The 71,818-nt window shown below is 33.2% G+C and overlaps 6 protein-coding genes and 2 long non-coding RNA genes across 23 annotated transcripts in view; 5 read left to right on the top strand and 3 right to left on the bottom strand.

The window, feature by feature from the left end:
* Positions 1–17,766: 17,766 nt before the first annotated feature.
* Positions 17,767–18,284, bottom strand: LOC149986343 (uncharacterized). The gene is made up of 2 exons (XR_016500471.1): positions 18,170–18,284; positions 17,767–17,963 (listed from the first exon to the last, which is right to left on the bottom strand). It is a non-coding gene; the product is annotated as an uncharacterized LOC149986343 (long non-coding RNA).
* Positions 18,285–18,320: 36 nt separating this feature from the next.
* On the bottom strand, positions 18,321–21,247 carry LOC112276940 (uncharacterized). 3 transcript variants are annotated; one of them, XM_024508765.3, is made up of 5 exons: positions 20,803–21,247; positions 20,541–20,614; positions 19,994–20,141; positions 19,063–19,578; positions 18,321–18,746 (listed from the first exon to the last, which is right to left on the bottom strand). In XM_024508765.3, exons 1-4 carry the CDS (start codon positions 20,960–20,962, stop codon positions 19,475–19,477), a joined length of 486 nt encoding a protein of 161 aa, XP_024364533.1. In that variant the 5' UTR covers positions 20,963–21,247; the 3' UTR covers positions 18,321–18,746; positions 19,063–19,474. The 3 variants fall into 3 exon arrangements, with proteins under 3 accessions (XP_024364533.1, XP_024364535.1, XP_090103014.1); XM_024508767.3 differs by having other exon boundaries at positions 19,063–19,572; XM_090246888.1 differs by having other exon boundaries at positions 18,321–18,741; positions 19,063–19,572.
* A 3,400-nt stretch (positions 21,248–24,647) lies between these two features.
* LOC112276438 (uncharacterized) lies at positions 24,648–25,988 on the top strand. 2 transcript variants are annotated; one of them, XM_024507757.3, is made up of 4 exons: positions 24,648–24,718; positions 24,966–25,112; positions 25,295–25,359; positions 25,581–25,988. In XM_024507757.3, the coding sequence occupies exons 2-4, from the start codon at positions 24,968–24,970 to the stop codon at positions 25,641–25,643; spliced, it is 273 nt and encodes a 90-aa protein (XP_024363525.1). In that variant the 5' UTR covers positions 24,648–24,718; positions 24,966–24,967; the 3' UTR covers positions 25,644–25,988. The 2 variants fall into 2 exon arrangements, with proteins under 2 accessions (XP_024363525.1, XP_024363524.1); XM_024507756.3 differs by having other exon boundaries at positions 24,960–25,112.
* A 1,241-nt stretch (positions 25,989–27,229) lies between these two features.
* LOC112276975 (uncharacterized) lies at positions 27,230–27,607 on the top strand. Its single transcript, XM_024508839.1, has one exon. The coding sequence runs from the start codon at positions 27,230–27,232 to the stop codon at positions 27,605–27,607; it is 378 nt and encodes a 125-aa protein (XP_024364607.1).
* Positions 27,608–47,496: 19,889 nt separating this feature from the next.
* Positions 47,497–48,804, top strand: LOC112276327 (uncharacterized). Its single transcript, XR_002967974.3, has 2 exons — positions 47,497–47,982; positions 48,094–48,804. It is a non-coding gene; the product is annotated as an uncharacterized LOC112276327 (long non-coding RNA).
* A 2,518-nt stretch (positions 48,805–51,322) lies between these two features.
* LOC112276891 (putative pre-mRNA-splicing factor ATP-dependent RNA helicase DEAH9) lies at positions 51,323–55,217 on the bottom strand. 4 transcript variants are annotated; one of them, XR_012216623.2, is made up of 2 exons: positions 52,214–55,135; positions 51,323–51,549 (listed from the first exon to the last, which is right to left on the bottom strand). XR_012216623.2 is itself a non-coding variant. In XM_024508689.3 (2 exons), the coding sequence occupies exon 2, from the start codon at positions 54,362–54,364 to the stop codon at positions 52,310–52,312; it is 2,055 nt and encodes a 684-aa protein (XP_024364457.1). In that variant the 5' UTR covers positions 54,365–54,444; positions 54,638–55,217; the 3' UTR covers positions 52,035–52,309. The 4 variants fall into 4 exon arrangements, 3 of the variants coding, with proteins under 3 accessions (XP_024364457.1, XP_024364459.1, XP_024364458.1); XM_024508689.3 differs by lacking the exon at positions 51,323–51,549 and having other exon boundaries at positions 52,035–54,444; positions 54,638–55,217; XM_024508691.3 differs by lacking the exon at positions 51,323–51,549 and having other exon boundaries at positions 52,035–54,403; positions 54,638–55,195.
* A 526-nt stretch (positions 55,218–55,743) lies between these two features.
* On the top strand, positions 55,744–60,781 carry LOC112276953 (protein GID8 homolog). 8 transcript variants are annotated; one of them, XM_090247079.1, is made up of 7 exons: positions 55,744–56,665; positions 57,683–57,842; positions 58,176–58,282; positions 58,637–58,768; positions 59,182–59,347; positions 59,878–60,018; positions 60,492–60,781. In XM_090247079.1, the coding sequence occupies exons 1-6, from the start codon at positions 56,651–56,653 to the stop codon at positions 59,997–59,999; spliced, it is 702 nt and encodes a 233-aa protein (XP_090103205.1). In that variant the 5' UTR covers positions 55,744–56,650; the 3' UTR covers positions 60,000–60,018; positions 60,492–60,781. The 8 variants fall into 8 exon arrangements, with proteins under 8 accessions (XP_090103205.1, XP_024364571.1, XP_024364568.1 ...); XM_024508800.3 differs by lacking the exon at positions 60,492–60,781 and having other exon boundaries at positions 55,767–56,172; positions 56,568–56,665; positions 59,878–60,353; XM_024508801.3 differs by lacking the exon at positions 60,492–60,781 and having other exon boundaries at positions 55,777–56,172; positions 56,518–56,665; positions 59,878–60,353.
* A 6,927-nt stretch (positions 60,782–67,708) lies between these two features.
* Positions 67,709–71,818, top strand: part of LOC112276792 (sodium/potassium exporting P-type ATPase 1) — a 4,201-nt gene continuing 91 nt past the window's right edge. Inside the window, exons 1-3 of one of the 3 annotated variants that reach the window (XM_024508492.3) lie at positions 67,709–70,713; positions 71,137–71,269; positions 71,538–71,818. The exon at positions 71,538–71,818 is cut by the window's right edge and continues 91 nt beyond it. In XM_024508492.3, the coding sequence (XP_024364260.1) occupies positions 67,799–70,713; positions 71,137–71,269; positions 71,538–71,606 (3,117 nt within the window). In that variant the 5' untranslated portion in view covers positions 67,709–67,798 and the 3' untranslated portion in view covers positions 71,607–71,818. Of the gene's footprint in view, positions 70,978–71,136; positions 71,270–71,481 lie in introns of all 3 variants that reach the window. The other 2 variants (XM_024508491.3, XR_016500790.1) reach the window with 2 other exon arrangements.

Below are 71,818 nucleotides of genomic sequence, written 5' to 3'. Positions count from 1 at the left end.
CAGCAGCTGAAGGATTTGTGAAGCAACTATCGGAGCTTCAAGCGACGTTGAAGCTTCAATTGCAATCTGCCCAAGAGAGTTACAAGGCATCTGCAGATAAATATCGAAATGAGGCGCCTACTTTTAAAGTTCGAAGTAAAGTATGGCTTCTTCGATGGAATATCAAGACCAAGCGGCCATGTGAAAAATTGGACTATCGGAGATTAGAGCCATTTGTTATCGAGAAGCAGATCAATCCGGTGGCATATCGTCTGGAGTTACCAGCTACTATGAAGGTACATCCAGTCTTTCACGTGTCTTTGTTGGAACCTTATCGAGAGTCAGCTTTTCTCCAAAGAGTACAAAGTCCGCCACCAAGTATCGAAATTGAAAACCATGAGGAATACGAGGTGGAAAAGGTACTAGATTCACGGCGTAATAGAAGAAAATTGGAGTATTTAGTGCATTGGAGTGGATACGACATCAATGAACGAACGTGGGAGCGTGCCGAAAATCTTGCCAATGCGCCAAAAAAGGTACAAGAATTTCATCAACGATATCCTCATAAACCTAAGCCGATTCAACGATAGCTTCTTGCTGAAGCTTGCTCATCAAGTAGCATAAAAAGGGAGGAAGGCACCTCCAAAACCCATAGTTCGATAGTGTAGAACTTTGTTAGCAACTATAGTTTGCTCTCATCATTTTAGCCTTTAGACATGGATAGTCAAGATACTACACTTGTTATGTCATCTCAAGCGACTAGCTCACGAAGACGACCGCAAGATGAAGAACCGCCTGCACCACAACGACGTCGGAGGATACCGAGCAACAGATCGCTAGTAATTGTATTTGAGGTCGAGCCTGCCTACGATGGTCAGCCAGAAGGTGTGTTTGGAGGACAGTTTCACAATGAAGACACAGAAGTCCACGCTTGGTCAGAGGTTGAAGGTGTTGGTCACTACCGTTGGCTCCAAGGGCCGATGAATCATTTGCCTCGCGAACAACAATTGGAATTCATAGCGGATGTGATGCGACAGATTTTCATTTTCTTGCGTTGGTATTGACAGATAACAACATTGCTTCTCGGAGACCTCGAAGCTAGAAGAGGAGGTGATGTCATGGACATACATTGGAAGATTCTTCGAATATTCTTTTAGAATATTCTCTAAAGATTCTCTAAAGATTCCTTTAGAATGTTCTAGAAGATTCTTAGAATATTCCCTGAAGATTCTCTTAGAAGGTTCTAGAATATTCTGATAGATTCTAGGAAGTTGCTCGAGAAGTTTCCTAATTAGTAGAAGTTGTTGGAGAAGCATCCTAGTTAGCGGAAGTAGCTCGAGAAGCTTCCTATTCAGTAGTATATATAGGAGTCGAGGCTGAAGGGTTCTTCAGTCTCGACAACACATCTCTTGGAGTTCTAGCTCACCTTTCTGGTGTTGTTCTTGTACTCATCTGTTTAATCTAGTTCTGCCACTTCTTCTTGAACTTTTTGTTAGATTTCAAGTCTGTATTTTGTGTCCATGACACATAATCCTTCTTGACGATGACGAGTCTTTTCTTGCTTAGTAAGAGATTTGAAACGTACTACATCAATTTGCATATTCTCTACTTCTGAATGTATGTGTTGAAGAGGTGTTGATATTGCCATTGAATTATAGTAATGTTGAGGTCCACTTGTACAGTTCTCAGATCGGAATTCAAAAAGGTGATTGTCGCACTTCTTAGCAAAGTCAATTGCTTGACTCAATGTTTGAGGATCAGATAAGTTGAGTATTAATTTTTTTACCTCATATTATAATCCGTAGAGAAATTGACTTATAAGTGCAGCATCATTCCACTTGATATCAGTTGCAAGTTGTCAAAATTGTGAAGCGTATAACGTTACTAATCGATTGCCTTGTCGTAAAATACAGATCTTATTGGTTGCAATACAAATTGCATCATATTCTCCATACATAGATCAAAACTCCACCAAAAAAGCCTCTAGATTATCCAATATTGGATCTCGTCATTCAAGAAAAGATAAAAACCACGATAGTGCTGAACCTGAAAGAAGCGTACTAATGAATCTAACTTGCGATCCTGGAGTTGGATAGCTTTGGGGTTGAGTTCAATCACAAGTTGCACTTGATTGATAAATCCTCGAAACTTGGATTTAGTGCCATCAAACTTCTCGGGTAGGGCAATTCTTGGTTCTCTAAGATTTAAAGGGCGTTCCACCATAGGAAAAAGGACATGGTTTGGTGCAAATGTTGAAGCAGCTCTAACCATACCTATATCTTCACTTCCTGCCAATCTTGTTGCTCTTTTTGGTGGTAAATTGAGTTGATGCATCGCAAGTATTAATTCCCTCAATTGCTCTTGCATTTGTGCCATTGCACTCTTCATTTCAATAAGTTGTGCCATGATAATACTTAGAAGAGAGAAGATGTCTAATATCACTCAAGATAAATAGAAGAGAGGACTTTAGAACAAAGAAAATACTAAGGATAATATCAGTTTAGAAGAGGGTAATCCGCAACTTCTAATATGCTTGTATCTTATCAAAAAAAAAGGGGTAATCCACTCTTAATCAAGATTAGACAATGCTTTGATATTGTAGGTGTACTCTTGTCAATCTGTCAAGGACAAGAATTCGATGAAAAAACAATTCAGACAAGTGAGCCTTCACTCAAAGGAAGGTAACAAAATATAAATAAATAAGTATGTATATTGAAAGAAAAACTGGAATGGCTATTGTCAAAAGACAAAGAAACTAGAGATCCTTGAAACTAGACTGGAAGCAAGAAAGGAGTTGACAAGAGTGAAGAAGCCTTCACTCTTGTCTCTATATATACTAGGGGCTACACGGCGATGTTCTATAGGACCTCCAATATGTGTTGACTTTGTAGAACACATGCCTTGACTTACAAGGCAAGTTTTTCTATATGTGGGCGACATAGTTAGCTTGATCTTCAAGCTAACAACATGTGTGGCACATGGCCAACTTGTTGACTACGTTTCTAATCCAAAAAATCAATTAAAGACACCTATGAAGTCAAAGTAGCATCTATATAGCTTCTAGGAAGCTTCCATATTAAATACTATAGAATTAACTTACTTTTACCTATTTTTACTTACTTCTACCTATTTGTATATGTAATTACTAGCTTACATGATTATGTCCATGATAGTTTATCTTAGAGTTAAGCTCTACTATGATAAGTTAAGTATCTACTTTTATCAAAGATAGTATATAGACCAAATATTAAAAAAATTCAACCTTATGCATTGCAAACCTTCAAAAGTTCTCATGAATTTGAATACAAATCTTCAAAAAGAAAAATGAACAATTCTAGTAGATTCCATACCATACCAAAGCTTTATTAGAGGCCTTTCATATACAACCATTAGTTAATAGAATAAACAATATGCAATCATGTATATCTCAAGATTCATGCATAATCTACAATTGACATATATGATAGTAACAAAAAAAAAGATTTTTAATATTTAAAAAAAATAAAGAATTTGAAATATTTTATCCTGCCAAGGATATAGGATGACTAATTAACTTCACAAACATTTATTAGACAAGACATGTTGATTTCTAAAAATCTACATTTGGAATATTTTATAAGCTTGACTCCTTTACTACAGTATAGTTGAATAAGTTATAATCAATAATTGCTCTTTCAACTACAAAATCTGATTAGCATATACTTTGAGAGGTGGTCCAAAACATCACATATCATTGGATGCTATTGAAGGAATTATAAGTAAAATAAGACAAAACCATTATATTATTATGTAATAATATAAGTAGCATTAAATTTATAAGGAATACAATTATGTATCATTATATTAAGTACATTGAGTTAGACCATCACTGCACACAAGAAAAACATCAAAACAAAAGCATTGAAGTTTAATACATTCCATCTCAAGCATAATAAGTTGATATTTTCACAAAATCTTTAGAAGAATCAGCCTTTATTCAAAACAAGGAAGTAATTGGACTCAAGAAAATTTCACCTAAAATATAAGATTTTAAAAGGTTAAACTTCTTTAATTTATAAATATAATAGTAACCACGAGAATATTAAAGTATTGTCAAAACTACAAACTTATGAAATTCTTCACATTTATCTTAGAACCAAATTTCATTTAAGATACTTTTTAAAATTTCTTTACTTGAGCTTGATACTTAGGCCAAGAAAGATAAACATCCACTTGATATTTTCTTTATATTGCATAAAAACATTAAGACATTTGATAGGCAATTTTGTGGAAGAGATCAAATCCTAATGAGCTCTCATATAAAACCACAATCTTTTATATTTCCAACCATTTTATAAGACATGCATTAAGCTCTCTTAAAATTCTAGTACAAAAAAATGCTAATAGCACCCACAATAATAAGATTTGATACAATTCATTGCACAACTTACAACAAAAAATTGACAATGCCTACATTCCTAGGAAAAAAATGTAAAACTATACATTGAATAGAAGAGATTGTAGTCAATACTTTAGCTTCTATAATTATATACAAATTAGCCTAAAATTAATATTTACTAGTATCATATCTTCTATTGTTGATTCAAGAAACTTGATTACCTCTATGAACACCATATTAAAACAAGACATGTTGCACAATCTAAGCACTTGTTAAAGAGAGGATATTAGTATTATCAACCTATGTTGAGCAAAATTGCTCCCATAAGATGCAGTTATTATTTGCTGGTATTAATAATTTTTTCATTCAACAATCATTAGTTTTAAATGATTATATTTAAATAAATATCATATCTTCACTGATTCATTCTACTCGTAGATTAAATTTGTCATTTTATATATTTGGACTTTTTATATTAACAAACTTTTTTTAATTTGGATTAATTATATTTAAATTTAGTAATACATGGAATTTATACTGGCATAAAAATTGCCAATGAAGATATCAAGCTCTACAAATAAAATACAACTTTATTGCCTTTATAACATATAAGCTTTTGACATTGTTTTATTAAGTCATCAATCATTTCTTGATAAATTGACTTTGTATTTCATAAAAAAAAATTAAATAATTATTTAATGAAGATATGAATGAAATAAATTATTTATTTTTAAAATATTAGCAAAAATTTGTACATTGCATTATTAATACAACATAATAATAAGCTATATACAAATATACATGGAATTATGAAAGATTTTTAAGATCTAACCACTAGATTATTGAAGAGTAAATGGAACATAAATATAGAGTTGGATAATATATTTAGTATAATTTTTTTATTGTTTCATTTTTTTGCATGGAATTAATTAAGATGGATTATCTTATGCAATTTCTTCTAAGAAGTTATGTTCATTGTCTCTTGTCAAAGTATCACAAGCATAGTATATTATCTAAGTTTTTTAGACTTAAATTTACCATATCATAAGGTATGTTAAGAGAAAAAAATCATTGCACAAAGGATTTTGTTGATATCTATTTTAAATGGATATTATTGATAAACAAACAAGTTGTTGATAAATGGTAGTAAGTTGTATTCTTATGAATAGAAAAGCTTTTGAGAAACTTGTCAAATGACATCTTTGATCTTTGTTTTAATTATACCAAAGATTATTTGAAAAACAATTGAATATTAAAAAAAAAAAACCTTTGTCATAATTCCATTAAGATCAAAAAATAATATCTTAAAGAGTGATCAAATGTAATTAGTCACAGGCTTTGTAAGTTAAATTATGGATTATAAAGGAATTTAGGCATCTAATAATTATGAATACATATGGTATTCTTTGTATTGCAAAAAGATAGCTCGTCCATTCTTGACCAACTCTCATTTCCAACCTATAATGTGGAATATTTTTACAAGTCTAATATCTTATATATGACCAGTTCTAATATTCTATTATTAAAAATGAATTAGAAACTAGTTAAAATAATACTAAGATCTAAGTAATATATAAAATTCATTGTACTTAGAATGGATATGCATGTACTTAGCTATGTGCAATAAGGGCCTAGATTTGATGCTTATAACTTTGAAAATAAAAGTTTTTGAAATAACTAGGATTCAATGCACTATGTTTAAAAATGAGACTCTTAATAATAGATAAATAAGGTGGTTTAAAAAGTGTTACTTGGAATTCATGATGAAGGTGGCATAATCCCTTGTATCTTCTAAAACAAAGGCACTATACAAAAAAAATGTATAAAACTTCTATGATAATTTATGTGAATTATATTAATTACATGAATATTCTCCAAATAAGCTGTGAAATTATAATGAGTCTAATATCTAAGAAGAAAGAAATAGTGATGCACTTATCATAGCTCAAAGACGTGTTTGTTACATATATCTAATTATTCTATATTAAAGAGAATGGCTATCAATATTGATATGTGTCAATGCAATGAAATTAAACATAATCTCTTTTTATATTTTTAGAAGATAATATTATCATACTGTAATTGCTTATAATATGTAAAAATTAGTTAGAAGATATAATATGTTCATAAGTCTTGGTCTATGTTAGAATGGTTAATACATTAATTTAAAGAGAGTGAATATAAGAAACTTTATTTTGAGTTTTATCTATTTTGATTATAGCATTTAAAAAAATATATAGAACCTACATATTTAATATGAAGCCTTGAGAAGAGATTAGAGTCTAAACATAAAAATCTTGACTAATAAGAGGCTTATTGGAAGGGATGAAATCAAGACATCGTCGGATGAAGGCAAGGAATGGAGATCTTTATTCCTATTGGTTAAAGGCCATATCCAATGGACTTCAAGGAGGCTACTTGGGGCCTTATTAGAGATTAGGGTTTTTTTTCGAGGTTATTTGAATTTTGGAGACTAGCACCAACAAGTTTAGATTTTTGGATACAAATTGGATGAAAAATTTGTGTGGTTTGGAGATTTTATGAAGGAGTTATTGGCACTCAAAGTTAAGGTGTCAATTTTGTACCGACTGTCACTCTTTAGGGCATAACATACGTTTAAAAAGAGAAACAAAAGATTGGTGATTGGGATTGGAGAGAGCACTTTCTTGACTACACTTTTCATGTACTATTTGATGAATTTGGAATTTGGATGAAGAAATTATAGAGAGTTGAAGTCAGTGCATTCAAATCAAAAGTAGTAAGTAAGTGATTTTATTCATAGTAATGATTGGAGCCATATTTTAAGTATTTGGACGAATTTTTGGCTCAAACCTTTTAGAAAAGGTAGACTATTGTGTTGAAGAGCTATATATACAAATTTTGTGGTATTTGAGTGCTTAGTTTGTGAGATATAAAGAAAATTGCATGTAGGTGTATTAAAATTAGGATTTGAAGCTACTTTTAGGTTTTTGGTGATATCTTAAGATCTGCAACAAATTTATAGTTGAAATTTGTTGTGATAGTTTTTAGAAGTACATCAGTACTTCATGTAAAATTTGAGTATGTTTGAATAGTTCGATTAAAAGATATGAGTTGTTGAAATTTGGAAATAATATCTGATAAGGATATATAAGAATTTAGAGGTTTTTATTATATTTTGGATGTTTTTGGGAACTTAAAGACCTATATATTTGGTGTAATTGCTCCTAAAAGATTTATGTACATATGTATATACAAACTTGGTCTTTTTTATCTCAAGTCTTGATTGAGCAATTAATAGCAGCTAAGAGCCCAGTGCTTTCTTGAGGCAAATTCTTTCTATCATGACAACGTTCTTAACAAAACTACATAGAATAATATAAAGCAGGAGCAACAATGGCAATGCAACCTAAGGCTTGGATGATAAGTTATTTATTTTTTGCATGAATTTCTTAGTTTATTAAGAGCATAGAATGACTTCGTGGTATTTTTTCTCCTAAAGACTTCTACTAATTATTGATAGATATGCAAGCCATGTTACTATTGAAGTCGCAAAATTTACACAAGACATAAGATTAGACATTCTAACCTTATTATCTCACATATTGTACTCCATGTAATCTCTAGATACATGTATGTTCAGACCATACAAGACCTATATTAAGGAGTATTAAGAATATTGAGTATCTAAACACCTAAATCAGCTTATATAGAAACAAAATCTCATATATTGGATGTCCATGTGCTTGAAATGTGCTTTGTTAATGTATATATTTTCTAAAGGATTTAGCTTTACTAGAATATTTTTGCTTAAGTAAATAATAATACACAATCATATAAGTCCAATTAAATCATACATACAATATACATAATAAATTAAACAAGGTGAAAACAACATAGTTGGAAATTCCATTGAAAATAAAAGTTGGAGTATGGAATCAGTCAATAAAGACATACTTGCTTTACTACTTTATGATATTGTAGTAAACTTAAAGCTAGCTCCAATTCTATCATTGAATATTTTTTTGTTAATATAGATAGATCAAGTTTGAAATTAGCAAAAGAAATTTGTAAATTAAATCATGCATGCCTTAATTTGGAATCCATAATTCACTTCCTAACCTTGCCTACCATCATAAAAAAGTCCAATTTAAGAAGACGCAATATAGATTTTGTAGTAGGTTTTTTTAAATCATTAATATTAACTTTGAAAGCATATATGAACATTATGTAGTAAATCCAAGAACAACATATTGAATAAAAAAGAAAGAAAGTAAGAACGTATATTTAACAAGAATAGTTAGAATACAAAAGATTAGTAGATATGAAAAAAAAAATGATTTTAGGAAAAACTTACTAAGTTTTAGTAGCAAAAAAATCGACCTCTAAGGCTATTAAGCAGGAGGTTGTGGTAGAAGAACACATCTACAAAGATGTGGAATAAGATGCTATAATAAAAGAATTTACTAATAAGGTGCTAGAATAAAAAGTGGCATACAAAAGCAAAGGTGAAGACACAACACTAAGTCCTACATACACAATAAGAATCCTTATAGATACAACAACAAGGCTTATAAGTAAAGGCATGTGTATTGTAGAATATCAAGGAGTTGCAAAGATTGTAGGAATAATTTGGCACCAATATTCTAATATAAAAAGAAGGAATATTATCTAGTCCTATCAGTATTGCAAGGAATCATCAGACAAATTTGGCGCCAATACTCTAGTATGAAGTATAAAGGAGAAAAAGAGATGGAGAGAAGAAAAAAAAAAAAAAAAAAAAAAAAAATGTGTTGTTGTGGAAACAAGTTAGGATTGTTGATGCAAAGAATCCAATATGGAGTATAAAGGGACAACAAAATTTGAGGCCTTTTGTTCAATATACATGGTTGCCAAATTTGGATCCAAAATTGAATAGAAATAAATCATATATTAATTTACAATATATGCCCTTGCCTTGTCCTATACTAATTCAACAAACATCTTATAACTGGATACTTCATCAAAGCATGTAAAATACATAACAAAGCCAATTTGTATTTTATCACATCCTCTAATATATAGCTTGCAACTCGTCAAAAATCCTCATATTTTTTTTAAGAAGCATGTTTTAGAATTTATTATCCCTATACAATCTATATTGCAATTGTAATAATTGTACATCCATCAAAACCTTATAAATTTGTAATACATTCAAATATCTTATTTGTGGCCTATGCAACTTCATGGTAGAAAGAGATTTTAAGAAAGCCATTGGAGTAAGGCCTAAAGATGGAAGATGTGTAAAATAGGATTTGAAGATGAGCTAAAACAAGGAAGAATAGTAACAAAAATCCAACTCAAAAATAGTGGATTAGTTACAACTTGATGTATAAAATTTAATTGCTTCATCTACATATTAAAATTCTTAGATAGCACAAAATTAGGTAAATTTTGATTGTTATATGCCCAAGGTAATCACACTCACTTGCAATGGTATTATTTGTTTATGGAGCCTATACCTGCCTATAGATGACACTCATCAAAATACCTCAATGGCATAATGTTAGAATAGCAATAAACAAGGAAATAATGTACTATTATAAGGCCACCAAAATTAACTAAGATATAGTAAGGTAAAAGAATATTTAAGTATAAAGAAAGCACAATAAAAAAGTCAAGAATTAACACAGTACTCAGTGGATCTTAAGTAGTAGCATCACAAGTTAGATAGTATTGGACCAAAAGTTGTACAATTTTGACTAAATAATAAATTGAGCCTTATTTCTTTTTTTATCAGCATATATGACATATCTAATCTTGCAAGATCTTTTCATATACTTGCTAATAATTTTGAAAGGCCAAGTAACATTTGAAAACCATACTATTGAGTATTACATATTTCATATCTCTTCATACTCTAATTCCTTTGCTTTTTTTAACCAATGTGAGTTTGACAAGTAAAAATTAGAGTATGAAGAGATATGAGATCTCTTCTTAAATAATGTAATTCTGACAAGCAAAACTAAAGAGAAGCCACCATTGTCTCTAAAGAGGCCAAAAACTTACATAATTGGTTACAAAAATATATTATAATGATGGAAGATCATATGTAAACAATTTTACAAGAAATGTCACAATGTTACAAAGAACTTATACAAGTAGCCATGATTTCATGAACTTGGGTCCTACACACCTCAAATGCAATAACCAAATAAAGAGATGGAAGGGGGCCATGGCCAAATTCTTTGAAAAAATCCATCCACAACCTCCATTTCAATCATAGTGATGGTGGTCAACTTGAGACAATTTATCCTTAAATATCCCAATTATAATTACATAGGTGATTCCAATAAATATATTAAAGCATACTTAATTATAGCAAATATTAATGAAGTCCTATTGTTAAAAAAATAGAAACAAATATTTAAAATAATATTACAAGAAGTAGATATTACAAGGTTTTTATCTTTTATTTGTAAGCATCTCAAGACTATTTGAGAAGAATTTGAACTAAGTTTCATAAAAAGATTTAGGCACATAAAAAATAATGACAATATTTTATTAGATTTATTTAAAAATTAAGCAAGCTAGTCACAACATAATAGAAGATTATCTAAACTAGTTTGTAAATCTTGTGAAAAAATATGATGCTATTTCTATTGACTCCATCCAAACCTTGTGATTCAAATAAGGCTTATAGCTTGATATTAGGCAATACATGATATACATGTGATCCAAAAGTAAGGAAGAAAATAATTAAAGCCACTCTTAAGATTGAATACACATTATCATTTGCATGAGAATTCAAACAAAGAAATTCAAGTAGAATGCCAATAAAATATAAATATTATAAAAAGATGTATTTTAAAGAATATTAATAGAATCTTTAAAATTCAAATAATTTTTTGAATAATATTCAAGAAAAAACCAACTATTATGATTATATAATTAGAAAAAGAAATTGAGTGCATCACATTTTATCTTCAACATAACAAAAGATCAAACAATTGATTAATATAGATAGACATATATTCTGCATGTTGAAGAAATCATTGAATCAACAATTCTACTTATACAAGATAATGATGGATAAAATATCAAAATCAACAAAATTTGTGTCAGAGAAGAGTAACCATTACAAACACTGAAGTCTGTATTTATTGACAATATCAATAATAGAAGCCAAATATGCCATGATAAATACTCAAGATAATCAATGCCAATCTGAAATACCTACAAAAACAAAATGAGATTTTTGTCTCCCATATACTACAAAACATTGAAAGTTACTTGAAAAGATTTGCAAACAAATATAATAATAACTACACATGGACAAGGCTATAAAATTAATTGACTCTAATGTTGAAAAAATTGCAATTAGTGACATACTCAAGAATATTATATTTATGATTTTGATCACTCAGTTATTCAAATTAAATTCCAAAATATTGACGTATCTAAAATATGAGGCATGTCTCAAACCATCACTACAAGTAGTTGCAGACTTAAATGATGCAACTATAGATCTCAATGCTACAATTATCAAATTTTGTATTGAAAAGCATCAGTTAATTAATGTACTTGTAGATGGAAGATCCAGCATTAATATCATGGCAAATTATATCAGCAAGTTACTTAGTCTCCTTCAATTTAAAGTAACTTCATTTATACTTTATATAATAACAATGCTTGAATTAAGCTTCTTGAGATATTATGAAACATAATCATTATGATCCAAGAGATTTAAGCACCAACTATCTTTTCAATGATCCAGATGCCTGGAAAGAGTCTCTTCTATGTCATCTTAAATAGACCATGGTTATAAGAAATAAACGCATCTCATAATTGATTCAGCAATAAAATCACTATTTACCACCAATATCAATAAGCACATATTTATGTCAATAGATGTATTACTTAAGAAAAAACCTCAAAAACTTAATAAATTACATGCAATGATTAGACCTCTAGATTATACTAAGATCAGGAAGTGCTAGTATTTGCACTAGAGCCCCACTTGACTCTTATTACAGAAATGAATATCTATGAAATTCATTATTAAGCTTCAAGACTATCTTATCATTAATGAACAATTGACATATACTAAATTTGAAGAAAAAATGATCATAAGATGGTTGTATAATTTTAATATATATATATATATATATATATATATATTAACATTCTAACATCCTTGGAATCTAATTACATTAAAATAAATGTTGATACATCTAATGACATAAAAACCATTTTGATTGTATTGTTTCATGAATATCAAGACATATTTTTTTGGTCACACAAGGATTTGAGAAAAATACCTATAGAGATAGCATAGCATCAAATCAATTTTATCCTTAATGTTATACCAATTTAATAGAAGTAATATCAAATGAATCCTAACTAGGCACAAATTATAAAGTAAGATCTACATAAACTCCTACAAGCCAAATTTATTTTACTTGTGGATTCTCACCTTTGGTTGTCACCTATGGTAATCATCTTCAAAAAATCAAGAATTCAAAAAAAAATTATAGATTTTTAGAAGCTAAATGCCATTATAAAAAATGATCATTATTGTTTCACATTTATAGAATTAGTATTGGCAAGATAGCATGTCATAATATGTATAGCTTTATTGATTCCTTCTCAAGATACAACCAAGTAGCCATGGTATTAAAGGAAATATATATATATATATATATATATATATATCTTTTTCCATAGAATGGAGATCATTCTAGTTTAAATAAATATTATTTAGTTCAAAAAATGTACCAATGATGTTCCAGTGAATGATGGTGTTTGCTTTTAAGCCATATCTTAAGATATTCTTTAAAATACACCTTAATAATAGGATCATCTATGGACTTGAAAAACAACATATTCAAAAATTATAGCAAATCTTTGAAGCCTATAAAAATTATAGTATCAACCTCAATGTGGATAAATGCATGTTTTTGTTTTTCTTCACACTTATATTTGGATATATTATTTGTTCTTTGAGCAAGTTACCAAACCTAGTGAAAATCAAATAAATCCAAAACATATCCAAGTCTCGCAATGAAAAAGGAGTACAAAGTGAACTCAAGATTGCTGAGTTCAACATGAATTTTATAAATAAAAAAAAAAAAAAAAAAAAAAAAAATGGCTTATCTAATCTCTTCCATATCAGAATTCAATAAAATCAAGTATAAGTATGAGCTTCATCAGAATTCAATAGTTGGTGATGCTTTCAAAGAAGTCAAATGCATATATATAAATCATCTAATATTATTGGCACCTAATTGTCATATATTTCAATGTATCTAATGTCATTGTCAAAGTGATGGTCGTACAAAACCACATGGAAAAAACAAATCAACTAGTATCATATGCAAGCTAAAAATTAAACACATCAAAAAAAAAATATTTGACCACAAAAAGTAAAGCCTTATCAATGGTCTATGCAATGAAGAAATACAAGCACTATTTTTTTAGAAATAGATTTTAGTTTGTTTTTGACCATCACTTGCTACTTCGTTTAATAAATCAACTTATGATTATTAGCTAATAAAAAGAATAATATTGCTTATAGAATATGACTTTGAAGTTGTTTATATGTCCAAAAAACATAATGTAATTGCAAATTATTTCTCAAGAATATATCTTGATTGAAATAATCTTTAATCAAAGCACACATTTTATAAATAAGGTCATAGAATAACACATAGACATATTCATAATCAAGCATTGTGCATCCATGACATATTATTCTCAAAAAAATGGACTTGTTGAATCTACTTATAAAACCATTATTAATATGTTATATTATTTTATTTATAAGAATAAAGCAAACTAGGATGAGTATTTACTTATTATCTTTTAGGCCCATTATATTGCATATATAATGACTCAAAAAATTATTTCAATATTGACATATTTTGAAAAGAATGGGATATCACGGATGAATTGTAGTCAATAATGACACGTGATTTGTATAGCAAATAAAGCACTCCTTTATAACTACCAAATGAGTCCACATTGAAAAGAATCCATCAAATATTTTTCGAGCTATGACCAATCTAATTTGGAGTAGTATTAAAATAATTTTTTGAGTGTGATGTCTAATTTTTGGATTTTATCAATTATTCAATATTACAACATTCTATCATCATTAGATTTACTTTGATAATATTATTACTAATCTAATGACATCATTAATACTTACCAACACTTATAAAAGCACACATTCCAAATTCTTGATATGGACATATTTCAAATTACTACATTCCAAATTACCATATTCTGAATTCTTGGCATGGATATATTCCAAATTACCACATTCTAGGACATTCTAGAATCTTTTGTAAATTTTTAGAACCTTCTAGATACTTGTAGAATCTTCCACAATCTTTTAGAAAGTTTTATGGACTTCTAGAAGCATCTTTAGACTTTTCAAAGCTTCTTTAGACTTCTAAAAACTTCCATAGAAACTACCATAGACTTTTGTAACTTTCATTATAGTATAAATAAGAGTCTTTGGAACTGCTTTTACTATCAATATCATTCTTTGTCTTTAATCTTGACATATTTCTTTATCAGATTCTTATGTCCTTAAAAATTCCTTGAATAACCATCAGATCCATTTTTTGCTCTCTCCAAGACAACATCACCTTTGCTCTTCTTCATTTTCAAAAATCTTATAGCCAAATTGCTTTGGAACTTAACTGTACTAAAGCTACTATCTCTAGGCTAGTAAAAAATATCACTTTTAATAGGAAGAATCTTAAATTAGGCAGACCAAAGAAGCTCACTATAGTAGATGAAAGAGCAACCATTTGCCAAATCAACATTGAGAAGGCTAAAAATGTTGTTGAAATTACTAAAAACCTTAACAATATTATGAGTAATCCTATGTCAACTCAAACTATTTGAAATATTTTCAAGAAATGGAATATGAAAGCCGTGGTGAAGAAAAAAAAAAAAAAAAAAAAAAAAAAAAAACTCCACTATTATCTACCCGCTATCGGAAATAATACTTGAACTTTACTTTGAAGTATAAAGAATGGACTGTAGAGGCTTGAAAGAAGGTTATTTAGTCAAATAAGACAAAAATCAATAGATTTAGGTGAGATGGTAGGAAGTGGGTGTAAAAACAAAAAGGTTGGTCCTTGCTTGACAAGAAGATTCAAAAAACAAATAAACATAGAAGTAGAAATATAATCGTATGGGGTTGTATGGGATAAAATGGAATTAAGAGGATGGCAGAGGTTGAAAGGAGGATGGATGCTAAGCAATTTGTAGAAATTCTTGAAAAAAACCTACTCCCTAGAATTGAAGAATCTAACATTTTTTAGGATGAGGTGATTTTTTAACAAGATACTGACTCCAAGCATAATTCAAAACTAGCATAGAAGTAGTTTGATCATCATATAATTAAAGTAATGAATTGGCCTACTTAGTCTTTTGATCTTAATTCCATTGAACATCTTTGGCAGCACCTTAAATACCAGCTCAACACCTAGAAAATAAAACCAAAGAGAATTTGAGAATTATAGAAAAGAATAGCTGAGGAATGGAATAATATTGAAGCAGTTTTATGCCAAAAGTTAATAGAAAATATGCCTAGGAGGTTGGAAGCAATTATTAAGGCCAAAGGAGGTCCTACAAAGTACTGATATGTAATTGGATACCACATTCAAAAAAAATATTTCAATATTGTTCCAAATTTGATTGATCATAGCTTTACAATTACTCGATCGGTTTCTTTTCAATTTAGATTCATTTGATAGTTGTAAAAGAGTACTTTATTTGTTATATTAACCAAGTGTCATTATTCACTACAATTCATCTACAATACACTATTCTTTCCAAAATATGTCAATATTGAATAATTTTTGAATCACTACAAAACTGTAATGAAACACTCATCAAAAAAAGACCAAAGAGGATGCCAAGAGTAAACAATAGTATGAGAAGTATAAGAAGTAATCCAAGTAAAAGAAATCTTGTACCAACATTGATGTCTATACCATCTCAGTTGACTTATGGCACCACAGTCTTCAAGAAATGACTTGAGAAGTGACAATCTATGAAATCCAATTGCAATACAAAATCCTATACCAAAGAATACACGTATTAATAATATTAGCCAGCAAATAAAGCAAGAAGTCACAATATTATAAAGACTACGCCGAGAATACAATCTGAGAATATTACAAAATCAACAAAATATTACAATTACAAATCAACCAATTGAACTAAGAAGTAATCCACATGCATAACACTCCTTAGATATCTACAAACATCTTAGATATAGACAATGCACAACACAAGGTAGAAAGCTTGTGGTTCCAATTCAAGGAAAAAAACCATGCTATTCTCTAACAACATGACAAACTTATAGTACTCAAGTATGATCAAACTACTATGGATGGCAAGTTACAAGAGCTATAAGACAAACTTCAAGTAGCACGACATAAACAAGGAATCCTTAAAGCCTTGAAAAATACCTCCTAAATTTGGATTAAAATTTCTAAGTCTTCAAAACCATGTTAAGCAAGGCTCAAGCGATATTTAAATCCACAATCAATGAACCATGTACATAGCTCAAAGATACAACATGAGGAATGAGTATCAGAAGTAGAGAAAATCCACCCACATTGATAAAGCAAGCTTGAAACAAATTCAATCTTGACTACAACCAACCTGAAGATGACAAAAGAATGTTTAATACTTGACACACAGTCAACCACTCAGACAATCCCACATTCGAAGCAACCTTACAAAGATATAAATTTATCTCATGTATTTCCTGAACACATGGTCAATCATAAAGACCAATTGTACATCTTAAATAGTATGTTTGACCATAATTTTGACTTACTTAACGTGAGTAGCTACCAATTAGGTAACCACACTTGCCTATAATGGTATTATTGACTTGAAGAGCTTATACATGCCCACAGATATTACCCACCAAAGTACCCTAATGGCACTACATCAAAGTAGTAAGCAAGGAGATAAGATGCTATTACAAGGACGTTGTAGTAGAAGGATGTTTAAGTGTTAGGAAAAGGACAATGAGGTAATTGAGAATTAGTACAATATTTAGTGGGTCTTGTGCAAAGGCACCACAAGTTAGATAGTGTTAGGCTGGAAATTATGTAATTTTGACTAAATGATAAGTTGGGTCTTATTTCTTTTCCAATCATCATGTATGACATATTTGGTCTTACAAGGTCGTGTCCCATGCTTGCCTATAACCCTAAAAGCACAAATAACATAGATAGCAAAATTAAGTGCCACACTTCTTGATTTTGTAAAAAGAGGATTCTTGATTGTATAATCCACCACTAATCGGAATTAGGTTAGCCTAAATGTCAAATTTGGGTCAAAGAAACTCTTCAGCTAAAACATTTGTATGAATTCACTTTTTGAGTTAAATTGTGTAAAAACACCTAAAATCCTCTTGATATCTATTTCATTGCATGGGAATATTTTATTTTTATTCTTACTACATCAGGGGTCACGTAAGATCTCTGAAGCAGGCAAAGAACAGCAGGGCTGCTGAGTACTCCGGCATCCCTTGCTGACTCCACATGCATGAGCGATTCGGGCTTCATTAATCTGTTGACGGTTGAAGCGGAATTTTCTTGTGTATTAACTGCATTTTCAACACCAAAAAACTTTCTTCGCATCGGATAAAATTGAGATGAATTCCCCGGAATTGTTTTATCAAACCTTTAGATTTTGTTTAAATTTGAAACTTTTGAGATCCTCAACAGTTGCAGATCTGCCAACATGGCTCATCAGCATAGATGTAATCACAACTCCTAAATCCTATTGATAAATTTTGCTTAATGCACTTACCAAATAAAATCCAATAAAAAGCCTGAATGGTGACCATTGCAAATGACAATCCTTACAGAATGGAGCTCTTAAAACTTTGGGCAAGTCTAAGATACCACCAGCATAAACCTAACCTCCATTCGGCCGAAGAAATATGCACATTAGGTCAAAGTAGAATTAAAATCCATTTTGCGGTAGAACCTTCAATTCTTTATGGAAATTAATTTGTAGAGCCTGTCGCATCAACAACGCTCAACGTCTGAAACTAAAAATAGTATTAACACGACCACGAAACTGACTTAATACCTGAAGCGCATGGCTGACAAAATTGAACACTCACACAGCTCGTCATCTTACACTGGTAAAGATCCCTTTCTACAATTTTCTGCGGACTCGATGTCAAAGCGAAATCTCACTCAACACCGCAGTCTCACGAGCTGAAATTCATGGGGAACAAGACAATTTCATGTACAATGCCCAGTAACTACAGTAGAAGACGCTCTGCAAACTATAATCTCAGTAGCATTACTAAGCTCAAAGCCATCCATTGAAACTTCCACCCCATGCATGCTCTGCGCTCAGCACCATCTGCACTGCACTGCACACAACAACCAAACCTTATTAAGCACTCCGCAAACCACAAACATTATAAACGGAATGTTCCTGGAATCACCACCAGTCATCCTTGCACCAACTAATCTACTGGGCAAGATAAACGGCTCAACCACTCCAACACCAAACCTGTTAACCACATGGAATGCTCTTACATCGACGTCGCCGCACACGAAGTCAAAACCAAACAAGCAGACTGATTTAGCTCATGCACAAACTTACAATGCAGCAGATTTCTGCAATGACACGACCAAATGTTAATCATGACACATGATGAAGTAATTCGACACAGGCTTGCGCACCTAGGCTGGTCCAAGACTGATAAGTTCTCCTGCTCATTCAGAGGTCGTGGGAGACTCTTTTTCAAGAGTAATCAAGGAAACTGGGGATGAGGCGAACGACGTGCAGGGAGCCCACCAGCATACCCGGTGCATTCTCCGAAGCCCCGACCATTCACAACCTAAATTAAACCCCCTTCCGCTACCTTTCTTCTCCTGCTATTCTAATATTCCCCAACAATCACTATGTGGTCCCAAGTTGCCAATATTAAACCCAGACTGACAGGGCGCTCCACATTCTTCATATTTGCCAGGTACAAAACCCTTCATAATCCCGTCTTGTTGCAGGATCTCCGCTCACACTAAGTCTAAACTAAACTGCCAAACCATACGGTAGATGAAGGACAAGCGCTCCCAATCAGGAACATTCGTGTCGTCACTGAGCAAATCGCCGTGTCCATTCGGATGCCGTTTTGTCGTGGGCAGGTCTGTCGCTTAGGTACTGCTGGGCAATGCTCCCCACAAGCGGATCATCTGAAACTCCGTCCCCCGAACCGTTTTAGAATTTCTCCAACACCCTACCAAGACACTTCAATCACCCACAACCCTAAAGTATAACACCCTACTTCGATAGAAATGCTAGACCTAGAGTGGCAAAAACATTTTGCAGGGATGAGTCAGCCATTTTACAACCTATGGGCATAGCATTCCAGTCACGAACTGTCCAACGGATACAATACGAATGATGTAAGGTGGTCTCATGAGAAAAAACTGACACAAAGTACATCCGCCTAATCACATCACGTGTCAAAAATGTTCAGCATGACGCCAACAAAATTCCCATGCGCAGCACAACGACGCATCAGATGCGCGTTTCACACAAATTATGGGTACTCAGGACACCATGAACCACCCTGACCCACACCACTATATCGGTCATTTCTACACATCTTACGTGGATTGGCATCTGTCAGCAAAGAGCAGATAGACAGCAGCACGTTGGAAACGGTCAGAGCCGGGCTCCAATTCTCTTTAAGGATGTCCAAACAGATTTGCCCGTTGTTGTTGATGTTGCAGTGATAAATGCGCGTTCTGAACAGCACCTGCCAAACACAAGGCTTTCGTTCAGCACTTATCGTACCATACCAGACTACAGTATGCACAGTCTCGAGCACATCGCAGCCGTTGTATTTACTGCATCCTCAAATTGAAGCACACCGAGATCTCGCTCACAATCTCCAATTTGGGGCTAACAAGGGCTCGTACGCAGAGAAAGAACTCAACCCTAACAACTCCGCCTAATTCTCCAACGCTACTGTACGTTCTTACCTCACGGACAGTTCCCTAACAGAAACGTCCAAAACATCACCACGGCTCTTGACCTCCTCAATATTAGTCAATCGCGTACACAAAATCAGAAAAGAAAATAAGAAAATAAACGCTCAAGCTCAATGACCCCAGCCTAAAAATACAGACACCAAGGATCGGAGAGTCGTGCTCACCTTTGGAGGTTTGAAGGGGTAGTCGCTTGGAAAGTTGATGTCCAGAAAGAACACTCCCCCATGGTACGGCGAATCTGGCGCAGGCCAAAACCAAATCCACACATCAGTGCACTCTTCCTCTCACTGGAGAGAAACAGGGGCAACCACCTTGCAAACGAGGTGCAGCAGCAACACCACCTACCGAAAAAAAAAAAAAAAAAAAAAAAAAAATCACAGGGCGATGTCAGGCAGGCGCCATGCCCAAACATGGCGCGGACGGTACCAGTCGGCCCCATGATGGTGGATACCCATTCGTAGAGATTGTCGCCTTTGGGGCCAGCAGAGCAATTGGGCGGTGGATCCACAGTGATATCCGCCAACTCCTTCTGAATCCGCTTGGCGGAAGCTGTGAGCGACTTCATGGAAGTGTTGGGCGATGTCATCCCCTGCCTGCCACTGCCGCGCTCCCTCGCCTCCTCCTCCTGGTGCTACAAATCCGACCTCCACTGGCCTGCCTGCCTGCCTGCCTGCCTTCGCCGTGTCGGCAGGATGCAGAGTGTGGGTAGGCGCTACGAGCGAGAGCAAGAAGGGAGGCAGAGGGCGAGAGAGGAGCGAAGGAACAGGAAGCAGAGATGGGATGGCAATGGCGAAGAGGGAAGGGAGTGAGGAGGAGGAGGAGGGCTGGGAGGGAGGGGAATTGCAGGCTGGGAGGGCTGGAGGGAGAGGGGCAGCAGGGAATGAATGAGGGGAATGGGGAAGGAGAGTTAGAGAGAGAGGGACTGGGACTGGGGCTGATGCCTGGGCATATGGGCTATGATGGCCTCGTCGCAGGGGCAGCAGCAATGGGGCCAACTTGGCATCCATCCATCCATCCATCCATCCATCCCTGCTGTGCAGCATCATAAAGGCCGGGTCCCCCCGCCAGCACCTGGGACCGGGCTGCCATTCCTCCCGGCCTGGCATTGTGCCGGGGTGCGGGGCGGGGCCGAGCAGGGAGGGCCATGGTGGCCGAGCCCGTGCGGATGAGCACAAGAAGCACAGGGGCCCTCCTCCCTCCCTCCTCCCTTTCCTGGCTGGAGTTCTTCTCCTTCTCGTCCTGTTGCTGCTGCTGCTTCGTCCCGCACGCCAGTTGTGCTCTCCCTCTTGCTCTCACCGCTCCTGGTGCGGTGCCCGGCTGTGCCGTGTTTCGTCTCAGGTTCGGGTGTGTGTCCACGTAGGACCTCTTTTTTTTGAATTGTTTTGCTCCCACTAGGCCGTATATTCCCAGCTGTGGACCACCACGTAGTGGCAATGAGATCCAACAGGGCATCTTTTAGGAGGAGGATATGTGGTGCCCAGAGGATTTCATTCATGTTGGATTTTGTGCACTTCAGGTATTTCTCATAACAATCCAAGTGCATACGCAACTTTACAGTGATGTCTCAAATTTCTGGTTTTTTTCTCCTATATATTACTGATTTGGAAAGCATAGTTAATAATTTAGTAAAATATTTAGTAAAAACTTCAGTCTATTTAATATTCTTATATATATATATATATATATATATATGTACATATACATATATAATTTTTAATTTTAGTTTAATATTTCTTTACAACCTAACTTGTTTGTAAATAATAACTACGTGGATCATATGTTCAAGAATTGAGACAAACTATTACACAAATTAAATATCACAAAAGATATTACAACACTAAATTTTTAATATTTTAAAAATTATATTGACTTTGTAACTCAATAAAATGACCTTTCTTCACTTTACATTTAGATCTTCAGAAACTCCTTAAATACTTGTAATTAGCTTCTAACCATAATACTTGTTTGATTTTCAGATGGCTATGGTATTCACATCTACCTTTTATAAAATAGAGTTTGATACATATATTAATGTTTGTATTACTATTTTTTTTTATTAATTTGACTTTTAAAACATTACATTGATTCTTTTGTATTTTTAAATTTTCTTTATTTAAAACCATATTGATAATTATTTTACAAAAATCTCTTTTCTTTTTAAAATATGTCTATACAAATTATAAGACAATGTAAGTTTAATAAGTAATAAGCGCATATATATATATATATATATATATATATATATCTTTGATAAAATTCATTCTAGTAAAAAATATCTCTTACCAAGTTAATAAAAATATATACTTACAATTCCTTGGAATTGACAAAATATTTATTTCTTTATTTATTTTAAACATAAAGTAATATTTAATACCCTCTTTCTTTAAATGAAATATGATTATATTTTAAAATGATAACAATAACAATATTCTTCTTTTTTGGATTTAAAAGAGATCTAAGATTCTGAAGAAATTATTGTTTGTACAAACACATATTACACAAACTTTTATTTCAAAACTTGTCAAATATAAAATCATTGTAAAATATATATACAACTTTGTGAAACTCTATATAACTGTGCATACAAATTAAGCATGGCTATATAAATTTATATACATATTTTTGCGACTAAAATTTCTTTAAAATGCTTAAAATATTTTTGTACTTGTAATAACTTATAAATAAACATAATCTTTTGATATACTTACTTATTATTATATTTAACTTAAAAGGTTTGTAGAATGAACTTGTTATTTGTTGATTGTGTATATTTTTTTGGTTAAACTGTTCTTGGTTATATAATTCAATACATTAAAAATAGAAATCATTGTCATTGCATTTATTTTATGGATTGCAATTAGCCTGAAACAGATTATTTTAAAAACAACCACAAATATTTTACAATATAACGGTATAATAACTAAAATAAAAAATCTCAAATGAAATGCTTTTTGTATTTGAAATTTAATTTTTTTAGTTTGGGTTCTATCTCAAAATTACATTTAATACAGTAATGTTTCGATTCTTAAAATATAGTAATTATTATAAGTGCAACAAATCTAATGTAACACAATTCTTTACTGAATACATACATACAATATTAATTTTCGAATTAAATATTTTTTATGACTAAAGTAAAAAAATTAATTGTAATTTATTAGATACATGCATAAAAATTGTATTAAATCGTAAGTGATTATTATATATATACTAAAAATCATACTTAAAACTATCTATTTTTAATAAATTACCACATTTAAATAGATATAGATAAACTATAAATCAAATGTGTAACGCAATCAAAGATACAATTTCCTTAATGGCAAGGGTAGTTTAAAGCAAGAATTACATTAATTATACGTACAGCTAATTAAATGCTTAAACTATTACAATAAATTCATATTTGTGTGTAAAAAGATGATCATTTTACTAAAGTATTTTTAAAGAATGTGCTATATTCACTTGTAACAAAAATTGATGCTTGAATAATAAAAATCACACCATATTTCACAAACCTGGCCAAATTATTTGCATATAATACCATGTGGCTTTGTGGTGAATAGATAACCCGACATAAATTAAAGATCCAGTAATTTTATTTTGATGTATTTATATAAAGTTGACGATTATTTTAGTTTGGTACAGATTTAACAATAGTGGATAATTTTTGTGAAATGAGAATTTATCCTATACCTGGTATTTTAAAAAAGTAGCATACTTATGTAATTTAGAATATCAAGACTTGGCATTTAAAGAACAACTAAAATTGCTGAAAAATACAACTAATACTAGTTCTACAACAGACTTGGCCGAGTACATATTTTGTTGGTTTGAGTGTTGATATAAAGAGACAAGAAATTGCATGGTGTATTTATATCTCTTGGTTGCACTTACCTTCGTTCTCTCCTTTCGATGCTCGCTTTCCATTATTTCATTATATTTAATTTTGACACCCTTTGATTTTCGGCGTTGAGAATGCTCAATTGCATATCCCTCATTAATCCTAATGAAGTATTCAACTAAATCACACGCAACCCTTTTAGCTGCTCATTTGTTATCTTTTTGTTCTAAGAAGTATTCAACATCACTGAATTCAGTATTCAGTATAACTGAATCTGATCCAATCCAGTTTAATTGCAACCTTGTTAACGGAGAGCATGATGGATGGATGGATGAATTTAGGATGGACGATATGGATGTCCTTCTCTTCTTCTGTCGTCTCGCACCCCTTCTTTCAGCTTCCTCGCTTCTAGAATTCAGCATTTCGGGGTTTAGGGTTTAGAGTTGCAGTTCTATCAGACTTGGATTTTGGAGCAAACGAAAAGCAATTGCTTCCGACACTGTAAGTTTCGAATGGCGAATTCCTTTTTCAGATTTTTTTAATTTGATCTCGCATTCTGAATTTGATGTAATCCTCCTCGATGTCGGGCTGGGAGTAATCGCATTTAAGTGTTTCCCAATGTTTTGCTGTCTGCTGCATTCATTTGTAGTCCATTCTACTTGTGTTCGATCAGCTGTTTGTTTTAGGTCTAGGGTTTAGGGTTTGACGAAAATCTGAGTGGAGGGGTTTCGTCATTTTGAAGGGTCAGCGATGGCGCTAGGAATTCTTACTCAGTTCCTGCGCGGCGGCCGTGCCGTGCCCCGCACCGGAATTAAGATCCTGACTTCCAAGCGTGGTCCCCGAAACTATTACAAGGGAAAGGGGTGCAAGCCCACGGGTCGCCACACTAGTAAAGGTATGCATCTTTTGCTTTGAAATTAGACATTCTTCATAGAATCTTTCTCTTTTAAAATTTCTCATTGGTTTGCTTGCACTTTGTTATCTTCTCTGTTGTTTAATGTCCATTACAGGATCTAGTTCTAATGTTATATGTTGTTAGCAACCTGGACTTATGTTTTGAATGGGACCTTTGCTCAGGTGGCTATGTATTAATGGACGAGAAGCTCCCTCGGTACATTGTTCCTGATTTGACGAACTGCAAGGTATGCAGTAATATGCACTCTATGCTCGAATGCACGAAGCGGTGATGTTGTTGGAACCATACTTAGCTTCTGCCTCAGAGTCTAAGAGAGTTGTAATGTCCCGTACAATTATCTTTTTTACATGTTTAGATCACTCTGATTTTCTTTGATCAAGTCTGCATCAATCTGTTCAACCATTGTCGTTCTTTAGGAAATAATTGCTGTGTCGTGGGCTAATGCAGTTGCTTCCATACGTTGCACACGACACACCTGAAGTCGCGAAGGAGGAGAAAGTGGGGTCATGATGTGTGACATGGACGTTATTGGACCCCATTTCTTGCTGATCTTGCACACATTGGAGCGGCTAGGTTTCGTTCGCCGAGGCTCTCTGCTACAGTTGTTTCTATCTGGGCTTTAAACCTTGTAGAGGGATTAAGCGACTCGGTTTCCTTTTTGTGAGATTGATCGTGATTGTGCGAGAGAAGCAGCCTACCAAGTTGAATGAAGAGTATCCTTGGAAAAATCTAATCGGACAGGCTCATCAAATTAGCATTGATGTTGAGAATTTTGTTCCTGAATTTGTCTTTGTAACCAAATCGTGTGAAGTGTTCACGATCGACATAATTCTTCGGTTATGATTGTTAGGTGCATACTGCATTTGTCACAGCTCTTACGTTCGATATGATTTTTTTTATAAACCTCATCTGACGTGATTATATACTCCTGATATTAGCGGTGGTGTTTTAAGAGGAGATTTTACTCCCCCTTACAAACTCTTGGGGAGTTTTAGGCTCGGTGCTTTAGGTCACGTATATTTGCAATCGATGTGGTCATAACCACTAATTGGTGAATAGTTGCTATTCATAGCCGTTCCCTGATTGTTGTTATGGGAGAATCTGAAGTCCTTATTGTTTTGTAGGTTGTTTGAATGACGTCGTTCAAGTTTAATTCTATCATGTCATTTTAGTAGCTTGATACTAGGTATTTCAGAGACGCGCATCGCTTTACTGCCACCGAACAGACGCCCCATTATTGTGAGAACGAGTACTGGGGGTAGTCTTGATATTCCTATGTATAATGTTGAGACCTTATTGGAGTCGAGACGGACATCATCATGTGGTTTCGCTTTATGTCAATAGTAGACATTACTTACTGCGAGTGCCTGTGGGAATATTCTATTTGGAAATACTATTGGTCAAGGCTATGTCTCCCACGATTTGGCTGGGGCCCTTAAACCAACATCACGCCTTTGTTGACCGTCCCGTGCGTTCTTGTGCAGCTCTATGCAGCACCCTTCACGATTTATGTACTTGAAAACGCATTTTTAATTTCTCCGGATTCTGTAAAACTCACACTTGCAGAATTGTTATACAGCAGTACACTCTTTGTTCGATGATCCTTCTTATGAAACTACTGCTCCAGTTCCTCATTTGATTTTTCTGAGTATCCGTGGTTGTGGAGCTTTTGTAGTTGACACTCAATCACAGATCACTTGAGACATGAGCTGAGCACCATTAGTCCAGCCCTCAAGTCATGCCACCCAACATGAGTACCTTAGTATAGGGCTTGTCACTAAGTATTGGCTCTCAACATGCTGCATCATTTTTTTTGGTGTGAGGGTTGAAAATAGGTTTAGCTTTGAAGTTTGAAAGCTTTTATGGCGCAATTCGCGGATCAGACAGCGAGGTTGGTCAGTCATAGTGGATTAGGGTTTTGAGGATTGTGCTGGTTATATTGAAGTCTCTAGGATCCTTTCGGCGTTCTGTGTACTTTGAAAGAATATGGCAGGTGCGGGAATGTCTGGAGTCGTGATTGCAGTGTCTCTGAGGCGTTTCTGTGCTTTGGTGTTGACTCCAAGTGAGGGGAATTATGGAGCTTCTTCTAGCCAACAATGGATGCACTTCTTTGGGCAAGGGTGTTGAGTGTCACCAAAAACTCTGTAGCTTCAGGAACTTCGATAGCGCACGCGATGGATTCCGAGTACATCCGAGATAACTTCATCTCAGGCGGCAGCAGCAGCACAAGAGACACTATTGGTGATAATCTGTATGATTGTCTCGGTGTGAGCAAGCTCGCGACGCCGGAGCAGATCAAGGCACTGCAGGTGCATCCGGACGTGGTATTGGAATATCATAGAGAAGAGGACACGAAGGTGTTTCGGGATCTTCAAGTGGCTTATAATAACCTTTCTGATAGCCAAGCCAGAGCTACTTATGATCAAAAACTTAGGATGCGAGACACAGGGCCTGTTTCTACAAAGCTCTCATAATGGGTTTCATACCAGTTCCTTCTGACCCAGATAATCCTTCCAGCAGTGTTATGTTCAGGGGAAGAAAAAATCATGAATCCAACTTCTTCACTTAGGAGGATAAAGTAGCTGATCCATTCTTGACCACCTATAGAGTGGGATATTTTTGCAAGTTTGGCATCCTATTTGTGACTAGTTTTCATATCCTATGGTCGAAAATAGGTTGGGGGTCGGTTAAATTGATGGTTAGTTGTAAGCAACATAAAAAATTCATTGAACTTGGATATGCATGAACTATCAAAATTTAATTATGCATTAATGGAGTTGCACATATAAGGCAGTTGATTTTGGATCAATGGTTGATTATTTTTTGCTCTTCTTATGGTTGAGAAGTGTGATTGAAATATTTGGATTTAAATGGATGACATAGCAAAAATCTAAAAAGCTATGGTTGAAAATGAAATAGTGTTTACTCATATAGTTGAATTTTTCTTCTTGATATTTCTAGAAGTATATGGGGATGCCAAATTGCAACAAATTCCAAAGTGTGGTGAGGTGTGTGGAGATACCAAATTATGATACATTTCAAATTGCAATCAAGTGTATGGAGTGGTAACTTTTGCTCTTTGATTTTTTCAAAGATATGAGGTACGTTGGAGTGCCGAATTGCAACACATTCTAGATTGTGATTAGGTGTGTAGAAGTGACAAATTGCAATACATTCCAGATTGCAATCATGTGTGTGGACGTGCCAAATTTTGCTCTTTAATTTTTGAGAGATGCAAGGTGTGTAGAGGTGTTGAATTGCAACACATTTTGAATTGCAATCAAGTATATGGAGATGCCAATTTTTGCTCTTTGATTTTTCTAAAGGTGCAAGGTATGTAGGAGCACCAAATTGTAACAAATTCGAGATTGCAATGAGATGTATGGAGGTGCCAAATTGTGACACATATTGGATTGCAATCAAGTATGTGGAAATGCCAACTTTTGCTCTTTCATTTTTCTAAAGGTGTAAATTGTGTGGAGGTGCCAAATTTGGATACATTTTGGATTGCAATCTACTATGTGGGAATGCCAACTTTTATTCTTTCATTTTTCTAGAAATGCAAGGTATGTGGAAGTGCCAAATTGCAACATATTATGGATTGCAATCAAGTATGTCTAAATGCCAACTTTTGCACTTTCATTTTTTTAGAGATGCAAGGTATATAGATGTGCCAAATTGCAACATATTCTAAATTGCAATCATATATGTAGAGGTGCCAACTTTTGCTCTTTGATTTTTTAGAGGTATCTAGAAGTGTCAAAAGGCAATACATTATAGGTTACAATTAGTATGAGTCACTAAATTGACTCATTGATGTGTTTAGTACAAAAATTATATTTATAATGCTTAAAGTCATTAGTTTTGTGCATTCATGTAATAGTTTTGAGATAAATAGAAAATAGAAAATAAAATAGAATATTAGTTGCAAGAATAGATCTCTTGTAGAATTATTCTTAAGAAGAGATTTTAAATTACATATCCTCTTTTTAATTTAGTTAATAGAGATTTATGATATTTTTTATAATATATTTTGAAATTAAAAAATAAATTGGGCTCCAATCAATTACATCTAAATCCAATCAATTACAAAAGAAATAGAAAAAAAATAAAAAATAGAAAAAGAAAAAAAAAAAAAAAAGAAAGAAAATAGAGAGAAAGAAGGTAAGCAATTAATAGGAGAGAGTACGGAGAAAAAAGTAAAATTAGAAGAAAGTAGAGAAAGGAAGAAAAAATCAAAAAATATAGAAGAAAGAAAGAAGGAGAAGAAGAAGGAAAGATAGAAAGAAAAAGAAGAAAAAAATAATAGAAGAAAGAAAAATGAAGAGAGGGTGATGAAGAAGATGAGAGGCTGCTTAGGAATGGTAGCAGCCTCTTTGTCGATAGGGATCTGGCAGCCCGGATCCCTGTCTTTTTTTTCTTTTTTCAGTTTGGTTTTTTCTTTGGATTTGGATTGCAGTCGGAAGGGCGGCTTGAGTATGGAATTTTTTCTACGTGTGTATTGTTATGGTGCTACGAAAGGAGAAGATTAGAGAATAGTTTCAACTTTTACTTTTTGCATTGTAGGATGATTGAACAACTCATAGTTTAGTAACAAGATATATACCTATTGAGCTTATGACTAGTCAAAAATCTATTATGCCAATTGAAGAAAAAGTACTTATTTGGAATGTACTACCATGACAAGATGAATTAACAAGAGAAGAACTTTTAGCTATTAGAATTCAATAACTTGAGCAGACACCAAAAGATGTGTAAATAGTATTAAAAAAGATTAAAAATAATAAGGTTACAAAATAAAGCACAATTTGATAAGTAATATCAATTAAGACCTAAGGCAATTGAAGAAGGTGATTGAGTTTTGGCCTATGATAGTAGCTTGGACAATCAAAAAAGTACTTTAAAGAATTTTTGTAAATGACGATTTAGACCATATATATTATTAATTATACATAATAATGTAACTTATTCATTACAAGAACTAGATGGAACAAGGTTAAAAATATCAATTGTAGGAAAATAAGTGAAGATTTTCAAATAAAAATAAATGAAAATAAATATAAAAGATCTTATTGAAGACATAAATTTTTCAAGATAAGAAGATGATTTTGACTTAATAAAAATGATGAAGAAGATTTGGATGAAGACATAGAGAACATAATATGAATCAAATAAGATTTGGATTATTTATGGAATACCAAAAGATGCACAAGTTCAAAGAAGGTGGATGTTATTTGCTAATACAATTATATAGTAAAAAATAAAAATATGGATGTTATTATAAAATAATCTAGTAGAAAGATATAGTAGAAAAATAAGAATAAATGATAGAAAGGTAGTAAAGGATTTAGACTTGATATTGTTTTTTTGTAAAAAAAACCTCTATTTATTTTGTAGAAGCATAAATAAACCAAATCAAAGTAAATGAGATAAGAAATTATATAGATGTATATAAAAAAGAATTAAGAATAGGTTTTAGTAAAATTTATCTCAAAAAGCTAAGAATTGATACCAGGAGAGGATCAATTGTCAACTTGGATTGAAATCAGACTCTGAGGCACAAAATCAGATATCTACAATGACTTCCAAATTCTTTGGAAGATCAAAGAGTGGAATTTGAGAGAAAACTTAGAAAGAGATTTTAGGCATTGGTTTTATTTCAATCAAGTCAATATTGAATTTTTGAGAAATTTTCAAAGTTATTGATGTTCTCGATTTATTTAGATTTTTAAAAAATAAAAATATGTTTACAAATTTGAAGGTTTCTTAAGTTTTGTAGTATATATATAGGTGAATTTTAGGTAGTGTCTTGATATTTTAGTTATTAATATGCGTGCAAATTTGAGGTTAATCAAATGGTTAAATTAAAGTATGTGAAGGTTTTTGTAGATTGAGGTCTCAAAAATTGGAATAAAAATATCACTAAATAATTTTAAGATTTTTAGCGATCTATTATTTGGATTAAAGTGATTTTTTTTGTATAGATATTAGATTCAATTTTCAAATTTTAAGATAAAATTTGAAAGCAATTCAATGGTTTGAAGAAGAAATATTAATATTGGAAGTTTAACATTTAGATTAGAGTAGGAGGTTACCTAACAACTAATTGGATTATCTTGCTTTTTTCTTGATTGGTAAGTACGATTGATTTCATCTTTTTTATGCTTGTCTTTAATTAAGACGTTAAAAAGTGTAAAGAAATTTGAGTTGATATCAAAGATTCAATTATTAGTTGAAATTTCATTTGTTGTAGAATTTGTTTAAAATCTAAGATTTGATTAGGATTGGTTTTAAATTTGATCTGAATTTGCTTAGGATTTGGTTTAGAGCTAGTTCAAAGCTTATTTCGGATTTAGGATTTGATTAGAATTTCAATAAGGATTTGATTTAAGATTTGATTAAAATTCAATTAAGGTTTTAATTAACATTTGACCTAGGATTTAACTTAAAGTTTGATTAATATTTAATTAGGATTTTAATTAGAATTATATTAAAATTTTAATTTTTAATATTTCTTTAGAATTCTTTATTTTTTCTTTAAGGTTTATATTTCTAATATTTCTTTAAGATTATTATCATTTTTTAAAGGTTTATTTTTATATTTCTTTAAGATTTCTTATAATTTTATTTTAAAACTAGTTTGAAACTAATTTATATTTCTTTTATAACTTCTTTTAAATTTATTTTTTATTCGTCAAAGTTTGATCAAAATTATTAAGATATACTTAAGATTATTTAAGATTCTATTAAACTTGATAGAATTGTAGTTGCATTTCTGCTTATCTTCTATAACTAGGTGCTTGATGCATTTTCAAACAAGAACACTTACAATACAATACCAAGGCTTTTATCTTATTTGTGAAGAAAAAAAATAAATTGCTGTAGATGTGTATGGACTATTGAAGATTTAATATGATCACCATGAAGAATTGGTATCCTCTACCTTTGATTTTAAGACTTTAACTAATTCAATTAAGCAAAGAAATATACAAAAATAATACTATAAGAAGCATACAACCTAGTCCAAATAAATAAAAAAAAAAAGATGAATAGAAGATTATTTTTCAAACTATGTATAGATATTTTGAATATAATGTCATGCCTTTTGGATTCATGAATATACTTCTACTTTTCAATATCTTGTGAATAACATTTTTTGTAAATTTCTTAATGATTTTTTGGTTTATTATTTTAATACATCTTAATTTACTCTATAAATATAAAAGAGCGTGAACTTCATACTTGTCGTATATTACTAAAAATTAAAAGATAAAAGATTGTACACCAAAATGAAAAAGTATTTATTTCATACTACTCAAGCTGACTTCTTAAGATACATAAGTTCAAATAATAGTCTTATAATAGATCCTAAGATAGTTCAAACTATTATAGATTGAAAGATTCTAAAAATACTCAAAGATGTGTGTTGTTTTTAAGCATTTGATAATTATTACCAAATATTTATCAAGAATTTTTTCAAATTGCAGTCCAACTTACACATTTGATTTATAAAGACAAACTCATGTAGAAAAAAGAAGCTAAAACAACTTTTAAAGCTTTAAAGATAATATTTATTTTTAGGCCAATTTTATATCACATTAATTTTTTCAATACATTCTTCAAAGAAACACATAAATCAAACTTTATTATAGATGCCATTTTTTCACAAATAGAAGCAGATGACAAGCTCCACTAATTAGCTTTTTATTCCAAGAAATTTTTAGTAGCTAACATTAATTATGAAATCCATAACAATGTACTTCTTACAATCATAGATTCATTTCAAGAATAGCGTTATTATCTAGAAAGTGCCTTAAATCCAATCATTGTTTATATAGATCATAAGAATCTTGAGTACTTCATGTTAATACATATTTTGAATCATCATTAAGCTTGTTGGAATGTGTTTTTATCAAAATTTGATTTCAAGATTACTTATTGATTACTTATTGATTCAAATATATATATATATATATATATATATATATATATATATATATATATATATATATATATTTTTAAAATTTCTATTTTAGATATTCTTATCTAAAAAGAAATGTACATTTTGATCAACAAAAAAAAAAAATCTTCTACCTGAAGCATTTTCATCTTTGAGCAATAAAATCAACATTGACTATTGAATCAACCTTTGTTAAATAAATTCAATTAAGTATGTTCTTTGATCCTCTTATTTATAATATTTAGAATATTTCTTTTAAATTTTATGATACTTCTAAGTTTAAATTTAAGAATAATCTAATCTATTTTGATAGATAATTATATATTTCATAATGCAAAGTATAATTATGTATTCTTCAAGCTTGTCATGATTTTTCAATAACCAAATATTTTGGATATAATAAAACTTTGAAAATAATATGAAGAAATTTTTTGTGGTTTCAAATATGAAAAGAAATTAAAGACTTTGTACAATCATGTGATATTTGTTCAAGATCAAAAACTCCTCATCATCAACTTTATAGACTTTTTCAACAACTACTTATTTCGAAACAATCATGGTTTTTTGTTTCTATAGATCTCATTATGGATCTTCTTATTTCAAGATTATATAATATTATATTAATGATAATAGATTAATTTAGAAAAATAGTATATTTTATACCATGTATAAAATTTATTAAAGGTGAAGAAATAGGTAAGTTTTTTCTTGACAATATCTATTGCTATTATGGATTTTCTAAAAATATTATATTAGATTGAGGGATTCAATTTGTATCTAGATTTTAAAGAATCTTTTTTAAGATTTTAAATGTAGATATAAAGTTCTCTTTAGATTTTCATCCTCAAATTGATAAATAAACAGAATGGGTGAATCATGTTCTTGAGTAGTATTTTAGGTATACCATCAATTATCATCAAGATGATTGGACAACACTTTTGCCATTAGTAAAATTTTTGTGAAATAATTTGATATATTTTTTAATTCAATAAATATCTTTTTTAATTATGGTTATAATCCATGACTAAATATTTTTGACTTTTAAAAAATTGATAATCTTGCAATAGAAGATTTGTCAAATTATCTGTTAGAGTTACATACAATAATAAAGATACAATTAAAGGAAGTTAAAGAACAAAAAAAAGACCAATAGAAATGCCTATCACAAGAAACAATGATAATTTAATGTAGATGAAAAGATATGGTTATTTTATTGCAATATCAAGACTACTTATGCAAATGATAAGTTGGACTATTGTAGGCTTGAACTTTTTTTTATTTATGAATAAATCAATCTTATTGCTTATCAATTACATCTACCAAAGTCTATGAAGATCCATCTCGTATTCTATATGTCTCTTTTTAAATCATATGAGATAGTGAATATCTCCAAAAGAAGATCAATACCACTTCTTATAGGAGTCGATAATAATCAAGAGTTTAAGATAAAAGAAGTCTTAGATTCAAGGCGGCACCAGAATAGATTAGAATAACTTGTTCATTGGCATAGATATAATATTAGTGAATGTACATGGAAGCTAGCAAAGAATCTTATGAATATAGTAAAGAATATAAGACTTTTTCATTGAGGTCATCCATTAAAACTAAAATGAAGAATTATAAATTTTTGCTATAAAAGAAATAAGATTCAAAGAAGATAGCATTCTACTTTCTACTCTTATTTGTAACTTTTGTAAATTTGTAACACTAAAGAAATGGAGAATCAACAATTAACAGATTCAAGTCAAGAACTATCACTTACTAACTTATAAGATGAGACATTGTAATTGTCACAATCTTTAAGATGATACAATCAAGATGAAGATCTTTAAGAATGATATGTCTTTCTTTGAATAGATGGCAAGATATAATGTATTTGATATGATGATATTAGAAGAATTTTTTAATGTTTGATTATTTTATTAGAAGTAGGAACAATTGTTGGTAATATTTCTTATATTTTATTTAAAAAGAATTATAAAAACTACAAAAATGATAAAATAATATGGTGGTCTTTTTGCCTTGGTATAGGACAATGATAATGGTTGAAAAGACCTATCAACTACCTTCAAAGAGAACAAAGTTCAAAATATGTTGCAAACACAATTTGCCACATCTTGGATTTTTTCAACATATGATATTTGCTATTCATGGAATTCATTCTTAAAAGAAGAGATCATGTCACAGACATATATATATATGTACTTTAATATTTATCTATATAATTAAATAAAAATAAAAAGAAATATATTTATTTTATAATAATTTTTAGAAAAACTTCTTAAAAGCTTTATAGATGTTTCTTTGATTTTACATGTATTTGTAATTGATTGAAAGATTAGAAACTTGATCAAAAAATTAATCAAATATTGGTAGCTTATAAAATAAGCTAATTATATAGGACACATATAAAAAACTTGCTTTGCAAGTTAAGATACATGCCTTACAAACTCAACATATTTTAAAGATCCTATAGAATATTGCCATGTAAGTCTTAATTAGATAGTATATATGGAGGTAAGAGTGAAGCCTTCTTCACTCTTGTCAATGTCTTTCTAGTCTTTAGTCTTTTTTCAAAACTTTTTAGTATTCTTATTTTTAAAAATAGTCATTTTAGTTCAATATATTACCATCTTTAAGTGATTTTTTAGAATTTTTAAATGACAAAAGAATGTTTGAAGATTTATTTATTTTTTATTTATTTTTATTTTTTAAGATTCATGTCCTTGATAGAGGGTCAATTTTTTAAATCCTTACACTTATGTTGAATAATATCCAAGGATCTGGAATAGGTTGGTATGGATAGTGAGGTGTGTAAGATATATAAGCCAACATAACCATATGTGGCTAACAAGGTGGCCTTTGCAAGATGAGCACGTGACATTCAATTCTAAATTTAACTCTAATTTAAGCCTCACCAATTCAAGCACAAGAACACACATGAGTAGAACGTGACAAAGTTAGTTGGATCCTCACTCAAATCTACCACTAAAAATTTATGTGCATTTGTACATACTCTCTATCTTGTTTTGTTCTTTCCATTATAAAAAAAAAGAGAAAATATTCTCTCCACAAAACAAAGAGAGATAGATTATGTAAGCGAAAGAGGTAGTGCAAGATCAAGGCGATGCATAATTGTGATATAATATAATTTATAAGTAAAAAAGTGAATAAAATATTATATTTTAGAAGATCTTATTTTAAAATATTATAGCAAATTAGCTTAGAAATATAGATAATAGAAAATTATGATAAATTAAAAGTATAAATATTATTTTTTTAGAAAGTAGACTTTTATATATTTTGTAGGATCATAAATAAGACAAAATAAGGTGAATTAGAAAAGTAAAGGATATTGATATATATAGGAGGGAATTAAGAATTTATTTTAGTAAAAATTATTTCATGAAGGCAAATATTAACACTCAGAGAAGATGGATTGTCAATCAAGATTGAAATCAGATCTTAAGCCACAAAATTAGACACCTATAGCAACTCTAAGATTCTTTAGTAAATCAAAGAATGATTTTTAAGAGAAGATTTCATAGGATTTTTTTAAGCATTGGGTTCAAGAAATTTGAATTTGTAATAATTTTTTAAAAAGCTTTGCAAAGTGAGGGTTGTTTTGGTTGACTCTGAATTTTGTGAAATATAATATAATTTATAATTTGAAAAATTTCATGAGTTTTATAGCAGATCTAGGAATAAAATATTATAAGATTGTGAATTTAGTTAAATTAAATATATATTGTAAATTTGTGATTAATTGAATAATTAAATTAGAAGTTATTGAAGTTCAAGTGGATTAAGATCTTAAAATTTGGATTTTTAGGTCTAGTAAGATCATCTAAGATTTGCAACAATGTACTTCTTGGATTGATGTGATTTTATTGGAGCTAGTAGTTGACTTAACTTTTAACTTTTTTGTGAAATTTGAAAGTAAGTTAATAGTTAAATTAAGAGTTATTGCTATTGAAATATCATCATTAAGGTCAAAGATGGAGGCCAAATGACACCTGAGTGGATTATGATGTTTTTCTCTCATTTAAAATTTTTATTTTCTTCCAATTTTTTGTACTTATTATTAACTAAGAGATTAAAAGGTATGTAAACTTTTAAGTAAGTTCAATGAATTAATCAATAAATATTACTATTCTAAAATAATCCTAAGATTTTTTTGAATTGGATAGATTTAGGTTATTATTTGTTAAGGATTTGGTTAAGATTTGTTTAGAATTTAAGATTTAATTAAGATTTGATTTAGATTTAGATTTTAATTGGGATTGATTTAGAATTAAGGATCTAATTAAGATTAATTTAAACCAATTAAGCTTCATTTAGGATTTATTTAGGAATTGATCAGGATTTGATTTAGGATTTAAGATTTGATTAGGATTTGATTTAAGATTTAGAATATAATTATGGTTGATTTAGGATTTAGGATCTATTTAGGATTAATTAGGATTTAAGAATTCTTTAGGATTTCTTTAGGATTTCTTTAGAATTTCTTTAAATTTTTTTAAAGATTTTTGTGGATTTCTTTTGGATTTCTATCAAATTTCTTTAAAGGTTGTATTTTCATTTCTTTCAGATTTTTATAGAAGTTTTTTACGATTTCTTTTTATTTATTTAATAATTTATTTAAAAATTCAATTGGACTTGATCAATATTTAGTTATATTTTTTAAGCTTTAATTACAATTAAAATATGATTCTTTTAGAATTCATAAGTCTTGATATTGCAAATTTATTATATATTCCACAACCAAGAGCTTGACATATTTTTAAAGCAAGACTTCATATAATACAATAGTACATTGACTTGAGCTATAAGATGCTGGATGGGTTCACATCCAAAGTAAATTAGATTAATATCATGAAGCAAGATGATCCTTGTATCACATTTTTAATTAAAAAGAATAAATATTATCTTTGATTTTAGCCAAAAGACTAGGAATAATATGACTCTTTTTTCCCCCCTCCCTTCAATTCTATATCCAAATTTAATATAATCGGACATGTGTATTATTAACGTATAGAGATAGGTAGTTAGAGCCATTTTTGAGAAGTTTTTAGAATTGAGGGTAAATTGGTGGTCCATATGAGATCCATCGTAGAACATTCTAGAAGGACTTAAGGTAGTTATTTAGATAGAATCTACCTCTATAATATTCTAAAATTGATAATTATCTTAGTAAGAACCACTATTAAGGATATTTTAGAAAGTTCCAAGATAATTGGACAAAGTATAAATAGGACTAGCTAAGGCCATTTGGATATTTGATCAAATTTGGCTTTGATTTCTTTCTTTCAAAAAGATTTGGTTTATATTTTTTTATTTTATTTTATTTTATTTTTATTTTTTTATTTTACCTTTTATTCTTCTATTTTTTTTTTGGTCTGTTCTATCCTAAATTATCATAGAATTTATATTGCTATGGTTTTAGAAGGATTTAACATCTTAAAAAGTGTTCAGTCATGTTTCATTGGTATCAAAGCAAGTATTAGTTTGTTCTTTTGTAATATGTCAATAGCTACGATGTAGTTATGAGTCACTTGTTGTAGTCACATTTGATATTGTTTTGGACCTATCTCAAGCTACTTCTAAGAAGTCAACTGGTGTCAGGGTAGAGAGAGTTTGCCTCAAGAAAGCTTTGGGCTTCTAGCTGCCACTAATTATTCAATCAAATCTTGAGATAAGAAAGACCAAGTTTATATATATATATATATATATATATATATATATATATATATATATATATATAATACTTTTAGGTATTATTATACTAAATATATAAGTCTTAAGTTTCCAAAAACACCCAAAATATGATAAAAACCTCTAAATCCTTAAATATCCTTATGGGGTATTATTTTTGAACTTCAAAAACTCATATCTTTCAATTGGATTGTTCAAACACACTCAAAGTTTACATGAAGTACTTATGTACTTCTAACAACTATTACAAAATAATTCAACTACAAATTTGTAGTGGAACTTAAGATATGATCAAAATCCTAACTGTAGCTTCAAATCCTAGTTTTTATACATCTGCATGGAATTTTATTCATATCTCACAAACTAAGTATTCAAATGCCACAAAATTTATATGTATAGCTTCTTAACACAATAATCTGCCTTTTCCAAAAGATTTGAGTCAAAAATTCATCCAAAAATTCAAGATATGACTCCAACCATTACTATGAACAAAATCACTTACTTATTGCCTTTGATTTGGATGTGTTGGCTTTCACTCTCAATAACTTCTTCATTCAAACTCTAAATTCATCAAAAAATTTATAAAAAGTGTAGTTGAAGAAGTACTTTCTATAACACTAGTTGCTGATCTTTCGTTGCTTTTTGTAAACGTATGTTATGCCCTAAAGAGTGACAGTAGATATGAAATTGACACCTTAACTTTGAGTGCCAATAACTTCTTCATAAAAATTCCAAATCATACAAAATTTTCATCCAATCCATATCCAAAAATCTAAATTTGCTGATTTTAGCCTCAATAGCTCAAATAAACTCGAAAGAGAAACCACAATCCCTAATAAGGCCTCAGATAGCCTCCTTGAAGACCATTGGGCATGGCCTTCGACCAATAGGAATGAAGATCTCCATTCCTTGCCTTCATCCAACTATGTCTTGCTTTCATCCCTCCCAATAAGCCTCATACTAGTTAGGATTTTCTTCTTTAGGCTCTAATCTCCTCTCAAGGCTTCATACTAAACATTTAGGTCCTATAATGTTTTTATATGCTATAATCAAAATAGAAAAAACTCAAACTAAAGTTTTTTATAACCACTTTCTTTAAATTAATCTATTAATGATTCTAACATACACCAAGACTTATGAACATATTATATGTTCTAAATAATTTTTACATACTATAAGTAATTACAATACAACACCAGAAAAAAAAATGTTATGATAGCAATATCATGCAAGAAAATTACAACATGGAAGATACAATAGAGCCATCTCAGATGGAGGCTTTGATACAACTCTTCTTAGATTACATAGCTTCTCTACAAGGATAAATAGAAGCCTCTACAATAAGATAATTAAAATCTGATAGGCTAAAATTAAACAAGTCTGATATATATTTTGGAACTTCAAAGCAAGAAGATGTATGCCAATAACTCTTTAGCATGCAACAATACTTCCAAAAATTTGGAGCAAATACCACTGAAGGAATTATGTATGCATCCAACTATTTGAAAGATGTGGCAACTATTTGGTAGCGACATTGAGCTCAAAACTATAGAATTGAAAGTAGATTTTGTGACTGGGAGGAATTTGAGATGAAGCTTAGGAATTAATTTTGGTCCAACAATGCGGAAAAGTTAGCACATAAATAATTGACTAACCTTACATAATCTAAGTCATTGTAAGATTATATCTTTCAATTCAAGTTTCTATATCTTTAAATTATCAATATTTCAAAAGAAAACATAATAGATTAGTTTGTACAAGGATTAAAGCCTAAAGTTCAGTGAGAGGTAGAATTAAAGGATCCACAAACATTTGAAGAGGTAGTTAGGATTGCAGAAAGGATCAATGCTATAGATTTTAGAAATTATGGAATATGACATATAGTATGAAGTGCTATATTATTATCTAGTACTATGGCACAACAACCAATATCAATGGAGATTGATGCCCTATAAGGACCATTGATACCACAAAGATAACAAATGTTGGCACAAAAGGGATTGTATTTCGATTACTAGAAGTCAAGCCATCATATTGGAGATTGTTTAAAATATCAAAATTTAAGCACCAAAAAATCAAGGTGGATTCACAATCTCAAGGTTCACTAAATTGATAAAGAAGTGGAGTAGAGAAAGAGGACTCTCCAATAAAGGCATCAAATGCTAGTATTGGGAATAGCTATTGTCTTTCAAAGACAAACAACATGATCTCAGATAACTATTAAAAAGATTGATTATTGTGTCTAACAAGCCGAGTAAAAATATAACCATATTGAGTACTTATAGATTGCGACTCTATAAAAAATTATATCTTGACTAAGATTGCCAACTAACTTAGGATTAAAACAAAGGTAATCAAAAGAAAGAACATATACCTAATAGATGATCAAGAGAACATATTGAGTAAGACATGTGAAGAAAAAATCTTGAAGTTGAGTAACACCTATGCCTTAAGAGAAAAGTTCAATATTACAAAGCTTAGATATGACATTATCATTAGTATGCTTTGTCTAGAAATAAAAAATAAAGAAGATAATTGGCTAAAAAAGAGAATTTTTTTCAAAGATAGTGGATGCAAGGTGATTTTTTGTACCTCTGCATTGAGTGAGGTAATAAAAAAATTTGTGGCTAAAGGCTTACTTGTACAAACTATCTTTATAAAGAAACAAATACAATATAAACAAGTGATATATATAGTGGTTCCAAAACTTGCATCAGTGGTGGAAAACAGAGTCAAAAGAGCAAAATAGGTAGAGAAACTCATATGTGAATATAAAGACGTCTTTCCAACTTACTATCCTAGTAGTGTGCTACTTGATTAAGGTGCCTCCTTCCAAATAGAACTATTGTTCAAAGCCAAACCAATAAGTCAACAAATTTATTACCTAGAAGCAAATAAATTTAAAGAGCTTTGAAAGATATTAGATGAATTCTTAGAAAAGGCCCTCATTTGAGAAAGCATGTTGCTATAGGAAGCACCTGTACTCTTTGCATCCAAAAAAGATAGTAGACTTTCTTTACATTGACTATCAAAACATCAATAAACAAGCTACAAAGAATACATATCCAGTTTGACGCATAGGTGATCTTCTCGGCCAACTTCATGATATAATCATTTTAGCAAATTAGACTTTTAAAGTACTTATTAGTAGATACCTATTGTAAAACAAGTTATACAAAAGATGGCATTTTATATGCACTATGAACATTTTGAATGGCTTGTTTACCTTTTGGTCTCATCAATGCTCTAGCTTCTTTCATAAGTTATATGAACAAATTGTTTCAAGACCTTTTGGGATACATATGTAGTTTTCTTCATCAATGATATTCTAATTTTTAATAAAATCCTTATAGAGCATAAACAACATCTATAAATAATATTATGATAGCTACAAAATAGTCATTTCTATTATAAGTAATTAAAGTGTAACTTTGGTAGTTAGAGGTCATATTTTTGAGGCATGTAGTATCTTTTTAAAGTATATACATAGAGCAAAATAAGATAAAAGTGAAGGAAGATTGGCCAATCTCTAAAGATGCTTTTAAAGTCTGCTCATTTTTAGGCCTTACTAGATATTATTGCTATTTCATTTGACATTTGCATACATTGTTACCTTATTAACAAGCTTATTGAAAAAAAATGTTTTATTTGAACAGAAACTAGAACAGCAAAGTGCCTTCAATAAGTTAAAGGAGGTACTTATTATTGCTTCAATATTGTAAGTGTATGAATCCAACCTTCTCTATACACTTGACATTGATGTTTTTGATTTTGCTATTGATATAATTGTACATGGAACAAAGATATGACAACACTATCTATTGAAGAAGCTAATGATTGTTTGGATTGACCATTGGCCCTTATTACATAATTTTCATCTTAAAAATATGAAATCATGACATTATCATTGAAAAGAAAAATTACAGCTCTTTGACATTCAACTTAAATACAAGCAAGAAAAACAACATACTATGCAAGTCACCTTATTATAGAGATCAAATCTAACATCCAAATTGGAATACAATATAGAAGTTACTATTATTAGTAGTATCATTTCAAATCTAATCAAAGGAGTGGAATAGAAGTAAATTATACATCAAGGTGCTTATTTTAAGATGGTTATCAATCAATTAAAAGTGAACAATGTATAGTATCAAAATTATCATCTCAGTCACGACTTGATTTATTTCAAAAATGCAAATTTATATACCTAAGAAAACTATACTTTAGACATACATACTACAAAAAGGACACAATATTCCAATATCTAGACATCTAGGGCATAAAAAGACTCTAGAATGGATCTTATGGACATGATTTTAGATAGATTTGGATCATGAAGTTCAAGTTTTTGTGCACTCTTATAAATTATGCCAATGTAACAAAGCTCGCAACATGGCATCTCTTAGGCTATTGCAATTAATTCTACTATATATGGTATAATATAAGTAGGTAACTATAGATCTCATTATGTATTTTTTGTAGATGCTTTACAATCACACCAAAATTATTCTCTTTGAATATTGATTCTTAAATCATTTTCACGTGGTTGTAGTGCCCTTCAATATTGATGCCTCAATATTTGGATTGATCTTCTTTGATATTATCTTTCATCACTATAGATTATCTCATATCATTATTTCAAATTGAGATTGGTACTTGACACGGAATTTTTGGCTGGCTTTATTCAAGCTATTAGGTACATGATTTGCTATATCTACGACCTTCTATTATCAAATAGATTGACAAATGAAGCATGCAAATTAGACCTTAGAAGATATGCTATGGCATTTTTGGCGATTCATCATAATAATTGGGGTGAATATTTAATATCCTTGGAATTTATTTACAATGTTTGTATTCAAGCAAGTATTAATCATTCACAATTTTTTCTTAATACCAGTTAACATCAAATTATGCTAGTAACTTTCTATCATTCTATCAATACCAACAACTTAACAATAAAAGAGTTTATATAATGGCTTATAATAGCCTTGTAAGATGTATGGTACTACCTCTTTACCGCAAGAAATTAAGAGAAGGAGTATGCGGATAACCACCAACAACATAAGACCTTTTGTAACTTTAATACAAAGTCCTCTAGATATGTTATCTCATCCACAATACAATGTGAAAACTTATACAAAAGCTCATCCATTGTTAAGAGACAATTTGGAAACATCATCGGGAGCAAAGTAAGGACGTTTTACATTAATAGAGAGGAATTAACTATAATGGGGAATTTGTATTGTTGGTGTATAGAAATAAATACTTAGAGCCATTTTTGAAAAGTTTCTAAAATTAAGACTAGGTTGATAATCTATGTGGAATCCATCATAGAATATTCTAAATAGATTTAGAATAATTATTTCAAAATAATCCACCTCTAAAATATTCTAAAAAGAATAATTAGCTTAATAGGATGCACCATTAAGGACTTTCTAAAAATTTCCAAGATGATTTGATAAAGTATAAGTAAAATTGACAATAGCCATTTGGATATTTGGTCAAGTATGGCTTTGGTCCCTTTTTCTCAATAAAGTTTAATTTAATTAATTAATTTTTTTTTTTTTCTATTCTACCTTTTTTTTTTATTATTCTATTTTTTTCTAATCTATTCTATCTTATATTGTGAGAGAATTTATATTAGTGTAGATTAGAGGGATTTTATATCTTAAAGAGAGTTCACTATTGTTTCATCTATCCTCTCTCTTGTATACGCTATAAAATATTTACTACTCTTTACCTCCTCTCTTCCATCCAAAACTTCTTGATATCCTTATCCCACTCAACTACTACTACTTTAAGATATCAATACACTCACTACTTCACAAAATCAAGCCCATGCCTTCCTGATTAGTATCGTTACTAGATCCTCTTGCATTCTATAACCATACCACTCCATCCAACAGTATAAGGAATTTCCACCACCACCCTATCACACATATATTTCTTAACTACTAAATGTCATATCCAGCAAGCAAACATAAGATGGTAGACTTTAAGAGATTCTAAATATGATTATCATTTCTGTATTTTTGGTGGTTTTGTCTCTTCTTTTTTGTTCCTACTTTGTTCTTTTCTTCTCTTTTTGATGTATTTGTCCTTCCTTCTCCTACGCTTTGTTTTGGTGTTTCTTTTGCTTTTTATATTACTCCACAAAATAATGCATTTTCATCACTACATCATTGTAGATTTTATACATATGCACCTATAATATATTAGAAAAAAATAAAAATCAACCAATCAATCATGCACTCACTCACTCATTTAGTGCCTATAGCAATTCTATTGCTTAGTTATATGAGCTAATTCATAGGAATAAATTGTATCCATATTTTTTTCTATAATTGTAGTAGATTTAGTATAAATATGATAATTGCCTAAGAGTATTTGATTATATTGTAGTTAATTTTTTTTGGTGGTTTTTATAGCTAAATTTTAATTAATAAGGTTATATTTTTTTCTAAGAGTTGATTTATATATACTTTATATTTATACATATTTATTCTCTTATAGCTAAACATAATATTTTTTTTAAATTTTATATATTCAAATTTTAATATAATTTGAGTAGTTATTAATTAAGTAAAATATGACAACTATAATTAATAAACATATATATATATATATATATATATATCTATACATACATACATGTGTATTATAGTGGCAACTTTTAAAGATTAATGGCAGGCATAATATATAATTTACAAATATTTAGATTTATATTTATATTTTTTTATATTTAAAACTTAAGTAACATAGAACATCCAAGTAATTGGATTAAGACATAAGTAGGAAATTTTGAAAAATTTGTGAGTTTTTTAATTCAAATAAAGTTAAAAAAAAAAAAAAAAAAAAAAAAAACATAAGTTTTGGATTTAATTTTAGAAACATAATTGTTATATAAGTAAAGATCATCATACACAAGAGATTGAGTTGCATAAATCAACTTTAAGTATACAATCTAAACTAAATAAGGATGTAGAAGCAACACACTCTCAAGGAAAGAGGAAAAAAACAACTAAATCAAGCTATATTTCATACTACAAGGAAAGAATCCAAGAATACAAGTGTGTATAGAGAAAATCCTAAAATTTTACTCAATGGCTAATCACCATAGCTAAGCAAAATCTTATAAGAAAAACTATCTCTTTCAAAACAATTCACAAGATTTCATTTAATAAAAATATCAATTGAAGGGGGTTTTTCCACCTAATTCTTTAAACCTTGGTTACCTTTAACAAGGTCAACTAATTAAAAATTTCAAGTGAATAAAAACCCACTAAAAAAAATCAGATTTCATATAAAAGTTATAATAAAAAAAATTAAGTAATTTTTTAGAATGGAATTAATCTTCGAAAAATTATTTTTTTAAATCTCAAAAATAAATATTAAAATTTTATTATATATAATCTTAATTTTAAAGGTTAATGAATAAAGACATTATTAAAAATAAAATATTTAAAAAAACCTTCAAATTTGTTTAAGTTAAAAAAAAAATATATATATATATACATATATATTATAAAGAAAATGGAAAGGATTTGATCTGATTTGATTTTTCTAATAATAGAATTTTGGAAAATATTTTATAATTGTAGTCAATCACAATGAATATAGTACTGGGAAATCTTGGTTTTGATTGAAATGGTTTTAAACTATCACAGTTCAGAATAAATGAATTCCTCTCTTGTAACTGCTGTTATCACAATATGTACATTTTGTGGACATGGGGCCTCTGCGATTCAAATGTTTTTGGATAGTTACATGTGGTGAGATTCACACGTGATAAAAATAAAAATAAATAAATAAATCTGGACATATATGATAAAAATAAAACTAAAAAACCCCGCGTTTCTCGGCATTATCAATCTATACAGGTAAGCCAACTCCACACGTACCAAAGTAAAGAAAAAGCAAGAGGCCACAGTGGAAGATGACGTGGAGGTTGACGTGGAGGATGACGGAGGCATAGGAGCCACGACACGCAAAGAATATGCACAGCGTCAGTCTCGCGAGGGAGACGCGGGGGGTGGGGGGGGGACCTTCCTTTGCAGCAGCAGCATCCAGGCACGCCGCAGGGGCGGGGAAATTGGACTGGTTGGTGACTCTGCTCCGCCTACATCATTTTATTAATTTGATGGGTTCGGGTCTGAGCATCGTCAATTGATCTCTCGCACCTGGTTTCTGCGAGGCCTTGCCAGTCTGTGTGTGCAATTGTTGGTGCCGGGAAGAAGGAGATTTCGAGGAGGAGTGCACCAGGATGTGTTACTCGGTGGAATGCAGCCACTGCGGCAAGACGTCGTGGGCTGGGTGTGGGTTGCACGTGCGAGGAGTGTACAACACAATTCCCGATAAGGACAAGGATTTGTGTCTGTGCAAGGGCTGGCCTGGAGTGGAGCTACCGCCACATTTGGCCGCCAGGGTTCCTGAGAGTGCCACAGGAAGCGGTTGCCACATTTTGTGACCTTTTGCATTAGGTAAAAGCTGTCCTTATTCTCCTCTGGAATCGCAACGTAGGGATATCACCACTATTTCCGCCTTCAAAGTTGATTCATATTATGCGGCTTGTTAGTATCTTGTATTCATGAATTTTGGCAAAATTCTTGTTTTTCTTCTACCAATTTTATGCGAACTACTTTTCCGCCGATGATGATCCTTCGGGAATGGCTAATTTTGCAGTGAATGGATCGTGGTGGTTGTGCGTGATCCACATCGATCACGCATTTGTTTCTCAAGCCATTGGCAGAGCGGACTTCTGCATGGAATTGGTCGTATGGACATCGCTGTGAAGGAATGTCAAGGAACTGGACATTCTCATTCTGTAGGAGAGAGCAAGATTGTTGCAAGTATGTAGATGACTTGAAGTATTCAAACCAGTGGAACTTTGTGGAAACGCTCATGTTGGACGTTCATTCCTTTTGTTTGCTTAACTTCCAACATGAACATCCCTGTTCACATTATCTAGGAAGAGCACCGCAGATACTAGTCTCCTATTTTTGAGAGAGGCGAGGGATAAATTAAAAAAGAAAAATAATCCGATTCCTCAATGAGGATCGAGACCAAGATCCCTCCATGCCCCATTATGAAGAGATTGATGAGTCCTTTTAAATTATGCAGAGAAATTCCTCCTTTCTCCAAAACGAATCGCCATCTTACTTTCGTAAGGTACCTCCGGTAACAGAAATTGCTTTCACCTTTGGCATTTGTGGATTGATCTCTTGCGGGTGTTCAGGTCCCTTGCTGCTAGTCTAAAAACGTACTCAAAATGTCTCGTAGATCCAACAAAAATGGCCACTGAGTTTCACGTGTCGCATGATTGGAGGTTCTAGAGTCCACGTTGATTCCAACCAGCATTTATAAAACACCTACGAGAGTAACCTTGCATACGACGACGACGACGATATACCGACATGAGGGCAGGATTTTCGAGTATTAGGTGTGATTCTTCGGTCGATTTTTCTGCGTGCCTCTACCGACATTTGTTATTTGAGCGTGCTTCCATGTTTCGGTTCCATCTCCTGGGTTACTTACGCAGTCTCCGTCAGGTGTTTTGAGGCTTAAATCCGTTCTCTTTTTCTCTCTCCCTCGACCCATTAGCACCATGGTCGCCAACTCTCGCCACAGATCCTCAAGGAAACTGGAGCAGCAGCAGCAGCTGCAGCGCGTCTTCCCGCATGCGCAATGCAATGGTGAAGTTCTTGTATCAAAAGGAACCACGTAGAGACTTTGTTGATTATCGCATTATATCTGTGCAGAAACACGAAGATCGTTTTTAAAAAAACTCTGATGTTTTTATTCTTTTTCAGTTGAACAATGTGTACAGATACCCAATGTCGTGGAGTATGCTGAAATCACATTTTGTCTTAAAGATTCACATCTAAATAACTGGATGGATTGCACTTCAAATCTTTAGAGTCTTTAGTTCTATTATTACATGTAAGGTACCTGAATCCTAAACAAAGTTTTTTTATTTTTTTGATTTTTCCACATATCATTTCTAGGGAATTTACAGACCTAATCCGCATCTCAAAAGCTTACTGTTTTTATTGCTTAAAATAAAATGTTTGAATGCATATACATATATATATATATATGATTTGGGACTTCCACATTCAGATCACAGTGTTTTATATGTCAACATGATGAATGTGGTATATATTAAGCTTATAGTTTGAAGCACGTTTAGTGTTTGGAACCAATTGTATCAAAAAATTAGTTGGAAACACTTGAACACTATCTGTAACTACCTTCGGTGGATGATTGATTGAGGTCTGCAGCAATTTGCATATATAAAGAATTATCCATATATTCATGAAGTTTTTCACCGTAAGGGTGGTTAAAAAGTCTAATGCATCTTGTTTACACATTCTCACCTGCCCTTTCTTCTTCAATATTTTTCTAACCAATCAAGGATTATAACTCAAGGTTCTTTTCTAGTTGGTTTTTATTTCGTTCTAGATTCAAAAGAAAGTCGAAATATCAAATCAATGCACATTTCAGGATCTTATAGAATACGAAATAAAACTTTAAAAAATAATAACAAGGTTCAATATAAATTAAACAATACTCATAAAAATTGATGTGTGAAGGTTAAATGATTGGGATTTCTTCAAGTTTAGAGGTGGTAGATTAGATGGTTATAACTACTAATATCAAACCACTATTGTCAATTCAATACTTAAGTTGTAGATGCATATTTTGAAGAGTTAAAGCACTTCTTGAAAAATAGGAAATTTTCTTTACAATAATCTTAGATAAATTTAAAATATAGCAATAATTATTATTTTATTTTATTTTAATTATTATTTTTAAAAATTAGAAAAAATTGCCATTGAATAAGATTATTATCTAAAAATTGATATAATTTTTTTATATTTTTTTTTCAAAAAATTTGATCTTTAGAAGACTTAGGTGTTTTTAAAAAAATTGTTGCATTGATTGTGCCAAAATTAGCTCAGATTGATGGCTAAATAACTATTAAAGAATTATTTCTCAAATTTTAAAGAAATTTAAGATGTTTTTTTACTTAGAAATTATATTTATTTTTTTGAAGTTAATTTAGATTTTTTAAGCTAAAAATTTAATATTTAGAATAATTTGTAGTCATATTCAAATTTTAAGGAAACAAACTATTGAATTTGGTTTTTAAACGATAGTTCTCTAATTTGCAAAAGAATGCAAGACATTCTCTAAAAATGTTATATATTCTAAAAATATTTTTCAAACTTAAACATTAATCTACATATGATAAAGAAATTGCTTTTGTTAAGTTCTTATAAAACTAATTTAAAACTTTCATGATGTAAGAACTGGAATTAACATCTTCACTTGGATAATATTTTGTATATTTTTTAATGCCATAGAAGCTTTTAAATATGGCTTTTAGTTCATCAAGATAACAAAAACATTGCTTTCAAGAATAAAAACTCAACTGACTATAAATGTACTATTTTCTTTGATCTTTCTAATTTTAAAAGAAATTTCAAAAAGATGCTAAATTTTTTCTTGGATCTTTCTTATTATAAAAGAAATCTTAAAATTAATCCTCAAAATCGGCCTTCAATCAAGTATTTAATAAAAGATTTCTATGATTTATAAATAAACTTGTTATTGGTTTATATGTAAACAACTCCATAATGTTTCTAAAAAGTTCACAATCAAACATTAATAATTATAATTTATCCTGTAAGATAATATTAAATTTGAAAAATAAAAAAGTAATCTTATATATTATTTTCACGAACTTGAGTATTCATAGACCAATAAATAGTATTAGAATTTGGCAACTTTTTTTTAAGAAGGCTTCTTCTTCAAAACTTATTTTGGACAAGACTGTTTTTAACTATAGAAAATAAATTATTTAAAAATACAAAAGCAATTAGATTATTTGCAGTAATATAAGAGTTAATTTAGTTTTTAAAATTTTAGGTAGTAATTATACTATTCTTGATTCTATTATTTAATCTATTTTCATGTTGAAAAGTCTCTTTAATTTTTAAAATTCATTAAAATACTAATAGATGATGGATTAGAAAAATAAACACAAAAAGCTCAAATCTCTTAGCCAAATAGATGCCAATGCAAACAACATCGATGCTTTAATCCATATATATATATATATATATATACATAACTTTTGTAATTGCCTTTTGTTAGGGTTTTGTTCGTAGAATGTTTGTTATTACCACAGCCACCTATGCTACTATTTAAACCATGTATTGTCCATTGTTAATTGATTTGATCTTTGTTCCCTCAAGTCTATGTAATACCTCTCTACAAAATAAAAAAGTTGTATAATTTATATTAATAGATTATAAATAAGCTTGCTGGAAAAAAATAATAAAATCTTATTGTGCAAAAAACCTTAAAATGAGCCAAAATTCCTAAATTTTTTTGAAAGGTCTTGGATTTAACCAAATATATTAGAGATACTAAATCCAAACACCTCCATACAATAGAACTATATTCCCTCTTATCATGGTATGCTTTGAGTCAATGGCTTGAATAAGGGCTAAAAAGATGTACTAAATTTCCATCAATCAACAAAGGAGTACATCTCCTTATGTTTAAAACTTAAAAAGAAAAAGAAAAAGAAAGTAAAAAATTCTCACACACCCACAGACAAGTGGATTAAGGAGGTATTCACATACCTCACTACGGATCACTTAAGGTTTCCCTGTCCTTGTGTATTTCAAACATCGTTTTGATATCTTCAACTTGATTACTTGGCATCTGCATGCATCGCAGCAGAACTTGCAAAGATTTCAGCACATGTGGAAACCTTGCCCCAGTGTGTGTTGGCCAGTAGAAGACCAAATGAACTGGATCGCAAAGCACAAAGATACTATAATACAGCCTATCGGAACAGATGAAACCTACATTGAGAACAGAATAAAATCTCAATCTTGATGGATTTGGCTTGCAAGAGCAGAAATGCTGAAATAGAAAATTGAAATCACTAAAAGCTTCAACTTCCTGGCGGTTGTGATTTAAAATTTTAGTGATTTCAATTTTCTAATTCAAACGCAACCATTTCTTTGCTAGAAAAGCAATGTTAACATGAATCAGCTATGCTGAGTAAATCTGGAGTCACAAGACTGTCCAATATTTTTCCAGTTTAATTAGCAAACCGTCATGCTTTCGAAACGCACGAATCAGTACAATGGAAACATGTCACTATTGAAGACCTCATTATTGAGACAACGAAGGAAAAAAGATGTTCAAACTTCCCACATTCCCACTGTGCTTTCATTCTGTTGATATTAGATCAACTACATTCAAGTTCAAACTGGAGTCTATTCAAACAACGTCAAATCGTGACCGATTGATATTAGGCACCCGGTTGACCCCTCCTTAATAATACACATTTCCAGGTCATAGGTTATCAAAAGAATACCTAGCTCTAGTCGAACAGTAGGCTGAATTACGTGGTGGTTAGATTTTGAGATCAATATGTCGCTATGACCCTACAGGTGGTCTTTCAATCCCTGATTCAACCTTTGAGCTGGTAAAAATGAGGGGCCAATTCTGTAAGCCATGCTGGGTTAATGGCTGTGACATTCCACATATAATGCCGTTCCAAGAAAATAATTGACTGGAATACCACCCACTTTGGTGAAGCTCTGAATAAAACAGAGGATGGATGGATGAATAGTTCCTGATTACCCCTTAAAGAACGATATGTATTTCCACCTTCCGCCTCAAGACGAGCAGCATTGGGAAAAAAACCTGCTGTGACTGCCTTAGCAACCAGCTTTACATCTCCATCGTGCTGCTGTTGTCTAGGTCCCCCAAGCTGCTGCAATAACGTACTGAGCTGGGACCGTACTTTTGCAACCTTCGCTAGAGCATGATAGTTCACACAATTTTCATAGCACCACTGATTTCGGTTCTTAACGTGCAAGTATCCTTCAAAAACATTCAAGTAAGAAATCATATCCCCTTCAGCGACTGCAAACTGTGCACGAGCTTCATCCATCTCCTTTCTCTCTCTACCAGATGCCCAAATCGTTTGGACCGTCAATACAGCTGCAATTGTGAGTCCCTCCTTCTGACAACCAGTTTGAGCGGCAGTGAGCAGCATCTTGGCTGACATGGGATCAAGTGGAAGCTCTGAAACCTGATGCCCCAAAGGTGAGGTCAGTTTTGCATGCCCATCCATTACACCGAGAGCAAATAGAAGCTCCAATGCCCTAACCATTAACTCTGCAGGAGGTGGTGCCAACCAATCAAACTGCATCACATTGTCTATTCCCAATGCTTTCAGTTGAAGAATTGTGGATAGAAGATTTCCTTTCTGAATCTCAGGCAACCTTTCTGGCCTCATGGCCGCATGCGCATCTTCAGTGTACAAGCGAAAGCATTTTCCCGGACGTTCACGACCTGCTCGTCCCGCTCTTTGGTCTGCTGAGGCTTGAGATATAGGGGCTGCAACTAATGCTTCAACATTCGTGATGGGATTGTAGAATTTTTGTTTTGAAAACCCACTGTCGATCACATAAACAATTCCTGGTAAGGTGACAGAAGTCTCCGCAATGTTGGTGGCCAAAACGACCTTCCGTCGTCCTGATAATGAAGGCCGCATGACAAGCTCCTGATCAGAGGCAGGCAATCCTGCATAAAGAGGAAGAGCCACCAGCGCCCGAGGTAACTTCTCCGCTTCTTCACTGATCATTTGTACAGCTGCATTCACATCATCTTGACCAGTGAGAAACACCAAGATGTCACCCGGCCCTTCGATCTTATGAATAGCTATTGTCGTTGAAACTGCAGTTCGAACATAGTCTTGAACGGGCTTGTCACAGTAATGTATAAGTACAGAGTGTGTCCTTCCTTCAACCGACAGAACAGCTGGACTTCGATTAGGCACTGACTCTCTATGAATTGAATTCTGTAGCTTCTCTCTGCTTGTATCAAAAAAATCATGGAAAGCTTTTATGTCCATCGTGGCCGAAGCAACAACTATACGCAAATCGGGGCGTCGCTTGATGATCTTTTTGAGAAGTCCTAGAAGAATGTCGGTGGCTATACTTCTTTCATGAGCTTCGTCCACCATGATGACACTGTAGGAAGAGAGGAGTGGGTCCGACATCATTTCCCTCAACAATACACCATCTGTCATGTACTTAATTTGAGTCACACCACGAGTTGCAACTTCGTCGAACCTAACGGAATACCCAACCTTTGTACCTAGCGTGACCCGCATTTCCTCTGCCACCCTCGCTGCAATCGTCTGCGCTGCAATCTGGCGGGGCTGAGTGCACGCAATTGTTCGGCCACCTTCTGCCCAACCAGCTTCCACCAGAAGCTGCGGGATCTGAGTAGTCTTTCCACTTCCAGTCTCGGCGACCACAATGGTGGTGCCATGGTTTTCCACGAGATAAAGGAGGTTATCCCTCTGCTTATATACAGACAACTGATGCCTCTGTTTTTGCACACTTGCGTGAATGGTAAAACTCGTCTCATCGTTCAGATCCTCAACTGCCACTGCCTGTGGTACAGGCTTCGCAGTTCCTGGTTTCCACGCTCCAGCCAAACCACTTCTCATGTCTCTCCAACTGCGATACCCACTTCGATTGGGTACCAACTACGTCACCTAACTCGAATCAATTAGATGTTCGCTTGAATCTTAAAGGTCACACAAACATGGTTCGGGCGGTGGTCAATTTGGTCTCCTTACACTGATAGTGCATGCATTAAGCTACAACCACCACCCTACGACATCATTCATTTGGAAACTATACTAATCCGATATGACTCCTCCAGGCTAGTAAGAAACCAGCACTCAACAACAAAATGCAGCAAGTCAAACTGCCAATACCTGCTGCCTTTTCAGTGCATCCACCACACGGGAAAAAAAATCGTCGCAAAGCAGCTACCCAAGGTCACGGCTCCCATGCAAGCACGCCTGCCCGATGGCTCTCTTTTCTTGAAAACTTATTTTTTCTGTTCAAAGAGCAAATTGGTCTTCGGACTTCCTCGGCTCACATTTTAGGAAAACAATCTCGATCCCTCTCTTGCTGACCGAGCTCCTTGCCGAAAATAACGCCCGAGAAGCTGACGCCTCCAGAGATGCCGCACTGCCCTTGAAAAGACCCATGGTTACACTCATCCCGAACCCTCACAGGCGTCGACGGGCGAACGTATGGAGCGCAATCGTCACACTGCCAACAGAATTTCGCACACAATCTGCCGACTGCGGTTCCGAGCTGCTGCTTCCTGCACACGATCAAATTCGGGAGACGCTTGGTCATGGCTCCCAGCTGTCGCTACTCTCTCCTCGTCTTGGCTTCGCCTCCACACCACACCTCGCGCGTCGAGCTGCCAACACAAACCCTAAAATCCTTCAACAAAACGCAAAATTTACCGTTCAAAGCGGATTTTAAAGGATGTAGGATGGAGGTCGCAAACTCGATTAATACTTGTATTGAAATCACTTTGTAATTTGAACCATGAGAACAGATAAAAATAAGTTTTTTACGAATGCAAATAATAATATTTCAATATTTTAATTATATTTCTATAAATTACACAATTGCAAGATTATCATGCACAAGAAATAAAATAAAATAAACAAAACATGACAACATTTTACACGGGCTGCATTTTAAAGTTATTGCAACCATCGTAAATGATCACATAATTTGAGTATTTTTTTTAAATAAAATTACGAATTGATATTTATTTAAAAATTAATATAAAATAAAAATATTGAGTGATGTATTTCTAGTATTTTCATAAGATTTTTCACATCATTTTGTAACATTCTAACCCATGCACTTGTGAAACCATTTTAAGGGAAGGCTCCCTAGAAATCGAGCGGGATGAAAGTGGATGATAAATTGCACGACGGAGTTCCAACGTGGAATTGGCACCCGGAGGACGTGAACCCGGCCCGTGCTGGGCGTGTGTGTTGTTTGCATTGGTTGCGTGCCGCGCATCTTTTTGTTATGAAACCGAAGTCCTCCGCTTGCTTGCTTGCATTCATTCAATGTGTCCATCGCATCGCAGTTGTGGTTTTTCTGCGTCTTTTCTCCTCCTGTCATTTAATTTAACATCCCCCCCTTAGTTAGCACTACGTTTCTGGATTGTGGAATTTCGGCTCTCTCCATTGAGAGCTCTCTGTCTACGTTCTTTTTTGTGGAATCGTAGGTTATTCCCGCCAGGGTAGTAGTTTTGGTAGACTTTCTTCTCATCCTGCAGAATCTCCCTCATCACTGGTGCTACGGATGCAGGAAATTGTGTTTTCATTTGTTCACTTCCCATTTGTTCCCTATCTGATGTAGGTGTTGAAGTAGTTTGATGTGTCGTTCTTTTTAGCGATTCAACGGACCCTGACCTTGGAGGCCATCAATGGTGTGTTGCTTGCCCTGCTTGCAAGCATATGATACTCCCCTGTTCTGTACGGGTTTGGAATCCTTTTGTATGAAAGAACGGTGTATTAATTCTCTCGCATTGTACTCTCTTCAATTGATTTTGACCTAATTATGTCTTGTTTTGGAAATCTGCCGCCTTTGTAATTGTAATTGTCTTGTTGAGTGATCTACTTCGCTGCTTTGAGTAGTTTTATGTTTACATGACCTGTATTTTCCTGTTTTCTGGTAAGCGATTGCCGATTGTGTCAATCTGTCGGAACATTTTTTCTGTATATGCGAGATTGTTGAGTTTCTTCTTAGTCGCGAGTTTGTCGCGGGTGGAAAGGTCGAAGCTGTATTGATCGCCTGTCCGCGTCGTCTTTCCCTTCGAGACAGTGAAATTGCGGGTGTAGGTAGTGCCAAAGGTGCAATTAGGAGGGAAAGAGAGAGAAAAAGGTTTCGAGCAACTACTTCTAGCCATGGGAAAAGGCGAGGTATGGCGTTCTTTCCTTCCCTCTTCTTTCTCCGCTGGCACTGTCGATGGCACACAACTTTGCATTACACTATCCTATCCATTAGAAATCCTTGAATGCTTGATACAATGGACTTACTGCATAAAATTGTTGCTCTGGATGGTTTTTGGAGGCGAGGCAATCTAGATATCCCTGTTCTAATCACTATCCCTACTAGTGATGTCGGAAATGGCTCTGCGTTCTTACCAGATTTTACATCCTCGAATGGTCTGGTCTAGGAATTCAATCTTCTCAGACGAGGCCATTGCTAGCCATCCATTGCGATTTGCATGATTATGTTTGACTCTTGAGGAAGTGGTTACGATCCCCAAGTATGCATTTCCTCTTCAGGATTTGCGAAGTGACCCTCTTCACGAAGACACTCTACTGATCCCTAAAATTGACACTCTACACGATAATCCCGAAAACCGTGGCCTTCTTACTTTCCATGTTTCTTGAAAGATTTTCTGCAATAGTTGCGGATTGCGTTGAAATGTCTGTTGACTTTGTTAAGTACATGTTATGCGCCAGTACCCAGTAGAATTTGGCGCTCTTCCTCGTTGTTCATTCTTGCTAGGTGTGGTACTGTCATCTACAGTTCTTCACTGCATTTTTTTCCATATGTAGTCAAGAGATTACATAATTAGCTCACTTAAATTATTCATTCATCCTTTATTTTTGAGGGCTTTGTCATAGCTTTTGATATTGGTCTCACTTTTGAATATTACCTGTGCGAAACATTAGTACAGTCCATATGATGGTGTAAGTATGACGAAAGTATATTGAAGCTTCCCTGACTCGATGATCATGCACAGTTGGGGTCGGCGCGTGCATTTATTTGCATCTACAGTCACAGCTTCTCGTTTGTGCTTATTAACATTTTGAAGAGTGCCTCATTACACCCTATTTTACGGCTAGGAAGTGGTTTCTGGACCGGCTACCGCAAATAGTTCAAGACAGTGCAGCTAAACGGAGGTTGTTTATGGTGGTGTGATGCAGTCATCGTCAAAGAAAGTGATCACCAAAGAAGAATGGGAGAAGAAACTGAGCGAGGTCAAGATTCGAAAGGAAGACATGAACAGACTCGTAATGAATTTTTTGGTCACCGAAGGGTATGTCGAGGCAGCTGAGAAATTTCAGCACGAGTCTGGGACTCAACGTATCCTCTGCAGTTCTTGCGTTTATTTCATTACCTCCATCGTAACAATAACCGATTGAGAACTGTCGCTGTTGTGTTTTATTTCTGGGCCATCGCTGATTCTCGAACAAGTAGGAGATATACGAATGGCATTAGCATTTGTTTGTAGGATCGCGATGTTGCCAGTGGCAGTTGGTGCATGGGAGATATTACTGTTACTTGAACCAGTAATGTATAATTACGATCATTTGCATCTGAACGAATGATGCTAATGATCAGTGAAATTAAAGGGTTGTGTTACTCATTCTGAAATTCTCTTACAGTGGGCTGGTCCAATTCCTTAGCGAGGAACAGCAGACATAGATCTTGGCACCATTACTGACCGCATGGCTGTTCGAAAGGCTGTACAGTGTGGACAGGTGGAAGATGCTATCGACAAAGTCAATGACTTGAATCCTGAGGTTCGTACATAACAGTTTGACTTCACCCTTAATGTTATTAGCCTAATAGCATGTTAACCAGCGTGTTACTTCGGCTCAGGGAACTTTATGTCTTCCTGCAAAGAAGACTTAAAGGAGATATTGGCGTCCTGACAAATATTAACGTCAAGTGTCCATACGAGCTTTTCATCTTGTCCATTTTGTACTCAAACAACACTCAATTGCCACATCAGTGCTGATATACAAATCCTCCTCGTCCTCCTCCTCCTCCTCATCATCATCATTGCTATTTATATTACTATTAGTCTTCTTTGTGAAGCTTAACATGCAAGCAATCTATGCACTGACTTATTTGTGATGGTATGGTTTAAACAGATTCTTGACACCAATCCACAGCTATTCTTCCACCTGCAACAGCAGCGGCTTATTGAATTGATTCGCGCGGGCAAAGTAGAGGAAGCTTTAGAGTTTGCTCAAGAAGAGCTAGCTCCACGGGGCGAAGAGAATGTACGTCATACTGGTACACTGAATTCCTGTGCGTTGTGAATCTTGTATAGAGAAAGTTGCGTTTCCCAAGTTTTCAGCATAGGCTCTGCATACGCTTTTCCTAAGTTTCGAACGAGTAATAGTATCTACTGCTTTATTCAGAATGACCCTTACTTTGGGGTACACGCAACACTTTGTTGTTGAGATTTCAGCGCATCAGGATTTTCACGCATGGTTCTTAACATATTTTGATTGTAGATGCATTTTTTTCAGTCGGCAATTGAACTCTGCGCACTTTCTTTCTCTATTTCATAGGTTATTTAGATTACAAGCACCTCATTTTATCACGCTCATGCTGAAATAGTTCAACTACCTCAATTGGTTTTGTTGGAAATTCAAAGTTGCTAATTGAGTACCGACTCTCTTATGAACAGCATGCATTTTTGGAAGAGCTGGAACGCACTGTTGCTCTCTTGGCTTTTGATGATGCTTCGACCTGCCCGGTGAAGGAGGTGAAAGAACTCCTCGACAATGCACAGCGTCAAAAAACAGCCAGTGAATTAAATGCTGCTATCCTCACAAGCCAAAGCCATGAAAAAGGTATTTTTTCTTTGACGATCGAGCGTTGTAATGGTACGTGTGTTGGCTCGAGATCTATTATTTAGTGATCGTATACCACTTTATTCAATGTCCAGTGTTACCAAAAAAATAGTTTTCCACAAGTTTTCTGGTTTAGGACGTTTTCTAGTTATAGGAGTAGAAAAGCAGCTTGAAAATAGGGGAGAGTTTTGGCACGTCAAGTCATCCTCGTGTCTCCCGACATTGACAAATAGCAATTTATTCAGTTTCTCTGCGTTTTAAACTTGTTTTATCCCCTATTTCATTTGGTAATGTTTTCCTTTCTTGGTAACAATGATCTTGTCATCTGTTTTTACGATTAGATTATTAGAAAATGAGTAGTACGATGGTCATTCTGTGCTGTTCATAGTTGGATCGTTGCGTGATATTCACAAAGTTCAAAGTAGTTTTGATCGCTTGTTGGCAATTCCTTTGTCAATATTGCATTTTATTGGCGAGAAGTAAAATGCATAGGCAAATAATCATTTTCATTTTTGACATGTTCACTGCAGATCCAAAGTTACCAAGTTTGCTGAAGATGTTGATATGGGCGCAAAACCAGCTCGATGAAAAAGCATCTTATCCTCGAATCAATGACCTTGTGAATGCTACTCTCGAGGAGCCTGTGACATAACGTATGACTGTTTGTATAGGTTAGTCTGTGAAGCTCAAAGTTTGCTACCGCACTGCAACGATTTGTTGGTTTAGGTACTCCCCAATTTAATACCTTCAAATGGTCACATCATGTGTTTTGTCCCCCTTCTTCTTTCGTCTGTTCCCAGGATTGTTCTTAACAGCCTTACTGCCAACAAGCTGATTAAGACAGCCAGGGAAATGTGCCGATTCCAGTGCAGTCTTTTCATGATGCTTCTGGAGTTTTGTAAAAAGATTATGAAATTGGTAGGCAGTCTCTTCGGGTCTTCCTATATAAGAACGGTTGTTTTACAAGATGAAATGCAATTTTTCTGTACGTAATGGGTTCTGAAAATCATACAGTAGGTTTTTGAGTTGATCTTGCGTATTAAAATGGTAAGAAGTATGGAGAAGAACATTTGGAAAGATAAATTCAGGTTGTTGAAATCATGGTTGCTAGTCCCTGATGTTGTGTAATGTGTTATGTTTGTAGCATTATGATTGAATTGGTGGATATTATGATTACCTGAAGACCCAGATATCGATCTCTTAGGCAGTTGTGTGTAAATGGGAGGTTGTTGAGCAATGTTCACAAAGTTCCCGGTACTCGTTCTCTTTACAACAATAGATTCCTTTAATATTGAAGTTTGGTGTAAATTGCTGTGGCTGAAACTTAGACCACCGTGACTACAGCCTTCGGACGCACTCAAACCATTTTCTGCCTGAACATGTGAGGCATTCTTTCTATATTTTGCAGTAAATTGATGATGATGATTGTGTAAAGTTGGAAATTTCTTGAGTAGAATGTTGAACGGTGTTATGCTTCCTACATATTTTTACACGTTCATAAACGTTAGTTTTCATCTTGTTTCATCAATTCATAAACAATATGGAAATGTTAACACGATCTACTGACATTTTCTCTTATAAATTCTTTCTAATTTTCATCAGCATTCAATGCAATATATTGGATATGTATTAAAGAAAAGTTTTCTAATGAATCAAATTTAAAGTCCACGTTTAATCAAAAAAATTGAAGAAGAGTAGTAGGATTCTAACAGTGACATAATTTTTTTAAAAGCTCATTCTTCAAGGCTATTGAAACAAACTATTTTTCCTTTTGTAAATGATTGAATTTAGATTTAACGAGTATATATATACAAATAATATTTATATTTGTATTTAACTTTAAATATTAATATTTAATTTTAATTCCAACACTACTACAAATTAACATTTGAAAAATTTATTTAAAGAAAGATGTATTGTCCTTTAATTTTATAATATATATATATATATATATATATATATATTTATCTGATAAATAAATATTTAATTTTATTTATCAAATAATAATTCATGCCAATATTATAAAAACTTATTATTATTTTTTTTAAGTAAACATTGATGCATAATGGTATTTTTAATAGAAGTTAATGACGGATCTAATATAATTATAAAAATATTCTAATGAGTATATAAGTATTTTAATAGCATCCAAATAGAAGGAATTTAACCGCTTAATGTTTTTAATACTTTTAATGATATATAATCTATACCAAGTTTTATAAATATAAATATTTTACACTAAAAATCCAAGATTATATTAATATTTTAAATACTTAGGGATAATACAAGACAATGTTATAACTTCCTATTTATAATTTATTTATAAAAAACATATATAATTTTAATGGTTTTATGGCATTATTACATTTTTATCCTAAACTTCTGAAAGGTTATTTATTTATCATTTTAATTAATTTTTCATTTGTTGAAAATACAAGTCAAATATTATTTTTTTAGCATAAAAATGCATAATTTAATAAATAAATATGACTATATTTAAAATATATACAAAATAATTTAGATTTTAATTTTTAATTTTAAACAAGTAAAATACATCTATTATATTGATTATAAAAGAATACCAAAAAAATTGAATTAAATAAAATTTTCTAATTTAAAAAACACATCATTATAGAAGCTTTGATGCCTTAATTCAAGGCAAGCCTAATAATATGGATATAATACATTATAACCTACTACCTATCTTGTTATGAGCCATCCAAAGAATATATAAAATAGTTACTATGGAGAAGTGTGTTACTTTAATGTATTTCCATGTCTATTGTAGTCTCCAATATTTGTTTTCCCATCCATAATCTATCACATCATTTTAACAATTCTTCTAATTGGGTAGAGAGTTTTAAGATTATTTTTGTATATTGTCATATGTCATGTATTTATAATCTTTGATATTAGATCAAATATCTTCTCTTACTCTAAAATCACTGTAAACTTTCAATTGAAATTATTGTGTTTTTTTTTGGATCCAAATGATCCACATGCACACTCTTTTAATAAGGGTCTATATAATCTTAATTCACTTCAATTGAGGGAGAATTTTGGTACCAAATAAATTTAGTATTTGTATGAAGGTCTTCCATGGCCTCTATTTATAAGGTTATGAGATTATTCTGCATATAATTAAATTCCAAATTTTGCAAGCTTGGATGCACTTCCAAAATCTATGAAGGATGGTTTTTTTATTTTGAAAATAATAGTGAGAATAATGTGTAGAGATGTCTACACATGCCTTTGTTTTTCAATTATTAACAACCATTTTTTTTTTTTTTTCATATTACCTAAAAATGCGTGATTCTTATTTAGACCTAATTTGAAACAAAAAATCTATAAAAAAAAAAAAAAAAAAAAAAAAAAAATCAGTAGATAGTTGCAATTAAAATGTGGCTAAAATTTGAATTTGTTGTGTTTTTTTTTTTTAGATAATATTTATGAAGGTAAGAGTGAAATCTTCTTTATTCTTGTCAATGTCTTTCTAGACTTTAGTCTTATTTTTAGACTTTTTAATCTTCTTATTTTTGGCAATAGCCATTCTAGTTTAATATTCTACTATCTTAGAGTGATTTTTTAGTTTTTTTGAGTGACAAAAGAATTTATTGATCTTTTAGTTCTTTAAAATTCATGTCCTTGGTACTTGTTGCATATTAAAGAAAAAATAAAATCAAGCTTCATTGATCTAAAAGAAGTCATAATAATTATACTTTTAAAATCCATTTTAAGAATCAAATATGTTAAAAATGTCATTTTTATAATTAATATCTATCACATCTTTAACTTTAATAAATAAATTTTTTTACCAAAAAAAAGTAAAAAATAAGTTTATTCTAGTATCAAAAGTATATTAAATTTTGCAACATAAATTTCATTAGCTACATGGCAACATTCTATAGGACTTCTAATACATGTGTAATTTGCAAAATACATGTCTTAACTTGCAAGACAAGTTTTTTATATGCATGCCACATCATTAGCTTGTATCACAAGTTATTCACATGTGTGACACATGGCTAACTTTTTTGCCAAATTTCTAACCAATTAGTCAACTGTAAACATATATAAAGTCAAATATACATCTATAAAGCTTCTAAGAAGCTACACCAAAAGATATTATTAAATCTATCTATATTTACTTTCTTCCTATCACTTCTTATTTAGGTAAATATATATGTCTATGACATTACTCACCTTCTAAGGTTGAGTTCTATAACAAGCAGTTATTATATATTGAGAAAGTCTAAGATGTGGCAAATTGTATTTGCTACATACTCTGATCTTTGTTTCTTTCAAACCTCGTTGATAGGTCCTCTTAGCCATCAATAATGTTTCATTCTAAAGTAAAAAGATCACCCTATTATATGATTATTGTTAAGGCATTTGTAACTTCCTTTAAACAAAACATTTACAAGACCATCACAAATCATTCCTACTTCTAATAAAATCACCAAACATTGGGAGTTTATTCCAAGATCATGATATGAAATGCATTGTATCTTGCCATCTATTCAAAGAAGAATATGTCATTCTTGAAGATCCTCATTTCTATTACTAATAATTTTTATATATTTGTATAATATGTTGGCTTGAAGGTTGTGACAATCACAATATTTCATTGAATAAGTCAACAAACAATAGATCTTAAATTGAATCTCCTAAATATTGGTTCTCCATCTTCTTAGTACCACAAATACATAGAAACCACAAACAAGGATAGAAGGTAGAATGCTATCTTTTTTGGATCTTGTTTCTTCTAAAGCAAAGATTTGCAATTCTTTATCTTGATTCTGATGGATGTTGTTGATAAAACGTATCAACACTTTTGATTACATTTACAAGATTTTTACTGGCCTTTATGTACATTTATTAACATCATATCCATGCCAATGAAGAAGATGTTCTAACCTATTTCAATGTCGCTCTAAGTCAAATACTTCTTCTACTTTAAATTCTTGATCAGTATCTACTTCTATAAGATGAGGTAGTATTTGTCTTCTTTCTAAGATATTTACTATCTTATATGATTCAAGAAGAAATATATTATTGTGTAGTAATATAGCCATTAAGTGAAAGAAAAAAGAAAGTATTTTATTATAGAAGAGTTTAATTAAAAATATATAATAGAAAAATATAGATAAATGATAAGCACGTAGTAAAATCTATTAATGATAGAATTATCTTTTTTTTAAAATAGATTCTATTTACTTTGTAGAACCATAAATTAGGCAAAATAAAATAGACTAAAAAATCAAATAATATAGTTATATATAAGAAGAATTTAAGAGTTAATTTTAATAAAAATTACCTCAAAAAGACAAGAATTGATATTTAGAGAAGACCAGTTGCCAACCAAGGTCAAAATCAAATCCTAAGGCACAAAACCAATCACCTACAATGACTCTAAGGTTTTTTTATATAAATCAAAGAATAAAATTTGAAAGAAAACTTGAGAAAAGATTTTTGAGTATTAGTTTCATGTCATTTGGATTAATATTGAGATTTTGAATGATTTTCAAAGTTAGTGATGTACTCAATGGATTTAGATTTTGAGAAATAAAAATATGTTTATAAATTTGATGATTTCTTAAGTTTTGTAGCTTGTGTATAGGTGAAAATTGAGAAATTTGTTTTTGAGCTTGTTTTGAATATGTGTCAAAAATTTGAGGTCAATCAAGCAATTAGATGAAAACATATGAGGATTTTTGTGAGTTATAGTCTTGAAAATTTGAGATGTAGGATCAGTGGGCGATTCTAATATCTAGCAATATTCACTAGTTGGATTCAAGTAAAATTTGATGAAAGAAATTAAGACTTAAATATATATACATAATTCAATTTTTGAAGCAATTAAATGCTTCAACAAGGAGAAATTGGTATTGAAAGATCAACATTCAAATCAGAGAAGGAAAGTAGCCAATGATTGATAAGTTTTGGAAGTTTTTTTTGCAATTGGTAGGTTCGATTCTTCTCAAATTTTGTAAGCTTGTTAATTGTTTGTTGGTTGAAGTCTAGGTGGAATTTTAGTCAAGTTCTATAGTTCAATTAATATTTATTAAGGTTTCAAATAAAATTTGAATAGGATTTGGTCTAAGGTTAGGATTTAGGATTTGATTTGGATTTGATCTAGGATTAGGATTTAGAATTTGATTAAGATTTGTCTAAGATTTGATTAAGGTTTATTTAAATTTTAATTAAAATTTATTTAGGATTTGATAGGATTTGTTTAGAATTTAGGATTTCATTGGGGTTTAGTAGAAGATTAGGATTTAGAGTTTGATTAAGATTTAGATTAAGGTTAAGATTTAGAATTTGTCTAGAATTTGATTAAGATTTTTTAAGATTTGATTAGGATTTATTTATAATTTAGGATTTTATTAAGATTAGATTGAGATTGATTTAGAGTTTTATTAGAATTTGTTGAAGATTACATTAGGATTTGATTAGGGTTCAATTAGGATTTTTATTTTTGATATACTTTTAAGATATATATAGTTTATGATTTCTTTATATTTTTTTTTGTAAGTTCTTGAGTATTATCACTTATCTTGCACTTGAAGCTCTTCTTATCTTTTATGATGCAGGTGTAAACAAATAAATAATAATCATGATAAACAGTTCATGACCTAGTTGAATACTGTCAAAACATTGTGAAAATTCTAAAAAAACAGGTCAAGGGGCTGAGCATATATATGAAAGCATTCTCATCCCAATCCGAAATTTCAGTTTCTAAAGGACAACCCTATTTTTGCATCATAGAGGAATCAGTCAATGCGGGTTGTCAAACTATGTACCAATAAATATCACAATAGCTACGGAATGTGCGGCAGTAATGGTCACCTTGAATTTATTCCATGCCCTTGAACTATGCCATTGCTTTCTGTATCGATGGGGCCTTGTACCTGGGTAACACGTAGAAATGCGGTGAAAGTGTGTGATCAGTTTGCAATGCTGGAGGAGGGCAATGACGGAAAAGTGCGATGGAATTACCCCCCGGGTGAGACGAGGACAAGGACGAGGACGATTCGATTATCGCAGTTGTTCCTCGACAGTCGCTTTGCGGTGCTGGTGAAGTGGAAGCTCCTGCTGCGACAACACACCCGCCGAGCGATCACCGACCCACTTGTTAGAGGTGTTTCGTATACGAAATATTTCCTGGTTAACCACAACAACCGCAGCTCGCCCACACCCACCATAGACTCGCCCCCACCCTATCGCCGAAAATTCCAGATTCCAGACGCCTTTACCCGCAGTGCGGTCCACCTTCCACGTCCGAAATTTGCTATTTATTACATCAGGAGTTCCATACCACGGCATTCCAAGTCGGCTATGACCTGTCCTAGGTGCATTCTGTGCAATTACCAACAACAGAGGTATATCCAATTATGTGCTTCTCTGATTCCCTCTATCGCCAACCTCGTAAATGTAATTCCGGGTTGTTGGAAAGTTGAAAATTCGTCGCATGATACGATAAAATCAGTAAATGAACCTCATTCTTCACCGAACAGAACCATGGAGATGCTCATCAGGAGTTCCCATCTGTCGGCCACAGGGGACAGGAATCAGGGTAGTGATCGATAGAACTTAGTAGGTGGAGGAAAATCAAACGCAGGCCTGAAAATTGGAAGGTATGACAAAGATGTGTGAAAGTTCCCACTGCAACAGGTAGTGGTATCACAGCAGTGTTTCTGAAATTTGGTGGTAGGCAGGCCACATCGACACAAGGCGGTAAATGTTTTCCAAAGTTGCGCCGGCGCCGCAAGTGACCCTCCAAGTGGACATCGACCATTGAAGGATGAAAAAACTTCGATTTACTTCGTAACGCATTTCGACGCTTTTGACCCATACTTTATTCACTTTTGACCAGACACTAAAGTAAACTAGTTTTTGTAGATGTTTCCAATGTGTCTCTACAGTTTCGAGGTCCATGTGATTACAGAATCGCAGCACTTCGTCTGATTTGAAGTTATCCTGTACACGTTTCAAAATATGTAACAAAAATCTATGAAGATAATTCTTTGACGATTTCTAGTCGAATATGGGTTGAGAAGTTTTCATACACCGCACATTGAAATTTTATCAAAAGATATGAATCAACAAGTTATAGTAAGTCGTCATGCACTAATTTTGAAACACTGTATTCTCTTATTTCTGAAACTCAATTTATTGCACTAATACATGCTAAAGTATCACTATGCAGAGTGGCATAGACTTCTTTACTGTTGCAACATCAAGATTCAATTCACATGCACGATCGACACTCTCAGAATTATGGATTTCAAGAACTGCCGTCGGATTTTTTACTTTCTGAAAAAAGCGCACACCGCTTGTGCCCTCAATATAAAGGCGCTTGGATCGCAATGGAAGAACTTGACAGTCTGTAGCAGGACTCTGCCTCCGAGATAGAGGACTCTCAGACTGAGAATTTTGGAATCACAGTAGATGGTCGACATCCGAGAGTTGATGGAGGTACCATGCGACGAATCATGCTCAAACCATAGCAAGTCCTTCGAGGAAGTTATCAAGGTTCTAGACAGCAATTCGGAGTTGGGGCTCTCGAATGCCAAAGCTGAGCGATTGCTGAAGCAGTACGGTCGCAACGAGCTCAAGGGTCAGGGGGCAGTGAACCCATGGAAAATTTTGCTTGCGCAAGTGGCCAACGGCCTGACGGCCGTGCTGACAATCGCTATGGTGGTGTCTTTCGCCGTAAAAGACTACGGCGAAGGAGGAGTGTTGGTGCTAGTGATTGCATTCAACACCATCGTTGGATTCATGCAAGAGTATCGCGCGGAGAAAACCATGGATGCCTTGCGAAAGATGGCGTCGCCGTCGGCGAAGGTCATCCGAGAGGGTATTCAGCAAAGAATCTCCAGTACGGATGTTGTTCCAGGAGATGTGCTGACTTTCGAGGTCGGCGACATTATTCCTGCAGACTGCCGACTGATGGAGGTCCTGAATCTTGAAGTTGACGAGGCTTTGCTCACTGGTGAATCTGTACCTTCGATCAAGCTCGTAGAGCCAATTCTGGGCAAGGATGTCTCGATTGGCGATCGCATCAACATGGTGTACTCGAGCACCACGGTGGCGAAGGGAAGAGGTCGAGCAATCGTTGCATCCACCGGGATGTCCACTGAGATTGGAAAGATTTCCAACGCAATCAATGAAACACCTGCGCAATTGACTCTCTTGCAGCGGAGGCTTAACATGATGGCATACGTGCTGATGGTGATCGCGCTCATCTTAGCACTGATTGTTTTTGCTGTGAACAAATTTGATTTTAACACGGAAATAATTATCTACGCCATCGCCCTCGCAATTGGTGTCATCCCAGAGGGGCTTATCGCGGTCATTACCATTGTGCAAGCTCTCGGCGTACGGCGGATGGCCAAGCAGCATGCACTGGTGCGGAAGCTGGTAGCTTTAGAGTCCCTGCAGGCGGTGACAAACATCTGCTCAGACAAGACCGGCACTTTGACGCAGGGCAAGATGGTGGTGACGAATGTTTGGTTCCCTGGACACGACTCCGAGTACATCATCTCCGGCCAGGGATACGAGACCAAAGGCGACATTTCGGCTCAGGGCCGTGCTATCGCCACAGAGACAGCGCTCGAGGACTTGAATTTCCGGAAGCTGGTGGAGTGCTGCGCGTTATGCAACACGGCAAACATCGTTGAGGCTTCAGAGGGCAACGTGTGGGGGGATCCAACTGAGATTGCTCTGCAGGTGTTCGCGTACAAAATGCAGATGGGGAAGCCTATCCTGCGCAAGACCAAGAAGCCGGTTGAGGAGTTCCCCTTCAGCTCCGACACCAAGCGGATGAGCATGGTTTACCTAACAAAACTCGAAGACGTGCTTGAAGTTTATTCAAAGGGGGCAGAGGTTGTGCTGACAATCTGCGACGATGTGATGGAACGGACGGGGAACCTCAGGAACATCAGCGAGGACGGTGAGTTCATGAAGAATGTGACTGTACAACAAGAGGAGATGGCGAAACAGGGTTTAAGGGTTTTAGTGATAGCCTACAGACAAGAATCTGAGCGAGCGATTGGCAAGCCGGTGTGTAAATGGAAGCGTGAGGATGTTGAGAGTAATTTGACATTCCTAGGGTTGGTAGGAATCCGAGACACTCCTCGGATAGAGTCCAAGGAATCTGTGAGTCAGTGTCACCAAGCTGGTATTACTGTCCACATGCTCACGGGAGATCACAAAGCTACGGCTCTGTCCATCGCCAGGGAAGTTGGCATCTTGGAGCCACTGTCCGCATCCAAGAGATCTACATCGAAACGTGGAGTGAAAGGTGATGCCCATGTGGTGCCCATGTCATCGTCTGTGATGACGGCAACGGAGTTCGACCCGTTGTCGGAGAAGGAGGTGGACGCACTGGACGAACTTCCACTGGTGATTGCGAGGTGCACACCATCAACGAAGGTGAGAATGATCGACGCACTGCACAGGAGGAAGAAGTATGCGGCTATGACGGGAGACGGAGTGAACGATGCGCCCAGTTTGAAGAAAGCGGACGTGGGAATAGCCATGGGAGCTGGGAGTGATGTGGCCAAGACAAGCAGCGAAATTGTACTTACAGACAACAATTTCGCAACAATTGTTCAAGCCGTGGCCGAGGGACGTCGAATATTTTCCAACATCAAGAAATTCGTTGTGCATTTGCTGAGCACTAATGTTGGACAGGTCATTGTGCTCCTCGGAGGGCTGGCGTTCAAGGATGGCTCTGGAATGTCAGTGTTTCCACTATCCCCTGTACAGATTCTATTCCTGAATCTTATTACGGGCACGCCACCCGCCATGGCATTGGGAATTGAGCGTGCCTCCTCCACAGTCATGCAAGTACGACCATATCTCAAGGGACTATTCACGAATGAGCTCATCGCTGACATCCTCGTTTACGGTACCTTCACCGGCGTCTTGGCCCTTCTGAATTGGGTGCTTGTTATCTACGCATTCGGGAATGGCGACCTTGGCAGTCAGTGCAATACTTCATCGAATCTGGGAGCTTGCGTGACCGTCTTCCGCGCTAGGGCGACTGTGCAAATGGCATTCACATGGATGATCCTATTTCACGCTTACAACTGCCGACACTTGCGAGCAAGTCTGTTCACCACGGAAGGAGGCGGCCGTTCTCGCTTTTTCGCCAACAAATTGATGGTTGCCTCGGTGTTCTTGGGCGCTGTCGTGCCAGTTCCCACCCTGTACATACCGGTCCTCAACACCGGCATCTTCAAGCAGGAAGGTCTGACATGGGAGTGGATCCTTGTCGGTATCACCATGGTTGTGTTCTTTCTGTTGTCGGAGTTTTACAAGTTGCTCAAGCGGCGCTTCATCACCACCCCTTACACTATGTAGACTATGAATTCATTCTGAACTCTAACCCCAAGCTTTGGTTTATCGTGTTTACCTATTATCTTAACTGTAGAGAATACATACATATATATATATATATATATACATATCTCGTGGTGCCGTACATTCAATCAATGGAATAAACAGAAATAGGCCTTAGTAGTTGAAGTTTCTGCGTCGGTACTGACGATTGGAATCGTAATTCAATCTAGGACCAGGGTGAGGAAGTAGCCGAACGTTGTAGAAATTTTTCTCGCCTGGTGGTCAGTTTAACGATTCCAATTTTGTTTAATGAATTGATTTCGTACAAGTTTTTTCACTGGATTGAATAACATAATCTGATCGGTGGCAAGTTTGCTAATTTTAGATCGTCAGTTCCGTTTTGCGGCAACTATTGATTGGGAAGATAAATTGTGGTGCAGTGGTTTACTGATACAATGCTGGGTATCGCATGGCCTCTTCTTAGTCTTCGTCTCGATTTGGATTGAAGCTCAACATCACTCAAACACTGCTTGGTCAAGAGTGATAACAAGAGATGAAGAGTTCCTAGTGCAGGTGAGCAGTAACTATGACATGCTGAAAACCATGCAAGTGAAAGTAATACTTGATTGGGCACTTAAGTGAACCAGCGTAGTTTGTCTCAATGTAAATAGGTAACAATCTCTGAGGTGGAATATGAGACGTTAGGAAAGGAATTGATCAAGCACTTCTGTTGAATTCATGGTCTACACTCCCACCTTTTGACCGTCGTAGAGAGATTCTTGCAGCATGAAACTTTTGGAATGTCCTGGAGCATCCCTGATGAAGATATTCCCTCCTCCAGTTGGCAGAGACGATCGGGGAAGATGCCGAAATGCGTGACTGCAAGAGTGAAGCGGAGAAAGGTTCGTGATTAAAAAAGACGATCACATTTGCTTGGACACTGATGTGGTAGAACAGGCTTAGGACTTCTGCAACAAACCAGGAGCAGCAGCACAAGGACAAGAATGAAGACGGTCATTGTTGAATAGTGAGGGCGCGTCGATGTCAGCATCGATGCTATGAAGCGGAGTCTGCCTGACAAGGCACAGATTCAATGCAAATGGGAAGAGGAAGAGCCTACAA

Source organism: Physcomitrium patens, chromosome 24, assembly GCF_059467195.1.
Source record: "Physcomitrium patens ecotype Gransden chromosome 24, ASM5946719v1, whole genome shotgun sequence".
Classification (NCBI taxonomy): Eukaryota; Viridiplantae; Streptophyta; class Bryopsida; order Funariales; family Funariaceae; genus Physcomitrium; species Physcomitrium patens.
This window is presented reverse-complemented; position numbering and strand designations above follow the sequence as displayed.

Bases quoted from the DNA above. Each gene is read 5' to 3' on its own strand.
- LOC112276891 (XM_024508689.3), bottom strand. From the start codon at position 54,364: ATGAGAAGTGGTTTGGCTGGAGCGTGGAAACCAGGAACTGCGAAGCCT.
- LOC112276953 (XM_090247079.1), top strand. The intron at 57,843-58,175 runs GTATCCTCTGCA...AGCGAGGAACAG, and splicing joins GCACGAGTCTGGGACTCAAC to CAGACATAGATCTTGGCACC. The intron at 58,283-58,636 runs GTTCGTACATAA...TGGTTTAAACAG, and splicing joins TCAATGACTTGAATCCTGAG to ATTCTTGACACCAATCCACA.
- LOC112276438 (XM_024507757.3), top strand. From the start codon at position 24,968: ATGGCGCTAGGAATTCTTACTCAGTTCCTGCGCGGCGGCCGTGCCGTG. The intron at 25,113-25,294 runs GTATGCATCTTT...ACCTTTGCTCAG, and splicing joins GGGTCGCCACACTAGTAAAG to GTGGCTATGTATTAATGGAC. The intron at 25,360-25,580 runs GTATGCAGTAAT...GGGCTAATGCAG, and splicing joins CTGATTTGACGAACTGCAAG to TTGCTTCCATACGTTGCACA.
- LOC112276975 (XM_024508839.1), top strand. From the start codon at position 27,230: ATGGATGCACTTCTTTGGGCAAGGGTGTTGAGTGTCACCAAAAACTCT.
- LOC112276940 (XM_024508765.3), bottom strand. From the start codon at position 20,962: ATGACATCGCCCAACACTTCCATGAAGTCGCTCACAGCTTCCGCCAAG. The intron at 20,142-20,540 runs GTGAGCACGACT...TGTGTTTGGCAG, and splicing joins ACCCCTTCAAACCTCCAAAG to GTGCTGTTCAGAACGCGCAT. The intron at 19,579-19,993 runs GTAAGATGTGTA...CGGGGGACGGAG, and splicing joins GCTGACAGATGCCAATCCAC to TTTCAGATGATCCGCTTGTG.